The 50567-nt window shown below is 42.8% G+C and overlaps 2 protein-coding genes across 6 annotated transcripts; both read right to left on the reverse strand.

The window, feature by feature from the left end:
* Nucleotides 1-5097: 5097 nt before the first annotated feature.
* LOC135533724 (zinc finger protein ZFP2-like) lies at nt 5098-10636 on the reverse strand. The gene is made up of 4 exons (XM_064960987.1): nt 10046-10636; nt 9579-9676; nt 9271-9448; nt 5098-6229 (listed from the first exon to the last, which is right to left on the reverse strand). Exons 1-4 carry the CDS (start codon nt 10425-10427, stop codon nt 5337-5339), a joined length of 1551 nt encoding a protein of 516 aa, XP_064817059.1. The 5' UTR covers nt 10428-10636; the 3' UTR covers nt 5098-5336.
* A 1421-nt stretch (nt 10637-12057) lies between these two features.
* LOC135533725 (zinc finger protein 436-like) lies at nt 12058-48268 on the reverse strand. 5 transcript variants are annotated; one of them, XM_064960993.1, is made up of 4 exons: nt 47803-48268; nt 47255-47352; nt 46925-47097; nt 12058-13500 (listed from the first exon to the last, which is right to left on the reverse strand). In XM_064960993.1, the coding sequence occupies exons 1-4, from the start codon at nt 48017-48019 to the stop codon at nt 13494-13496; spliced, it is 495 nt and encodes a 164-aa protein (XP_064817065.1). In that variant the 5' UTR covers nt 48020-48268; the 3' UTR covers nt 12058-13493. The 5 variants fall into 5 exon arrangements, with proteins under 5 accessions (XP_064817065.1, XP_064817063.1, XP_064817060.1 ...); XM_064960991.1 differs by lacking the exons at nt 46925-47097; nt 47255-47352; nt 47803-48268 and adding exons at nt 30049-30226; nt 31322-31419; nt 31789-32407 and having other exon boundaries at nt 12110-13500; XM_064960988.1 differs by lacking the exons at nt 12058-13500; nt 46925-47097; nt 47255-47352; nt 47803-48268 and adding exons at nt 21282-22773; nt 30049-30226; nt 31322-31419; nt 31789-32407.
* Between the last annotated feature and the right edge of the window lie 2299 nt (nt 48269-50567).

A 50567-nucleotide genomic window follows, 5' to 3' on the forward strand; every position in this document is an offset into this window, starting at 1 on the left:
TTGTCTTTTTGTGTCAGTAAAAATGTCTAAGTGAAATGGCTGTGGAAACTCCTTTATGCGCAAATATTTATAAAACAACCATCACATCTTAGTTAACTTGGAGTCAGTTGATGATATCTTGTGTGGTTCTCCCACTACGATTCGGGAACCCATGTAGTTTATTAGGCTACAGATGAAATAAGTTATGAACTTCACAGGGTGGTGAAAGTGCATGTGATGAGCTTGATCCTCCATTCCAATACATTTTGAGGGTCTTATTCTGGTGACATGATGACCGATGCTTGGTTGCCATTTGACAAATAAAATAATAATTGCTCTCACCCATGTGTGTATTTTCCCGTGTTGGTTCAGGTGTCCTTTTCGGTTAAAACTCTTTCCAGAACCTCGACTCTTTTCTATTTTTACCAATGACCATACAGTTTTTAAATTCCTCATCAATCCATGGAGCCTTAACAGTTATAACAGTCAGTTTCTTAACAGGTACATGTTTATCATGTTTATCAATAATAAGTCAATGTGATGTGAAATATCAATATACACACTAAGATAAGTAATTTCTCTCTCCTGTGTGGATTCTATAATGACGTTTAAGTGACTGTTATGAGTAATATGTTTTCCCACAGTCTGGGCTTTTGTAAGCATTCTACTCTGTGTGCAGTCTCATGTGTTCTTTCAGGCTTCCTAAATGGGGAAAAGCTTTGCACCCTGGGAGGAGTGGAAAGGCTTCTCCCCTGTGTGTATTCTCTCATGTCGTTTCAGCCCCCTGACCGGTTGAAACACATTCCACACTGGGAGCAGTGGTAAGGCTTCTCCCTGTGTGTATTCTCTCATGTTGTTTCAGAGTCCCGGACCGGTTGAAACATTTTCCACACTGGGAGCAGTGGTAAGGCTTATCCCCTGTGTGTATTCCTTCGTGCAATTTCAGAGTCCCGGACCGGTTGAAACACTTTCCACACTGGGAGCAGTGGTAAGGCTTCTTCCCTGTGTGTATTCTCTCATGAGCTTTCAGGTTTGATTCATCATTAAAACTCTTTCCACACTGGGAGCAGTGGAAAGGTCTCTCCCCTGTGTGTATTCTCTCATGAGCTTTCAGGTGTGCTTTCTGGTTAAAACTCTTTCCACACTGGGAGCAGTGGTAAGGCTTCTCTCCTGTGTGTATTTTCTCATGTTGTTTCAGGTCCCATAACCGGTTACAACCCTTTCTACAGTGGGAGCACTGGTGTCGTCTTGCTGGTTTGGACGTCCCTGGCTCTGGTTCCTCTGAGTCTGGTCTTTCTCCTGCCAAAGACAGTGTTATTTTTAAATAGAGACCCGAATGAAACCACATGATAAAACAACAGTGCTATGAGAGTAAATCCTAATCAGATCTCTCAATAACCTGAGGCCAATTTTAACAATCTTAACGTCTTGGAGGTGTGTCAAATTTATTTGTCACATACACATTGTTAGCAGATGTTAAAGCGAGTGTAGCGAAATGCTTGTGCTTCTAGTTCCGACAATGCAGTAATAACCAACGAGTAATCTAACTAACAATTCCAAAATTACTACCTTATACACACAAGTGTAAAGGGATAAAGAATATGTACTGACATAAAGATATACGAATGAGTGATGGTACAGAGCGGCATAGGCAAGATGCAGTAGATGGTATCGAGTACAGTATATACATATGAGATGAGTATGTAAACAAAGTGGCATAGTTTAAAGTGGCTATATTGTATTACATAAATATGCAGTAGATTTTATAGACTACACTCCCGGGGCGGCAGGGTAGCCTAGTTAGAGCGTTGGACTAGTAACCGGAAGGTTGCGAGTTCAAACCCCCGAGCTGACAAGGTACAAATCTGTCGTTCTGCCCCTGAACAGGCAGTTAACCCACTGTTCCCAGGCCGTCATTGAAAATAAGAATTTGTTCTTAACTGACTTGCCTGGTTAAATAAAGGTAAAAAAAATATATATATTAAAGTGCCGGGAGTTGAGTCAGTGTGTTGGCAGCTGCCACTCAATGTTAGTGGTGGCTGTTTCAAAGTCTGATCGCCTTGAGATAGAAGCTGTTTTTCAGTCCCAGCTTTGATGCACCTGTACTGACCTAGCCTTCTGGATGATAGCGGGGTGAACAGGCAGTGGCTCGGGTGGTTGTTGTCCTTGATGATCTTTATGGCCTTCCTGTGAGATCAGGTGGTGTAGGTGTCCTGGAGGGCAGGTAGTTTGCCCCCGGTGATGCGTTGTGCAGACCTCACTACCCTCTGGAGAGCCTTACGGTTGTGGGCGGAGCAGTTGCCGTACCAGGTGGTGATATAACCCGACAGGATGCTCTCGATTGTGCATCTGTAGAAGTTTGTGAGTGCTTTTAGTGACAATCCAAATTTCTTCAGCCTCCTGAGGTTGAATAGGCGCTGCGGCGCCTTCTTCACGATGCTGTCTGTGTGGGGGGACCAATTCAGTTTGTCTGTGATGTGTACGCCGAGGAACTTAAAACTAAAACAAAACCCAGACACGGAAACAAACACCCACAAACGCACAGTGAAACCCAGGCTACCTAAGTCTGATTCTCAATCAGAGACAACTAATGACACCTGCCTCTGATTGAGGACCATACCGAAGGAAATAAAGGAAATAAAGGTCAGAACGTGACATTCTTGAAGAAAACCTCCCAATTTAATCCATTTTAGAATATTCCAGTAAATTCAGGAAGTAAAGTGAAAACTCCAATTCTCTTCTATGGTTTTCAATGAGGAAAATGTGGAATTTGGTTTACTTTCTGAATTGACTGGAAATTAAATGGATTTGACTCCAACCCTGGTTTTACTACAAATCTGTCAACGTCATCATTTAGTCAATCGATGTTATAATGCATAAAGCTCACAGATGTGCTTGTTCTCATTCAGAGTAAATTATTCTAATTGAATAAAACAGAATTAAACAAATCAAATGTATTGTGCATCTGAATAACATCAACAACCTGGTTGATTCTCTGGTTGATTCTCTGCCCAACAACACTGACTGTGAATCAACCTGGTTGATTCTCCGGTTGATTCTCTGCTCAACAACACTGACTGTGAGTCCATCTGGTTGATTCTCTGGTTGATTCTCTGCTCAACAACACTGATAGCGTCAAACTTTGCTGTGTGTCCAGGCTGTCACTTCTGTCATCAGCTACTAACACCAGTGCTGCACCTTTGTCCTTGAGAGACTGGATGATGGCTTCCTGCTCCCTCTTCCATAGTGGGAACACTGATGGCTCAACATGGGCTTCCTGGTTATGAAAGAAAGTGTGGTGGTCAATGGTAGCCACTCCCATTGTTTGAAGCAGTTGTAGTCTTTGTTGGCATGCATCCAGACCCCAGAGTCCAAGTCAAACCAAGATTCTTTATTTCTGAGCTCAGAGAGAATAACAGAGTTACACAGTGCAGTGTAGACAGTCTGAATTCCTGAAGCATTGAGTGATGAGCACATATCTTTATAGTTTCCTGTTCCTGGGTGGGACTTTATTCATACAAGGACACAGGTGTAAATTGGTCTGCAACACAGAATGATACTCCCAAGAACAGGAGCTTATAATAGGACAGTTTCACAAGGTTAGTCACATACTCAGTTATGTGGACAAACAAACAATTAACATTTTCCATTACAGAGTCTGAACATTTTAATTTCATTAAATCATCAGTGGGCCAACAATGCAAATGTCAACAATGGAACAAATGCATCACATCCAAATATCACTTGATTATCTGTAGTGCTGGAGGAATGACACATTCAGATAAACACAGAGTGAGAGTTTAAAAAAAGGACCATTTAAACACATGGAATCTGATCTATCTAGTGTGGGAAGGGTCTGTGGACACTTAAGGGACAGTTATGTTGAGTGTGTTTCATTTGGTGACCTCAGAGAGGACAGGAAACACAGTCTCAATGTGTACATTTCTTAATTATGGGGTTTGCATCCAATTATAAAATGAATGAGTAAAGATGCAGCTAAGAAATGATGTAATGTGATGTTAAACCTTTAATGTGAGAGAATTGTATTCCTTTAAAAGTGTAACTAAGTCATTGGTCCGTCCCCGAGGGCACAGACATGATCTGGCGAGGGCACAGACATGATCTGGCGTCATGGAACCGCCTATCCTATTGTTTCCAATAAAAGCCCCTCCTAAAAAAATCCTCTCCAGACTGAGCGTTCACAGCGTGAGCTGTGATTGCGAATAGTTTAGACAACGTCTGGTGAATAGTTTTGAATACCAACGCATACATCGGTGTAAGCTGAATACTTATTTTCCACAATAATTTTCTAAATAAAATTCCATTCTAAAAGAAAGAAAATCCTAGACTGAGCGCTGTGAAATAGTGATTGACTGGAAATTTTTCCTACAAATGTGTTTTTCTTTTTTTTCTTCATTTTGTCTGTCATAGTTGAAGTGTACCGATGATGAAAATTACAGGCCTCTCTCATCTTTTTAAGTGGGAGAACTTGCACAATTGGTGGCTGACAAAATACTTTTTTGCCCCAATGTATGTACATTTCCGACTTCAACTGTACCTATCAACTGTGTGGAATGAACCCTTTTGTCTTCCCCGCTTCTTTCTCAGTCCACACCCACTTCCCTTTGTCCACCAAGCCGTCATATCGGCTTCGCCCAGTAGGGAATCTTCCCTATCCTTCGTTAGTAACCAGTATCTACTGTTTGTTTCTCAGTCCACACCCACTTCCCTTTGTCCACCAAGCCCATATCGGTAGCCCAGTAGGATCTTCCCTATCTTCGTTAGTAACCAGTATCTACTGTTTGTTTGGTCAGTATCTACTGTTTGTTCTGTGATTATTTAGTTAGTAAATAAATGATTAAGCCAATTGGTGTATGGATGATTTATTTAAAAAAAAAAGTCTGGGTTCGTGCAGATAACCAACAATTTACAACGTTTGGAATGAGACTGATGTGAGGTAAAGAATAATTCATTAATATAAAACTAATTGAAAAGGTAATAAAATATCAGAAGAGTTACATTCGGAAAAGTATAACTTTGTAATCTGAACTCTTTCCGTGGTGCCCCGACTTCCTAGTTAATTAAATGTACATGATTAGTTTAATCACGTAATAATAATTACAGAGAATTGACTTAATAAAATAAGTCTTCACTTTTAATGATGGCAAAGACACGACAATATTCAATTCATATTTTCTAATAAAAACACACAAATATATTTTTGAGTATACTTTGTACCATTCAATTTCATGTGGTATAAACAAGTAAACACATTCTCAGTCAACAATATAAGACAATTGGGAGCACTGTGTATGTTCTCTGATGAATTTTAAGTCAATGTGATGTGAAATATACATTTACACACAAGGAGAAGTCATTATTCTCTCCTGTGTGGATACGCACATGTTTTTTACGCTACCTATGAGTAAAATGCCTTCTCCCCAGTCTGAACATTTGTCAGGCTTCTCCCCCGTGTGCGGTCTCATGTCTTCTTTCAGGTGTCCTAATTGGGTAAAAACGCATTGCACGCTGGGATCAGTGGTAAGATTTCTCCCTGTGTGAATTCGCTCATGCTCTTTCAGGCTTCCTGATCGGCTAAAACTCTTTCCACACTGGGCGCAACGGAAAGGCTTCTCCCCTGTGTGTATTCGCAAATGATCTTTGAGGGTGTCTAACCGCTTAAAACTCTTTCCACACTGGGAGCAATGGTGAGGCTTCGCTCCTGTGTGTATTCTCTCATGTCTTTTCATGTTAACTAAATGGTTAAAACTCTTTCCACAATTGGAACAGTAGTAAGGCTTCTCCCCTGTGTGAATTCGCTCATGAGCTTCCAGCTTAACTAACGCCGTAAAACTCTTTCCACACTGGGAGCAGTGGTATGGCTTCTCCCCTGTGTGTATCCTCCCATGTCTTTTCATGTTTCCTAACTGGTTAAAACTATTTCCACACTGGCCGCAAGTGTATGGCTTCTCTCCTGAGTGTATTCGCTCATGAGCTTTCAGGCTTCCTAACAGGCTAAAACTCTTTCCACACTGGCCGCAATGGTATGGCTTCTCTCCCGTGTGTATTCGCTCATGAGCTTTAAGGCTTCCTAACCGGCTAAAACTATTTCCACACTGGGTGCAATGGTACGGCTTCTCTCCTGTGTGCGTCCTCTCAGGTCTTTTCAGGCTTCCTAACTTGATCTGGGAGCAGAGGTGTCGTCTTGATGTTGTGGAGGTCTTTGGTTCCTCCAAGTTTGGTTTTCCTCCTGCCAAAGACAGTGTTTATATAAAAAGAGACCAGAATGAAACCTCCACTCTCCAATTTTGTGTAAATTTGTTTACATTGCTTTGCCAAGATAATCCATCCACGTGACAGGTGTACCATATCAAGAAGCTGATTAAACAGCATTACACAGGTGTACCTTGTGCTGGGCACAATAAAAAGTCACTCTAAAATGTACAGTTGTCACACAACACAATGCCACAGATGTCTCAAGTTTTGAGGGAGTGTGCAAATGGATTGGGGACTGCAGGAATATCCACTGGAGCTGCTACCAGAGAATTGACTTTTGCATTATCTACCATCAGCCGCTTCCAATGTCTTTTTAGAGAATTTGGAAGTCCGTCCAACAGGCCTCACAACCGCAGATCAAGGACCTCCACATCGTCTGAGATCAGCCACCCGGACATCTGATGAAACTGAGTATTTATCCTTGAGGACTATTTAACAAAGCCCTTTTTGTGGGGAAAACTAATTCTGATTCGATGGGCCTGGCTCCCAAGTGGGTGGGCTTACGCCCCAACAGACCCACCAATGGCTGCGCCCCTGCCCAGTCATGTGAAGTCCATAGATTAGGGCCTAATAAATGTATTTACGTTGACTACTTTCCTAATTTGAACTGTAAATCATTGAAATTGTTGTTTTCATATCTGTTCAGTATATACATACAGTTAGGAGAACAAGTATTTGATACACTGCCGATTTTGCAGGTTTTCCTACTTACAAAGCACGTAGAGGTCTGTCATTTTTTTATCATAGGTACACTTCAACTGTGAGAGACGAAATCTAAAACTAAAATCCAGAAAATCACATTGTATGATTTTTAAGAAATTAATTTGCATTTTATTGCATGACATAAGTATTTGATCACCTACCAACCAGTAACAATTCCGGCTCTCACAGACTTGTTAGTTTTTCTTTAAGAATCCCTCCTGTTCTCCACTCATTACCTGTATTAACTGCACCTGTTTGAACTCGTTACCTGTATAAAAGACACCTGTCCACACACTCAATCAAACAGTCTCCAACCTCTCCACAAATGCCAAGACCAGGGAGGGTGTAAGGACATCATGGATAAAATTGTAGACCTGCACAAGGCTGGGATGGGCTACAGGACAATAGGCAAGCAGCTTGGTGAGAAGGCAACAACTGTTGGCGCAATTATTAGAAAATGGAAGAAGTTCAAGATGACGGTCAATCCCCCTCGGTCTGGGGCTCCATGAAGGATCTCACCTTGTGGGGAATCAATGATTACATTTACATTTAAGTCATTTGATCATGATTTGATCATGAGGAAGGTGAGGGATCATCGCAGAAATACACGACAGGACCTGGTCAATGACCTGAAGAGAGCTTGGACCACAGTCTCAAAAAGAACCATTAGTAACACACTATGCCGTCATGGATTAAAATCCTGCAGCGCACGCAAGGTACTCCCTGCTCAAGCCAGCGCATGTCCAGGCCCGCCTGAAGTTTGCCAATGACCATCTGGATGATCCAGAGGAGGAATGGGAGAAGGTCATGTGGTATGATGAGACTAAAATAGAGCTTTTTGGTCTAAACTCCACTCGCCGTGTTTGGAGGAAGAAGGATGAGTACAACCCCAAGAACACCATCCCAACCGTGAAGCATGGAGGTGGAAACATCATTCTTTGGGGATGCTTTTCTGCAAAGGGGACAGGACGACTGCACCGTATTGAGGGGAGGATGGATGGGGCCATGTATCGCAAGATCTTGGCCAACAACCTCCTTCCCTTAGTAAGAGTATTGAAGATGGGTCGTGGCTGGGTCGTCCAGCATGACAACGACCTGAAACACACAGCCAGGGCAACTAAGGAGTGGCTCCGTAAGAAGCAACTCAAGGTCCTGGAGTGGCCTAGCCAGTCTCCAGACCTGAACCCAATAGAAAATCGTTGGAGCGAGCTGAAAGTCCGTATTGCCCAGCGACAACCCCGAAACCTGAAGGATCTGGAGAAGGTCTGTATGGAGGAGTGGGCCAAAATCCCTGCTGCAGTGTGTGCAAACCTGGTCAAGAACTACAGGAAACATATGATCTCTGTAATTGCAAACAAAGGTTTCTGTACCAAATATTAAGTTCTGCTTTTCTGATGTATCAAATACTTATGTCATGCAATAAAATGCAAATTAATTACTTAAAAATCATACAATGTGATTTTCTGGATTTTTGTTTTAGATTCCGTCTCTCACAGTTGAAGTATACCTATGATAAAAATTACAGACCTCTACATGCTTAATTTGTGTTTTTCCTTCTTTGTGCGTTTGAGCCAATCAGATGCGTTGTGACAAGTTAAAGTTGAAAGTTTCTTTAAGTACAGTCGCAAAAAAACATCAAAAGCTACGATGAAACTGGCTCTCATGAGGACCTCCACAGGAAAGGAAGACATTCAGAAATTGCAGCCCAAATAAATGATTTACAGAGTTCAATTAAGAGACACATCTCAACATCAACTGTTAAGAGGAGACTGTGTGAATCAAGAAACATGAGCAATGGACCGGTGGAAATCTGTCCTTTGGTCTGATGAGTCCAAATTTGAGATTTCCGGTTCCAAACGACATGTCTGTGAGACGCAGAGAAGGTGAACGGATGATCTCCACATCTGTGTTTCCCACCGTGAAGCATTGATGAGCATTCATGAGTGATGGTGCTTTGCTGGTGACACTGTTTGTGATTTATTTAGAATTCAAGTTACACTTAACCAGCATCGCAACCACAGCAATCTGCAGCGATACACCATCCCATCTGATTTGCGCTTAGTGGGACTATCATTTGTTTTTCAACAGGACAATGACCCAACCACAACCAGGCTGTGTAAGTGCTATTTGGACTTCACAATCACCCGACCTCAACCCAAATTGAGATGAAGTGAGATGGTTTGGGATAAGCTGGTTGAGATAATATCAAGAGTGTGGAAAGTTGTATCTGTATTAGTCGGGGACAGCCCTATTGGGAACAGATACCAATGGGCAGATCTATTTTATTTGTTCAAACTAAACTACAGCACTTACTTTGATGTGTCAAATCTGATCCTTTCTTCTCTTCTCCTCCTCTCAAAGTTCCACTGAGCCCCATTGTTTTCCTGCAGTCCACCAGCAGCACAGACAACCTCTTCATACCCAGCAGTAAGGTGCTACCGGGAGAGGCACGATACAGGGACTCCGGGAGGGAGGAAGGGCTAGTGTTGTCCTGGTAACCATAAAGAGGGGACACAGACATATATCATTATGGATGCTGATGTCACTGTTGTCATAAAGTGCCTTACAGAAACCCAGACCCAGATAGAGCAAGCTGTATGCTAGACCAGAGCAAGCTGTACCATCTTGTGTTCTGATCTGGAGAGACTCTTCTCTGTCTCGTCAGCATCAGGATGTTGTTGAGGCTCCCCAGAGGATCCACGATAGTCATGTCTCTCTCCTGTTTGAACGAGAACATCAAACAGATGGTGAACTTATTACCATCATCAATTATTACTATCTATGACAGTCATAGGGTCTTATAAGTGGCATTAATATCTCTAAATTAATTGGGTGCCTTTTGTGTCCCTTTGATATTTTAAGCATAAATTATGCTCCATTATTACATTTTAAAAGCCTGTTATATATAATTAAATCTCATTTAAAAGTCCCAAAAATATATGTAGCAATGGCAGATTGACCCTTGAACAATTTATATAGTACTGAACATCACATTGAAGTGAAGAACTTAAGTAGAATGCCCCTTAAAAACCACACATTAGTTCAACAACTGCATAGTTTGTGCCCCTGTTTTTAAGACAATACTCACTGGTGTTAATCTGATATTCTGTCTCCTCCTCTTTCACTCCCAAAACCTCTTCCTCCTTCACCTTTACTGAGATAGAACCTGTTAGAGAGGAAGAGGATGCTTTCTCTTCTTTCCCTATAACAGCCTCTTCTTCCTCCTCTTCCATTCTGAAAGGTTCTTTCTCTACTTTCACTGTAATATCCTCCTCCTCTTCGTCTTTCACGACAATGTTCAGCGCCAGAGCATCTTTCTCTCCTTCCACTGTAATATCCTCCTCTTCGTCTTTCACGACAATGTTCAGCGCCAGAGCTTCTTTCTCCGGACAGCAGACATCCTCTTCTTCAGCATGGTATGAGTAGTTTAATGAGCTCATGGTCAGGGATGTTAGCTCGCTAGTTAGCATTAGCGAATAGCCTAGTGCTAGGCTCAGAATCAATCTTTACCAAATTTGCAACTTGAACAAGCAAATGAGGTTCAAGCTAACGTCAACTGAAATGTGTTTTATACACTGCGATTAGCTAATGCACATTTACATGGCCTAAAACGTCAATATTTCAGTTTTATGTTGTCTTGCAAGCTATCGAGGTGGTTGAAAGAGTTGGCGCTTTGTTGTTCCTGAAGAAGCGTCCGTCCAGTCCATTATACGTCACGGAAGGAGCATCACCTGAAGACGCTCATCGCCAGCTGCTGACTGGAGTGGGTAACGCAGTTTGGAAACAATAGTTACTACACTTTTGTATTGGAAAGAACGTCATAATTATTGAACAATAAACTGATACATTTTCTCTTACGTCTTACAACTAATACTTTCCTGTACACAGACGTAGAAGTGTAATATGAATATGTAGATGATGAATAGGAAGTGTGTTTATACACATTTACTCTGTTAATTTTTTATCTAGATGTGACCATACTATTCCCTTAAAGCTACAGGTGTAGACATTACCATGAAATTCTTACTGACAAGCCCTTAACCAACAATGTAGTTAAGAAAATATATATACAGGAGGCTATATACAGGAGGTACCAGTACAGAGTCAATGTGGAGGCTATATACAGGGGGTACCAGTACAGAGTCAATGTCATGAGTGAACAGGGAGTACAGGAGGGGGCTGAGCATGCACCCCTGATGGGCCCCCTGTGATGAGGATCAGCGTGGCAGATGTGTTGTTACTTACTCCTACCACCTGTCAGGAAGTCCAGGATCCAGTTACCAGGTTCCTAAGCTTAGAGATGAGCTTTGAGGGCACTATGGTGTTGAAAGCAGAGCTGTAGTCAATGAATAGCATTCTCACTTTTTTTTTTTTTTTTTTTTTATCTAGGCAAGTCAGTTAAAGAACAAATTCTTATTCACAATGACAGCCTATGAAAGTGGGTTAACTTGTCACGAGTCCCGCTGAAGATGGTGCCTCTTCCTGTTCGGGCGGCGCTCGGCGTCTCCGGCCTACTAGCTGCCATCGATTCCCTTTCCTTTTTGTTTCTGTTAGTTGGGTCTAATTGGTAACACCTGTTTTGAGTTTAGTTTTGTTTGTAGGCTATTTAAGGGCACGAGGCCCGCTGGCTATTGTGTGGGCTTGTTCTCTGTTTTATGGTGTTGGTTTATTTTGTGGTCTCTATTTTTCCAGACAGTTTAGTCCTGTTTGTTTGGACGGGTTGTTTCATGCGCCCTTGTGTTTTGCATGTCCGTTTTCGCTGTCTGTGGAATAAAGATCCACGTTCGGAACTAACCTGCTCTCTGCGCTTGACTCCTCCACCCACCGTTCCTAGAAGCCGTAACATAAGTGCCATGTTCACGGCTAGAAAGACAGATTTTTACCTTGTTACCTCAGAGATTCGATCTTGCACCTTTACGGTTACTGTCACAATTTTCTAACCACCTGCCGCCTCTACAGTCATGGACAAAAGTTTTGAGAATGACACAAATATTAATTTCCACAAAGTTTGCTGCTTCAGTGTCTTTAGATATTTTTGTCAGATGTTACTATGGAATAGTGAAATATAATTACAAGCATTTCATAAGTGTCAAAGGCTTTTATTGACAATTACATGAAGTTGATGCAAAGAGTCAATATTTGCAGTGTTGACCCTTCTTTTTCAAGACCTCTGCAATCCACCCTGGCATGCTGTCAATTAACTTCTGGGCCACATCCTGACTGATGGCACCCCATTCTTGCATAATCAATGCTTGGACTTTGTCAGAATTTGTGGGTTTTTGTTTGTCCACCTTCTTCTTGAGGATTGAACACCAATGCTCAATGGGATTAAGGTCTGGGGAGTTTCCTGACCCAAAATATCGATGTTTTGTTCACCGAGCCACTTAGATATCACTTTTGCCTTATGGCAAGGTGCTCCATCGTGCTGGAAAAGCCATTGTTCGTCACCAAACTGTTCCTGGATAGTTGGGAGAAGTTGCTCTCGGAGGATGTGTTGGTACCATTCTTTATTCATGGCTGTGTTCTGAGGAAAAATTGTGAGTGAGCCCACTCCCTTGGCTGAGAAGCAGCCCCACACTTGAATGGTGTCAGTGTCATGCTTAGGTGTAATAGGTGGCAGGGAAGTCAGGCGCAGGAGATTCAAAAGGAGTCTTTTAATAAAGTTCCCCGAGTATGCTCCATAACACTAAATGTACAAACAAACAAACAAACATGGGTACGAGGACCCGACGCGCACCTATACAACAAACACACTACACTGACAATAAAACAATCTCTGACAAAGACATGAGGGGAAACAGAGGGTTAAATACACAACAGGTAATGAATGGGATAGAAAACAGGTGTGTGGGAAGACAAGACAAAACCAATGAAAAATGAAAAAAGGATCAATGATGGCTAGAATCAAATCAAATCAAATCAAATGTATTTATATAGCCCTTCGTACATCAGCTGATATCTCAAAGTGCTGTACAGAAACCCAGCCTAAAACCCCAAACAGCAAGCAATGCAGGTGTAGATGCACGGTGGCTAGGAAAAACTCCCTAGAAAGGCCAAAACCTAGGAAGAAACCTAGAGAGGAACCAGGCTATGTGGGGTGGCCAGTCCTCTTCTGGCTGTGCCGGGTAGAGATTATAACAGAACATGGCCAAGATGTTCAAATGTTCATAAATGACCAGCATGGTCAAATAATAATAAGGTAGAACAGTTGAAACTGGAGCAGCAGCACGGCCAGGTGGACTGGGGACAGCAAGGAGTCATCATGTCAGGTAGTCCTGGGGCATGGTCCTAGGGCTCAGGTCCTCCGAGAGAGAGAAAGAAAGAGAATTAGAGAGAGCATATGTGGGGTGGCCAGTCCTCTTCCGGCTGGAGATTATAACAGAACATGGCCAAGATGTTCAAATGTTCATAAATGACCAGCATGGTCGAATAATAATAAGGTAGAACAGTTGAAACGGGAGCAGCAGCACGGCCAGGTGGACTGGGGACAGCAAGGAGTCATCATGTCAGGTAGTCCTGGGGCATGGTCCTAGGGCTCAGGTCCTCCGAGAGAGAGAAGGAGAGAATTAGAGAACGCACACTTAGATTCACACAGGACACCGAATTGGACAGGAGAAGTACTCCAGATATAACAAACTGACCCCAGCCCCCCGACACATAAACTACTACAGCATAAATACTGGAGGCTGAGACAGGAGGGGTCAGGAGACACTGTGGCCCCACCCGAGGACACCCCCGGACAGGGCCAAACAGGAAGGATATAACCCCACCCACTTTGCCAAAGCACAGCCCCCACACCACTAGAGGGATATCTTCAACCACCAACTTTACCATCCTGAGACAAAGCTGAGTATAGCCCGCAAAGATCTCCGCCATGGCACAACCCAAGGGGGTGGTGCCAACCCAGACAGGATGACCACATCAGTGAATCAACCCACTCAGGTGACGCACCCCCTCCAGGGACGGCATGAGAGAGCCCCAGTAAGCCAGTGACTCAGCCCCTGTAATAGGGTTAGAGGCAGAGAATCCCAGTGGAAAGAGGGGAACCGGTCAGGCAGAGACAGCAAGGGTGGTTCGTTGCTCCAGAGCCTTTCCGTTCACCTTCCCACTCCTGGGCCAGACTACACTCAATCATATGACCCACTGAAGAGATGAGTCTTCAGTAAAGACTTAAAGGTTGAGACCGAGTTTGCGTCTCTGACATGGGTAGGCAGAACGTTCCATAAAAATGGAGCTCTATAGGAGAAAGCCCTGCCTCCAGCTGTTTGCTTAGAAATTCTAGGGACAATTAGGAGGCCTGCGTCTTGTGACCGTAGCGTACGTGTAGGTATGTACGGCAGGACCAAATCAGAGAGATAGGTAGGAGCAAGCCCATGTAATGCTTTGTAGGTTAGCAGTAAAACCTTGAAATCAGCCCTTGCTTTGACAGGAAGCCAGTGTAGGGAGGATAGCACTGGAGTAATATGATCAAATTTTTTGGTTCTAGTCAGGATTCTAGCAGCCGTATTTAGCACTAACTGAAGTTTATTTAGTGCTTTATCCGGGTAGCCGGAAAGTAGAGCATTGCAGTAGTCTAACCTAGAAGACCGGTGACGTCGAACGCTGAGCACCGCCCGAACAAGGAGAGGTAACGACTTCGGCAGAAGTCGTGACAGTCAGGATGCTTTACTGTTGGCATGACACAAGGTTGATGGTCGCACTCACCTTGTCTTCTCCGGACAAGCTTTTTTCAGGATGCCCCAAACATTCGGAAATGGGATTCATGAGAGAAGATGACTTTACCCCAGTCCTTAGTAGTCCAATCCCTGTACCTTTTGCAAAATATCAGTCTGTCCCTGATATTGTCCTGGAGAGAAGTGGCTTCTTTGCTGCCCTTCTTGACAACAGGCCATCCTCCAAAAGTCTTCGCCTCACTGTGCGTGCAGATGCACTCACACCTGCCAGCTGCCCTCACACCTGCCTGCTGCCATTCCTGAGCAAGCTCTGTACTGATGGTGCCCCGATCCCGCAGCTGAATCAACTTTAGGAGCCGGTCCTGGAGCTTGCTGGACTTTCTTGGGTGCCCTGCAGCCTTCTTCACAACAATTGAACCGCTCTCCTTGAAGTTCTTGATGATCCGATAAATGGTTGATTTAGGTGCAATCTTACTGGCAGCAATATCCTTGCTTGCAAAGCAATGATGACGGCACGTGTTTCCTTGCAGGTAACCATCGTTGACAGAGGAAGAACAATGATTCCAAGCACCACCCTCCTTTTGAAGCTTCCAGTCTGTTATTCTGGAAGAATTTGTTCTTAACTAGTTAAATAAAGGTAAAAAATTAAATAAAAAATAAAAAATTCGAACTCAATCAACATGACAGAGTGATCTCCAGCTTTGTCCTCGTCAACACTCACACCTGTGTTAACGAGAGAATCACTGACATGATGTCAGCTGGTCCGTTTGTGGCAGGGCTGAAATGCAGTGGAAAGGTTTTTGGGGGATTCAGTTCATTTGAATGGCAAAGAGGGACTTTGCAATTAATTGCAATTCATCTGATCACTCTTCATAAGATTCTGGAGTATCTTCAAATTGCCGTCATACAAACGGAGGCAGCAGACTTTGTGAAAATAAAATTAATATTTGAATCATTCTCAAAAAGTTTGGCCACGACTGTACATAGGTATTCCTTTTGTCCAGATGTGAAAGGGCAGTGTTGAGTGCAATAGAGATTGCATCATTTGTGGATCTGTTGGGGTGGTATGCAAATTAGAGTGGGTCCAGGGTTTCTTGGATAACGGTGTGGAGTGAGCCATGACCAGCTTTTCAAAGCAATTGATGGCTAAAGACGTGAGTCTCTGATCTGATGAAACCAAGATTAAACTCTTTGGCCTGAATGCCAAGTGTCAAGTCTGGAGGAAACCTGGCACCATCCCTACGGTGAAGAGTGGTGGTGGCAGCATCATGGTGTGGGGATTTTTTCAGCGGCAGGGACTGGGAGACTAGTCAGGATCGAGGGAAAGATGAACGGAGCAAAGTACAGAGAGATAATTGATGAAAACCTGCTCAAGAGCACTCAGGACCTCAAACTGGGGCAAAGGTTCACCTTCCAACAGGACAACGACCCTAAGCTCACAGCGAAGACAACATAGAAGTGGCTTTGGGACAAGTCACTGAATGTCCTTGAGTGGCCCAGCCAGAGCCCGGATTTGAACCCGATCGAACAACTCTGAAGAAATCCTGAAAATAGCTGCACAGCGACGCTCTCTATCCAACCTGACAGATCTTGAGAGGATCTGCAGAGAAGAATGGGAGAAACTCCACAAATACAGGGGTGCCAAGATTGTAGTGTCATACCCAAGGCGGCTTGAGGCTATAATCACTGCCAAAAGTGCTTCAACAAAGTACTGAGTAAAGGTTCTGAATACTTATTTAAATGTGATATTTCAGTTTTAATTTTAAAATGCATTTGCATAAATTTCTAAAATCCTGTTTTTGCTTCGTCATTATAGGGTGTTGTTGTGCAGATTCATGAGGAAAACCTCCCAATTGAATCAATTTTAGAATATTCCAGTAAATTCAGGAAGTAAACTGAAAATTCCAATTCTCTTCTGTGATTTTCAATGAGGAAAATGTGGAATTTGGTTTACTTTCTGAATTGACTGGAAATTAAATGGATGTGACTCCAACACTGGTTTTACTACAAATCTGTCAACGTCATTATTAAGTCAATCGATGTTATAATGCATAAAGCTCACAGATGTGCTTGTTCTCATTCAGAGTAAATTATTCTCATTGAATAAAACAGAATTAAACAAATCAAATGTATTATGCACCTGAATAACTTCAACAACCTGGTTGATTCTCTGGTTGATTCTCTGGTTGATTCTCTGCTCAACAACACTGACTGTGAATCAATCTGGTTGATTCTCTGGTTGATTCTCTGCCCAACAACACTGACTGTGAATCAACCTGGTTGATTCTCTGGTTGATTTTCTGCTCAACAACACTGACTGTGAATCAATCTGGTTGATTATCTGCTCAACAACACTGACTGTGAATCAATCTGGTTGATTCTCTGCTCAACAACACTGACTGTGAATCAATCTGGTTGATACTCTGGTTGATTCTCTGGTTGATTCTCTGCTCAACAACACTAATAGTGTCAAACTTTGTTTTGTGTCCAGGCTGTCACTTCTGTCATCAGCTGCTAACACCAGTTTTGCACCTTTGTCCTTGAGAGACTGGATGACGTCTTCCTGCTCCCTCTTCCAGAGTGAGAACACTGATGGCTCAACATGGTTTTCTGAGAGACTGGATGAAGGCATCCTGCTCCCTCTTCCATAGTGGGAACACTGATGGCTCAACATGGGCTTCCTGGTTATGAAAGAAAGTGTGGTGGTCAATGGTAGCCACTCCCATTGTTTGAAGCAGTTGTAGTCTTTGTTGGCATGTATCCAGACCCCAGAATGGTAGTAGAAAGGAGCCTGTTCCCCGCATGCTTCCTCATAATCATTGTCTGGATCGACCCCTCCCCCACCTGACCACAGGACCAGTATTGCTGTCTGATCTTCATTCCTACAGTCTTCATCACCGCCCCTGGAGTCTCTTCACTGTCTGATCTTCATTCCTCCAGCCTTCATCACCGCCCCTGGAGTCTCTTCACTGTCTGATCTTCATTCCTACAGTCTTCATCACCGCCCCTGGAGTCTCTTCACTGTCTGATCTTCATTCCTACAGTCTTCATCACCATCCCTGGAGTCTCTTCACTGTCTGATCTTCATTCCTACAGCCTTCATCACCGCCCCTGGAGTCTCTTCACTGTCTGATCATTCTGTCTTCATCTTCATTCCTGTCTGATCTTCATTCCTACAGCCTTCATCACCACCCCTGGAGTCTCTTCACTGTCTGATCTTCATTCCTACAGCCTTCATCACCACCCCTGGAGTCTCTTCACTGAGTAAGTATAGATAGTGTAAGACACCTCTCCCATTCTACTTGTCTATTATCTTTGTTTAGATATAGTCATTTGTGTGACCTACTGATTTTCCCTACAATTCATTTTAAGGATTTAGAAATATAGAAATGGTAGAACGAGGAATGTCAGAGTCTGGAATAAAAATATATACAGTTGGTTTACAATGTATATGTTGGTGTGTCTAGACATTATGGACAGTATATGAATATAAAAGGTGTGTACAGTAGTAGTTATATAGGATGAGCCTTGACTAGAATACAGGGTGGAGTACTGGGTGGTTGACAGCTAGTAACTCTGACTAAAGTTTAGGGCAGGGTACTGGGCGGAGGCCGGCTAGAGGTGACTATTTAACAGTCTGATGACCTGGAGATAGACCACACATTAACCACACAATAAGTATTGTGGTGTCAGCATCATGTTATGGGTATGCTTGTCACCGGCAGGGACTGGGGAGTTTGTCAGGATCAAAAGAAATATGAGGAGCAAAGTGTAGACTTTGTATAAGCACTGTTCAGCCTTAACTGTGGAGTGACCCCAGGAAATAGGATATCAGCCAACTCAGTGACAACCACAGAACACAACTATGTATAGTTTACACAAATATTAGTCTCTTAGCTCTTATTGCAGGACTTTGACTGTGGTACATCACCTCCCCAGTCAACCTATTGTGTGGATTGAACATTCATATTGAACAGCCTTACCTATAGAGTAGCACCACCACCCATCAGACCGTTCTCATCTTGATGTCAAAGCTGCAGTGTATTGTTGCTATAGGAGTTTATGATTAATAATCCTATTTACTTCAAGACACACTAAGATGTCACCATACTATTCATTTAAAGCCCCTCTGTCAGATATAAATCATCAGAGTGGGAAACCAACTGACATGGAAACAATGGAGCAAATGTATCACTATCAGAGGGGTGTATTATGACATCATATAGAACAACTCAGACATTCCAAATCAGGCTTCATCCATATCATGAAGGTGGATATTGATCCAACCATTTCTAAAGTAATGACCGGGCTGACGGAAACAGGATATGCCTGAACAATTTTATAAAAGCCGACAAACTATATGTTAGTTTGTTTGACATGGTGGGGACTTTTTGTGTCAGTAAAAATGTATAAGTGAGAAATGGAGGTGGAAACTCCTTTATGAGCAAATATTTATATAATAACCATCACATCTTAGTTAACTTGGAGTCACGTGATGATATGTTGTGTGGTCCTCCCACTACGACTTGGGAACCCATGCAGTTTATTAGGCTACAGATGAAATAAGTTATGAACTTCACAGGGTGGTGAAAGTGCACATGATGAGCTTGAAGCTCCTTTCCAATACATTTTGAGGTTCTTATTCTGGTGACAGGTGACATGATGATCGATGCTTGGCTGCCATTGACAAATAAAATAATATCGCTCTCATCCATAACAATCTCATCATGTAGGTAGCCTACCAACACTGTATCTATGAGCTGCTGGCTACAGTGCACGGGACAAGATAATTTTTGCTATATAATGCAACAGTTTTGTAAACCATCAGTAGAGTTGAAAATGCGATGGAAACCATTGGGAATTTAACAGCAAAAGTTATTTATTTGTCACGCAAAGCCTTTAATCTGCATTAAGTCAGTTTGATAGAAACATTTCTGGTGGGAAAATGTATATATTGTTTTATGCAGATTTTTGAATATTCACATGAATATCTGTCTCAAATTACATGGAGATTTAGCTACTAAGGTGGATATCGATCCAACACCTGCTGCTTATTCAAACCAGCCCACTGGGCACAGACATCAGTTCAACATGTAGTTTCTATTTACATTTCTATGAGTGGTCAACTAAAGTGAATTCAACATGAAATCAACACAAAATGTCACCTATATACAGGGGGTACTAGTACAGAGTCAATGTGGAGGCTATATACAGGGGTACCAGTACAGAGTCAATGTGGAGGCTATATACAGGAGGTACCAGCCCAGAGTCAATGTGGAGGCTGTATACAGGAGGTACCAGTACAGAGTCAGTGTGGAGGCTATATACAGGAGGTACCGGCAGAGAGTCAATGTGGAGGCTATATACAGGGGGTACCGGCAGAGAGTCATAGTGGAGGCGATATACAAGGGTTACCAGTACATAGTCAATGTTGAGGCTATATACAGGAGGTACCAGTACAGAGTCAATGTGGAGGCTATATACAGGAGGTACCAGCCCAGAGTCAATGTGGAGGCTATGTACAGGGGGTACCAGTACAGAGTCAATGTGGAGCATATATACAGGGGGGTTCCGATACAGAGTCAATGTGGAGGCTATATACAGGGGGTACCAGTACAGTCAATGTGGAGGCTATATACTGGGGGTACCAGTACAGAGTCAACGTGGAGGCTATATAGAGTGGTACCAGTACAGAGTCAATGTGGAGGCTATATACAGGAGGTACCAGTACAGAGTCAATGTGGAGGCTATATTTACATTTACATTTAAGTCTATAAACAGGAGGTACCAGTACAGAGTCAATGTGGAGGCTATAAACAGGAGGTACCAGTACAGTGTCAATGTGGAGGCTATAAACGGGGTACCAGTACAGAGTCAATGTGGAGGCTATATAGAGTGGTACCAGTACAGAGTCAATGTGGAGGCTATAAACAGGGGGTACCAGTACAGAGTCAATGTGGAGGCTATATACAAGGGGTACCAGTACAGAGTTAATATGGAGGCTTTATACAGGGGGTACCAGTACAGAGTCAATGTGGAGGCTATATACAGGAGGTACCAGTACAGAGTCAATGTGGAGGCTATATACAGGGGGTACCAGTACAGAGTCAATGTGGAGGCTATATACAAGGGGTACCAGTACAGAGTTAGTATGGAGGCTTTATACAGGGGGTACCAGTACAGAGTCAATGTGGAGGCTATATACAGGGGGTACCAGTACAGAGTTAATATGGAGGCTTTATACAGGGGGTACCAGTACAGAGTCAATGTGGAGGCTGTATACAGGAGGTACCAGTAGAGAGTCAATGTGGAGGCTATATACAGGGGGTACCAGTACAGAGTTAATATGGAGGCTTTATACAGGGGGTACCAGTACAGAGTCAATGTGGAGGCTATATACTGGGGGTACCAGTACAGTGTCAATGTGGAGGCTATATAGAGTCGTTCCAGTACAGAGTCAACGTGGAGGCTATATACAGGAGGTACCAGTACAGAGTCAATGTGGAGGCTGTATACAGGGTTACCAGTACAGAGTCAATGTGGAGGCTATATACAGGGGGTACCAGTACAGAGTCAATGTGGAGGCTATATACAGGGGGTACCAGTACAGAGTCAATGTGGAGGCTATTATAAAATAAGGATCTGCTGGAGTCCAAGTCAAACCAAGATTCTTTATTTCTGAGCTCAGAGAGAATAACAGAGTTACACAGCGCAGTGTAGACAGTCTGAATTCCTGAAGCATTGAGTGATGAGCACATATCTTTATAGTTTCCTGTTCCTGGGTGGGACTTTATTCATACAAGGATGCAGGTGCAGCTGGTTTGCAACACAGGATGATCCTCCCAAGAACAGGAGCTTATAATAGGACAGTTTCACAAGGTTAGTCACATACTCAGTTATGTGGACACACAAACAATTAACATTTTCCATTACAGAGTCTGAACATTTTCATTGAATTAAATCATCAGTGGGCCAACAATGCAAATGTCAACAATGGAACTAATGCATCACATCCAAATATCACTTGATTATCTGTAGTGCTGGAGGAATGACACACCCAGATAAACACACACAAAGAGTTTTAAAAAAGGACAGTTTAAAAGAAGAAACCTGATCTTCTTTATATTCAAACTGACAGAGTTCATACTCACTTCATGTTTTCTAATACAAACAAACAAATATATGTTTGAGTATACCCTGTACCATTTAATTTAATCTGGTAAAGACAGGTAAACACATTGTCAGTCAACAATATAAGACAACGGGAGCACTGTGTATGTTCTCTGATGAATTTTAAGTCAATGAGATGTGAAATATTAATATACAAGTAATTATTCTCTCCTGTGTGGATTCTCTCATGACATTTAAGTGACTGTGATGAGTAATATGTTTTCCCACAGTCTGGGCTTTTGTAAGCATTCTCCGCCCTGTGTGCAGTCTCATCTGTTCCTTCAGGCTTCCGAAATGGGCAAACGCTTTGCACCCTGGGAGCAGTGATAAGGCTTCTCCCCTGTGTGTATTCTCTCATGTTGTTTCAGATGACAAGGCCGTTTGAAACTCTTTCCACACTTGGAGCAGTGGTACGGCTTCTCTCCTGTGTGTATTCTCTCATGTCGCTTCAAATGCCCTGACTGGTTGAAACACTTTCCACACTGGGAGCAGTGGTATGGTTTCTCCCCTGTGTGTATTATCTCATGTCGTTTCAGGTTCCTTAAAACGTTAAAACTATTTCCACATTGGGAGCAGTGGTAAGGCTTCTCCCCTGTGTGTATTATCTCATGTCGTTTCAGGGTCATTAAAACGTTAAAATTCTTTCCACATTGGGAGCAGTGGTAAGGCTTCTCCCCTGTGTGTATTCTCTCATGTCGCTTCAGCTGCCCTGACTGGTTGAAACACTTTCCACACCTGGAGCAGTGGTATGGTTTCTCCTCTGTGTGTATTCTCTCATGTTGTTTCAGGTTCCCTAATTTGTTAAAATTCTTTCCACATTGGGAGCAGTGGTAAGGCTTCTCCCCTGTGTGTATTTTCTCGTGTCGTTTCAGGGCCCATAACCTGTTCCAACCCTTTCTACAGTGGGAGCACTGTTGTCGTCTTGCTGGTTTGGACGTCCCTGGCTCTGGATCCTCTGTGTCTGGTCTTTCTCCTGCCAAATACACTGTGTTATTTTTAAATAGAGACCCGAATGAAAACTCCACATGATCAAACAACCTTGCTACGAGGGTAAATCCTAAATCAGATCTCTCAACCTGAGGCCGGTTTTAACAATCTTAGTGTGATTTTAAAACCAATGTAGAGCTTCCTAGTAATTATTGCTATGTTTACATTACTTAACAGCAATCCTTGGGAGAGTTGTGGTGGATATTATAAAATAATGATCTGCTGGAGTCCAAGTCAAACCAAGATTCTTTATTTCTGAGCTCAGAGAGAATAACAGAGTTACACAGTGCAGTGTAGACAGTCTGAATTCCTGAAGCATTGAGTGATTAGCACATATCTTTATAGTTTCCTGTTCCTGGGAGGGACTTTATTCATGGAATGACACACCCAGATAAACACAAACATAGAGTTTAAAAAAGGACCATTTAGACAAGGAACCTGATCTACTTTATATTAAAACTGACAGCCTCCATATTCAATTCATGTCTTCTAATGAGTATACTTTGTACCATTCAATTTGATATGGTATAAACAAGTAAACACATTCTCATTCAACAATATAAGACATTGATAGAACTGGGCATGTTCTCTGATGAATTGTAAGTTAATGTTATGTGAAATATAAATGAACACACTAGGATAAGTAATTACATGCCTTTTAAGTGACTGGGATGAGTAATATGTCTTCCCACAGTCTGAGCATGTTGTAAGGCTTCTCCCCTGTGTGTATTCGCTCATGAGCTTTCAGGCTTCCTAAGTGGCTATATCCATTTCCACACTGGATGCAGTGGTAAGGCTTCTCTCCTGTGTGCAGTCTCATGTGTTCATTCAGGTTTCCTAAGTGGCTAAATCTCTTTACACACTGGGAGCATTTGTAAGGCTTCTCACCTGTGTGGATTCGCTCATGCACTTTCAGGTGTCCTAATTCGCAACAACTATTTCCACACTGGGCGCAATGGTATGGCTTCTCCCCGGTGTGTATTCGCTCATGAGATTGCTGGTTCCCTAACAAGATAAAATGCTTTCCACACTGGGCGCAATGGAAAGGCTTCTCCCCTGTATGCATTCTCTCGTTTCTTTTCAGATTTCCTAAAAGGTTAAAACTCGTTCCACACAGGGTGCAATGGAAAGGCTTCGCTTCGGTGTGTATCCTCTCATGTCTTTTCAGGCTTCCTAACTTGGTAAACCTAGTTCCACAATGGTAGCAGTGGTAAGGCTTCTCCCCTGAGTGTATTCTCTCATGAGCTTTCAGGCTTCCTAACTTGGTAAAACTCTTTCCAATCTGGGAGCAGAGGTGTTGACTTGGTGGTTTCTCTTATTCCCCCGAGTTTGGTTTTTCTCCTGCCAAAGGCAGTGTTTATTTAAAGAGAGCCCTGAATGAAACCACATGATAAAACCACCTTGCAATGAGGTTTAATCCAAATCAGATCCCTCAATAACCGGAAGCCATTTTTCAAACATTTCATAATTTAAAACAATCTTGGTGTGATTTTAAAGCAGATTATTATGTTGTAGAGCTTCCTAGTAATTTGTTTAGTTTACATTACTTACTCATTCTGTTTTAGAAGTCAGAAAACAAAAAACTAGACAGTTCTAGGACACTGAAGACACAGAAGTCGCTGGATTCCTATTGAGCAGGTGGATCTTAATATATAACCCTCATAGCTGTATGATACAGAATTTGACCTACACACTTCCTTAAACCTAAAATAAGTAGAGAAGTAATTTGGTGTGGAAGTCCAAAATATGTTTTACATTGGAGACAGACACAAAGCACATCAGTAACATCTCCCTGTTGTCTCAAGGGTTCGACACATTGCTGTTCACAAATCTTTAACATTTTGACTAATCACTAATGTCATGATATTTCGGGTAAAGTAAAAAGAATGAAATATTTGGGGCAGATTAAAATATATATTATTATAAACAACTTTTTGTTGGCAGGTAAGATAGGAGAGGTTAGTTAAGTAGTGGTTAGGCAGGTAAGATAGGAGAGGTTAGGTAAGTAGTGGTTAGGCAGGTAAGATAGGAGAGGTTAGTTAAGTAGTGGTTAGGCAGGTAAGATAGGAGAGGTTAGGTAAGTAGTGGTTAGGCAGGTAAGATAGGAGAGGTTAGGTAAGTAGTGGTTAGGCAGGTAAGATAGGAGAGGTTAGTTAAGTAGTGGTTAGGCAGGTAAGATAGGAGAGGTTAGTTAAGTAGTGGTTAGGCAGGTAAGATAGGAGAGGTTAGGTAAGTAGTGGTTAGGCAGGTAAGATAGGAGAGGTTAGGTAAGTAGTGGTTAGGCAGGTAAGATAGGAGATAGGTAAGAGGTTAGGTAAGGTGGTTAGGCAGGTAAGATAGGAGAGGTTAGGTAAGTAGTGGTTAGGCAGGTAAGATAGGAGAGGTTAGGTAAGTAGTGGTTAGGCAGGTAAGATAGGAGAGGTTAGGTAAGTAGTGGTTAGGCAGGTAAGATAGGAGAGGTTAGGTAAGTAGTGGTTAGGCAGGTAAGATAGGAGAGGTTAGTTAAGTAGTGGTTAGGCAGGTAAGATAGGAGAGGTTAGTAGGTTAGGCAGGTAAGATAGGAGAGGTTAGGTAAGTAGTGGTTAGGCAGGTAAGATAGGAGAGGTTAGGTAAGTAGTGGTTAGGCAGGTAAGATAGGAGAGGTTAGGTAAGTAGTGGTTAGGCAGGTAAGATAGGAGAGGTTAGGTAAGTAGTGGTTAGGCAGGTAAGATAGGAGAGGTTAGGTAAGTAGTGGTTAGGCAGGTAAGATAGGAGAGGTTAGGTAAGTAGTGGTTAGGCAGGTAAGATAGGAGAGGTTAGGTAAGTAGTGGTTAGGCAGGTAAGATAGGAGAGGTTAGGTAAGTAGTGGTTAGGCAGGTAAGATAGGAGAGGTTAGGTAAGTAGTGGTTAGGCAGGTAAGATAGGAGAGGTTAGTTAAGTAGTGGTTAGGCAGGTAAGATAGGTTAGTGGTTAGGCAGGTAAGATAGGAGAGGTTAGTGGTGTTAGTAGGCAGGTAAGATAGGAGAGGTTAGGTAAGTAGTGGTTAGGCAGGTAAGATAGGAGAGGTTAGGTAAGTAGTGGTTAGGCAGGTAAGATAGGAGAGGTTAGGTAAGTAGTGGTTAGGCAGGTAAGATAGGAGAGGTTAGGTAAGTAGTGGTTAGGCAGGTAAGATAGGAGAGGTTAGGTAAGTAGTGGTTAGGCAGGTAAGATAGGAGAGGTTAGGTAAGTAGTGGTTAGGCAGGTAAGATAGGAGAGGTTAGGTAAGTAGTGGTTAGGCAGGTAAGATAGGAGAGGTTAGTTAAGTAGTGGTTAGGCAGGTAAGATAGGAGAGGTTAGGTAAGTAGTGGTTAGGCAGGTAAGATAGGAGAGGGGGCATTGATACTTAATTTCTTTGCTTTGGTTCCATCCAGCCCCCTTTCCCCCATATTATGTGTGAAGGAATAAATTCCTAGTAAATGGTCAATTCTCTGCCTTTTGTCATCCTTACTCACAGCTACAGTCCCAGACCTCTTTCGCTTCACGTTGCGTTGTAGCAGGGTGTTGCGTTTCCTCCTCATAGAGGCGTAACAGTGATGTTAACGGACCTAAACCAGGGAATTTTTACTAAGATTAAATGTCAGGAATAAGATTAAATGTCAGGAATTGTGAAAAACTGAGTTTAAATGTATTTGGCTAAGTTGTATGTAAACTTCTGACCTCCACTGTATATAGTACCAGTCAAAAGTTGGACATACCTCCTCATTCAAGGGTTTTTCTTTTTGCTATTTCCCACATTGTAGAATAATGGTGAAGACATCAAAACTATGAAGTAACACATACAGAATCATGTAGAAACCAAAAAAGTGTTAAGCAAATCAAAGTATATTTTATATTTGAGATTATTCAAAGTAGCCACCCTTTGCCTTGAGCTTTGCATGCTCTTGGCATTCTCTCAACCAGCTTCACCTGAAATGCTTTTTCTAACAGTCTTGAAGGAGTTCCTACATATGTTAAGCACTGGTTGCTTTCCTTCACTCTGCGGTCCAACTCATCCCAAACCATCTCAAATGGGTTAAGGTTGGGTGATTGTGGAGGCCAAGACATCTGATGCAGCATTCGATCACTCTCGTTGGTCAAATTGCCCTTACACAGCCTGGAGGTGTGTTTTGGGTCATTGTCCCATTGAAAAACAAATGATAGTCCCACTAAGCCAAAACCAGACAGGGTGGTGTATCGCTGTAGTAGCCAACCTGGTTAAGTGTACAATGAATTCTAAAAATCATTGACAGTGTCACCAGCAAAGCACCCCCACACCTCCTCCTCCATGCTTCACGGTGGGAACCACGCATGCAGAGATCATTCTACTCTGCGTCTCACAAAGACATGGCGGTTGGAACCCAAAAATCGCAAATTTGGACTCATCAGACCCAAGGACAGATATCCACCGGTCTAATGTCCATTGCTCGAGTTTCTTGGCCCAAGCAAGTCTTCTTATTATTGGTGTCCTTTAGTAGTGGTTTCTTTGCAGCAATTTGACCATGAAGGCCTGATTCATGCAGTCTCCTCTGAACAGAATTGTTGTTGAGAAAGTGTCTGTTCCTTGAACTCTATGAAGCATTTATTTGGGCTGCAATTTCTGAGGCTGGTAACTCTGGTAACAAAATGATCCTTCGCAGCAGAGGTAACTCTGGGTCTTCCTTTCCTGTGGAGGTCCTCATGAGAGCCAGTTTCATCATAGCGCCTGATTGTTTTTGCGACTGTACTTGAAGAAACTTTCGAAGTCACTAATTTTCCTGATTGACCTTCATGTCTTAAAAGTAATGATGGACTGTCGTTTCTCTTTGCTTATTTGAGCTGTTCTTGCCATAATATGGACTTGGTCTTCTATACACCACCCTACCTTGTCACAACACAACTGATTGGCTCAAACGCATTAAGAAGGAAAGAAATTCCACAAATTACCAAGGCACATCTGTTAATTGAAATGCATTCCAGGTGACTTCCTCATGAAGCTCGTTGAGAGAAGGCCAAGAGTGTGCAAGGCAAAGGGTGGCTACTTTGAATAATTTGTTTAACACTTTTGGTTACTGTATGATTCATAAGTGTTATTTCATAGTTTTGGATGTCTTCACTACTATTCTACAATTTATAAAATAGTAAAAACGAAGAAAAACCCTTGAATGAGTAGTTGTGTCCTAACTTTTGACTGGTACTGTATATGGACGATTCCATGGGAAAGTCAACCTGAACATGTGTAACGGAGGTGAGAACGTGCCGTAAACTCACTCCACAGGTTGAAACGTGACAGATGGAGCTGTCCAACTGGTACCTTTTCTATAGCTCCATCGGTTCATTGTCAAGGAGAGAGGTCACATGTGTTGAGAAGCAGAGGATCACTAGTTTGAGTCCAGTATGGGGACAGAGGAGGAAGCTAAACTGTAAGCAGCACACTGATGTCAGAAAAATTAGTAATTTCCAAATGAAGCCATGTTCTTTAAGGTCTATATAGTATATATATTAAACCATGTTCTTTAAGGTCTATATAGTATATATATTAAACCATGTTCTTTAAGGTCTATATAGTATATATATTAAACCATGTTCTTTAAGGTCTATATAGTATATATATTAAACCATGTTCTTTAAGGTCTATATAGTATATATATTAAACCATGTTCTTTAAGGTCTATATAGTATATATATTAAACCATGTTCTTTAAGGTCTATATAGTATATATATTAAACCATGTTCTTTAAGGTCTATATAGTATATATAAACCATTAAACTGTTCTTTATATATAGTATATATATTAAACCATGTTCTTTAAGGTCTATATAGTATATATATTAAACCATGTTCTTTAAGGTCTATATAGTATATATATTAAACCATGTTCTTTAAGGTCTATATGTTGGATATTAAACCATGTTCAGGCTTCATTATCACCATGTTAAAATATGTTGGAGTTCAGGCTTCATTTCACCTGTTAAAATAGGAAATTGAATACATTTGATCCATTACAGAGACGAAGAACAAGTCTCACAAAAATTGCTTTTCATTTAATCATATTTCATAGCTTTTAGAAAAGAGCTTGTTTTACGGCGCTTGTTTTATTGCAATTTTTTAACAAGTCCTGTAGATCAGATGTTAATGAAGCAATACAGACCACATTGAAGTGTCTGGAGTTTAGTTTGCCTGTTCTACAGTCTGGTAAAGATACGGGGGTTGACTGGATTTTAAGGAAATGGGACAGGCAATGTAACATCCATCATGATAACATCATCATCATGATTTTAAGGAAATGGGACAGGCAATGTAACATCCATCATGATTTTAAGGAAATGGGACAGGCAATGTAACATCCATCATGATTTTAAGGAAATGGGACAGGCAATGTAACATCCATCATGATTTTAAGGAAATGGGACAGGCAATGTAACATCCATCATGATTTTAAGGAAATGGGACAGGCAATGTAACATCCATCATGATTTTAAGGAAATGGGACAGGCAATGTAACATCCATCATGATTTTAAGGAAATGGGACAGGCAATGTAACATCCATCATGATTTTAAGGAAATGGGACAGGCAATGGATTTTAAGGAAATGGGACAAATGTAACATCCATCATGATTTTAAGGAAATGTAACATCCATCATTATTTTAAGGAAATATTTTTGCAGTCTATCTTCATGTCAACTGATGGGTTTTGACCTATAAACTTCAAACATCCTTAATGATGTCACGGCGGGAGAGAGAGAGAGAGAGAAGGTGCCGGACGTATAAATACTGTCAGAACATGTTATTGACATCAGGGATCATATGGAAAGGAGGGGTGGGGTCACAGACCGGTACAAGTCAACAGGACAGCTCTGAGTTAGGGAGGATTAAGGAATTCGAGGATGAGGTCAGATGAAGTGAGAAAGAACAGTCATCACTACAGTTCTGCCGAGCAACAGAGAGGTATTGGTCTGACCATATGTGAGGAGGAGACTCAGCCTTGGAAGTGTTAAATGCCAGCGCTGGTGTGAATAGGTTGCTTGTCTCATGCAGCTGTAAGACCCAATGGGTGATTTAAACTTGGTTTAAGCTTTACTAACCGTCCCTGAGTTTATTTACTCTGTTTGTTTATTTAGAACCTAACACAACTAACAGAACTCTGTCTACTGTGGTGGAAATATACCTGGTAACAGATACCAGTCCATCTTCCTGTCAACTAACAGACCTCTGCTGGTTGTCCTGGTAACATACTAGATGGCAGATCTATTTAATTTGTTCAAACTAAACTACAGCACTTACTTTGGTGTGTCAAATCTGATCCTTTCTTCTCTTCTCCTCCTCTCACAGTTCCACTCAGCCCCGTTGTTTTCCTGTAGTCCACCAGCAGCACAGACAACCTCTTCATACCCAGCAGTAACGTGCTACCGGGAGAGGCACGACACGGGGACTCCGGGAGGGAGGAAGGGCTAGCGTTGTCCTGGTAACCATAAAGAGGGGACACAGACACATATCATTATGGATGCTGATGTCACTGTTGTCATGAAGTGCTTTACAGAAACCCATCCCAGACCCAGAGAGAGCAAGTTCTGCTAGACCAGACCAAGCTGTATGCTAGACCAGACCAAGCTGTATGCTAGACCAGACCAAGCTGTATGCTAGACCAGACCAAGCTGTTAAATGCTAGACCAGACCAAGCTGTATGCTAGACCAGACCAAGCTGTATGCTAGTTTAGACCAAGCTGCATGCTTACTCTGTTTGTTTAGACCAGAAAGCTGTATGCTAGACCAGACAAGCTGTATGCTAGACCAGACCAAGCTGTATGCTAGACCAGACCAAGCTGTATGCTAGACCAGACCAAGCTGTATGCTAGACCAGACCAAGCTGTATGCTAGACCAGACCAAGCTGTATGCTAGGTAGACCAAGCTGTATGCTAGACCAGACCAAGCTGTATGCTAGTTCAGACCAAGCTGTATGCTAGACCAGACCAAGCTGTATGCTAGACCAGACCAAGCTGTATGCTAGACCAGACCAAGCTGTATGCTAGACCAGACCAAGCTGTATGCTAGACCAGACCAAGCTGTATGCTAGACCAGACCAAGCTGTATGCTACCAGACCAAGCTGTATGCTAGACCAGACCAAGCTGTATGCTAGACCAGACCAAGCTGTATGCTAGACCAGACCAAGCTGTATGCTAGACCAGACCAAGCTGTATGCTAGACCAGACCAAGCTGTATGCTAGACCAGACCAAGCTGTATGCTAGACCAGACCAAGCTGTATGCTAGACCAGACCAAGCTGTATGACCAGCTGTATGCTACCAGACCAAGCTGTATGCTAGACCAAGCTGTATGCTAGACCAGACCAAGCTGTATGCTAGACCAGACCAAGCTGTATGCTAGACCAGACCAAGCTGTATGCTAGACCAGACCAAGCTGTATGCTAGACCAGACCAAGCTGTATGCTAGACCAGACCAAGCTGTATGCTAGACCAGACCAAGCTGTATGCTAGACCAGACCAAGCTGTATGCTAGACCAGACCAAGCTGTATGCTAGACCAGACCAAGCTGTACCATCTGGTGTTCTGATCTGGAGAGACTCTTCTCTGTCTCGTCAGCATCAGGATGTTGTTGAGGCTCCCCAGAGGATCCACAATAGTCATGTCTCTCTCCTGTTTGAACGAGAACATCAAACAGATGGTGAACTTATTACCATCATCAATTATTACTGTCTATTACAGTCATAGGGTCTTATCAGAGGCATTAATATCTCTAAATTAATTGGATGCCTTTTGTGTCCCTTTGATATTTTAAGTATAAATTATGCTCCATTATTACATTTTGAAAGCCTGTTATATATAATTAAATCTCATTTAACAGTCCCAAAAATATATGTAGCAATGGCAGATTGACCCTTTAACAATTTATATAGTACTGAACATCGCATTGAAGTGAAGAACTTAAGTAGAATGCCCCTTAAAAACCACACATTAGTTCAACAACTGCATAGTTTGTGCCCCTGTTTTTAAGACAGTACTCACTGGTGTTAATCTGATGTTCTGTCTCCTCCTCTTTCACTCCCAAAACCTCTTCCTCCTTCACCTTTACTGAGATAGAACCTTTTAGAGAGGAAGAGGATGCTTTCTCTTCTTTCCCTATAACAGCCTCTTCTTCCTCCTCTTCCATTCTGAAAGGTTCTTTCTCTCCTTTCACTGTAATATCCTCCTCCTCTTCGTCTTTCACGACAATGTAAAGCGCCAGAGCATCTTTCTCTCCTTCCACTGTAATATCCTCCTCTTCGTCTTTCACGACAATGTTCAGCGCCAGAGCTTCTTTCTCCGTACAGCAGACATCATCTTCTTCAGCAGGGGATGAGTAGTTTAATGAGCTCATGGTCAGGGATGTTAGCTAGCTAGTTAGCAAGCTAGTTAGCATTAGCCTAGTGCTAGGCTCAGAATCAATCTTTAACACATTTGCAACTTGAACAAGCAAATTAGGTTAAAGTTAACGTCAACTGAAATGTGTTTTATACACTGCGATTAGCTAATGTACATTAACATGTCCTAAAACGTCAATGTTTCAGTTTTACCTTGTCCAGCAAGCTATCGAGGTGGTTGAAATAGTATCCGTGTTGTTGTTCCCGAAGAAGCGTCCCGTCCAGTCCATTATACGTCACACAAGAAGCATCACCTGAAAGACGCCCATCGCCATCTGCTGACTGGAGTGGGTAACGCAGTTTGGAAACAATAGTCACGACACGTTGTATTGGAAAGAACGTCATAATTATTTAACAATGAGCTGAAATATTTTCTCTTACGTCTTACAACTAATACATTCCTGTACACAGACGTAGAAGCGTAATATGAATATGTAGATCATACTATTCCCTTAAAGCTACGCTACAAAGCCACAACAGGTGTAGACATTACCGTGAAATTCTTACTGACAAGCCCTTAACCAACAATGTAGTTAAGAAAAATAAGAGGTAAGAAAAAACGTTACACAATAAAAAAACTATACCATGGCAACAGAGTCAATGTGGAGGTTATATACAGGAGGTACCAGTTTTATTTACTTATTTTTTATTTCACCTTTATTTAAGTTCTCATTTACAACTGCGACCTGGCCAAGATAAAGCATAGCAGTGTGAACAGACAACACAGAGTTACACATGGAGTAAACAATTAACAAGTCAATAACACAGTAGAAAAAAATGGGAGTCTATATACAATGTGTGCAAAAGGCATGAGGAGGTAGGCAAATAATTACAATATTGCAGATTAACACTGGAATGAAAAATGATCATGTACATGTAGAGATATTGGTGTGCAAAAGAGCAGAAAAGTAAATAAATAAAAACTGTGGGGATGAGGTAGGTGAAAATGGATGGGCTATTTACCAATAGATTCTGTACAGCTGCAGCGATCGGTTAGCTGCTCAGATAGCTGATGTTCGAAGTTGGTGAGGGAGATAAAGGTCTCCAACTTCAGCGATTTTTGCAATTCGTTCCAGTCACAGGCAGCAGAGTACTGGAACGAAAGGCGGCCGAATGAGGTGTTGGCTTTAGGGATGATCAGTGAGATACACCTGCTGGAGCGCGTGCTACAGATGGGTGTTGCCATCGTGACCAGTGAACTGAGATAAGGCGGAGCTTTACCTAGCATGGCCTTGTAGACGACCTGGAGCCAGTGGGTCTTGCGACGAATATGTAGCGAGGGCCAGCCGACTAGAGCATACAAGTCGCAGTGGTGGGTAGTATAAGGTGCTTTAGTGACAAAACGGATGGCACTGTGATAAACTGCATCCAGTTTGCTGAGAAGAGTGTTGGAAGCAATTTTGTAGATGACATCGCCGAAGTCGAGGATCGGTAGGATACTCAGTTTTACTAGGGTAAGCTTGGCAGCGTGAGTGAAGGAGGCTTTGTTACGGAATAGAAAGCCGACTCTTGATTTGATTTTTGATTGGAGATGTTTGATATGGGTCTGGAAGGAGAGTTTGCAGTCCAGCCAGACACCCAGGTACTTATAGGTGTCCACATATTCAAGGTCGGAACCATCCAGTGTGGTGATGCTAGTCGGGCATGCGGGTGCAGGCAGCAATCGGTTGAAAAGCATGCACTTGGTTTTACTAGCGTTTAAGAGCAGTTGGAGGCCACGGAAGGAGCGTTGTATGGCATCGAAGCTTGTTTGGAGGTTAGATAGCACAGTGTCCAATGACGGGCCGAAAGTATATAGAATGTACAGTACAGAGTCTATGTGGAGGCTGTATACAGTGGTGTCCCCCAGGGCTCTGTTCTAGGCCCTCTCCTATTCTCGCTATACACCAAGTCACTTGGCTCTGTCATAACCTCACATGGTCTCTCCTATCATTGCTATGCAGACAACACACAATTAATCTTCTCCTTTCCCCCTTCTGATGACCAGGTGGCGAATCGCATCTCTGCATGTCTGGCAGACATATCAGTGTGGATGACGGATCACCACCTCAAGCTGAACCTCGGCAAGACGGAGCTGCTCTTCCTCCCGGGGAAGGACTGCCCGTTCCATGATCTCGCCATCACGGTTGACAACTCCATTGTGTCCTCCTCCCAGAGCGCTAAGAACCTTGGCGTGATCCTGGACAACACCCTGTCGTTCTCAACTAACATCAAGGCGGTGGCCCGTTCCTGTAGGTTCATGCTCTACAACATCCGCAGAGTACGACCCTGCCTCACACAGGAAGCGGCGCAGGTCCTAATCCAGGCACTTGTCATCTCCCGTCTGGATTACTGCAACTCGCTGTTGGCTGGGCTCCCTGCCTGTGCCATTAAACCCCTACAACTCATCCAGAACGCCGCAGCCCGTCTGGTGTTCAACCTTCCCAAGTTCTCTCACGTCACCCCGCTCCTCCGCTCTCTCCACTGGCTTCCAGTTGAAGCTCGCATCCGCTACAAGACCATGGTGCTTGCCTACGGAGCTGTGAGGGGAACGGCACCGCAGTACCTCCAGGCTCTGATCAGGCCCTACACCCAAACAAGGGCACTGCGTTCATCCACCTCTGGCCTGCTCGCCTCCCTACCACTGAGGAAGTACAGTTCCCGCTCAGCCCAGTCAAAACTGTTCGCTGCTCTGGCCCCCCAATGGTGGAACAAACTCCCTCACGACGCCAGGACAGCGGAGTCAATCACCACCTTCCGGAGACACCTGAAACCCCACCTCTTCAAGGAACTGATGTCAGAAGGTGAATTCACCAATTTGTAAGTCGCTCTGGATAAGAGCGTCTGCTAAATGACTTAAATGTAATGTGGAGGCTATATACAGGAGGTACCAGTACAGAGTCAATGTGGAGGCTATATACAGGGTTACCAGTACAGAGTCAATGTGGAGGCTGTATACAGGGGGTACCAGTACAGAGTCAATGTGGAGGCTATATAGAGTGGTACCAGTACAGAGTTAATGTGGAGGCTATATACAGGAGGTACCAGTACAGAGTCAATGTGGAGGCTATATACAGGGTTACCAGTACAGAGTCAATGTGGAGGCTATATACAGGGGTACCAGTACAGAGTCAATGTGGAGGCTATATAGAGTGGTACCAGTACAGAGTCAATGTGGAGGCTATATACAGGAGGTACCAGTACAGAGTCAATGTGGAGGCTATATACAGGGGGTACCAGTACAGAGTCAATGTGGAGGCTATATACAGGGGGTACCAGTACAGAGTCAATGTGGAGGCTATATAGAGTGGTACCAGTACAGAGTCAATGTGGAGGCTTTATACAGGGGTACCAGTACAGAGTCAATGTGGAGGCTATATACAGGGGGTACCAGTACAGAGTCAATGTGGAGGCTATATAGAGTGGTACCAGTACAGAGTCAATGTGGAGGCTTTATACAGGGGGTACCAGTACAGAGTCAATGTGGAGGCTGTATACAGGAGGTACCAGTACAGAGTCAATGTGGAGGCTGTATACAGGGGGTACCAGTACAAAGTCAATGTGGAGGCTATATACAGGAGGTACCAGTACAGTGTCAATGTGGAGGCTATATACAGGAGATACCAGTACAGTGTCAATGTGGAGGCTATATACAGGGGGACCAGTACAGATTCAATGTGGAGGCTATATACAGGGGGTACCAGTACAGAGTCAATGTGGAGGCTGTATACAGGAGGTACCAGTACAGATTCAATGTGGAGGCTATATACAGGGTTACCAGTACAGAGTCAATGTGGAGGCTATATTCTGGAGGTATAAGTACAGAGTCAATGTGGAGGTTATATACAGGGGGTACCAGTACAGAGTCAATGTGGAGGCTATATACAGGAGGTACCAGTACAGAGTCAATGTGGAGGCTATATACAGGGGGTACCAGTACAGAGTCAATGTGGAGGCTATATACAGGAGGTACCAGTACAGAGTCAATGTGGAGGCTTTATACAGGGGGTACCAGTACAGAGTCAATGTGGAGGCTATATACAGGGGTACCAGTACAGAGTCAATGTGGAGGCTATATACAGGGGGACCAGTACAGAGTCAATGTGGAGGCTGTATACAGGGGGTACCAGTACAGAGTCAATGTGGAGGCTATATACAGGGGGTACCAGTACAGAGTCAATGTGGAGGCTATATACAGGGTTACCAGTACAGAGTCAATGTGGAGGCTATATACAGGAGGTACCAGTACAGAGTCAGTGTGGAGGCTATATACAGGAGGTACCAGTACAGAGTCAATGTGGAGGCTATATACAGGAGGTACCAGTACAGAGTCAATGTGGAGGCTGTATACAGGGTTACCAGTACAGAGTCAATGTGGAGGCTATATACAGGGGGTACCAGTACAGAGTCAATGTGGAGGCTGTATTCTGGAGGTACAAGTACAGAGTCAATGTGGAGGCTATATACAGGAGGTACCAGTACAGAGTCAATGTGGAGGCTATATACAGGTCAATGTGGAGGTACCAGTACAGAGTCAATGTGGAGGCTATATACAGGAGGTACCAGTACAGAGTCAATGTGGAGGCTATATACAGGAGGTACCAGTACAGAGTCAATGTGGAGGCTATATACAGGAGGTACCAGTACAGAGTCAATGTGGAGGCTATATACAGGAGGTACCAGTACAGAGTCAATGTGGAGGCTATATACAGGAGGTACCAGTACAGAGTCAATGTGGAGGCTATATACAGGAGGTACCAGTACAGAGTCAATGTGGAGGCTATATACAGGAGGTACCAGTACAGAGTCAATGTGGAGGCTATATACAGGGGGTACCAGTACAGAGTCAATGTGGAGCATATGTACAGGGGGTACCAGTACAGAGTCAATGTGGAGGCTATATACAGGAGGTACCAGTACAGAGTCAATGTGGAGGCTATATAGAGTGGTACCAGTACAGAGTAAATGTGGAGGCTATATAGAGGGGTACCAGTACAGAGTCAATGTGGAGGCTATATACAGGGGTACCAGTACAGAGTCAATGTGGAGGCTATATACAGGAGGTACCAGTACAGAGTCAATGTGGAGGCTATATACAGGAGGTACCAGTACAGAGTCAATGTGGAGGCTATATACAGGGGGTACCAGTACAGAGTCAATGTGGAGGCTATATACAGGGGGTACCAGTACAGAGTCAATGTGGAGGCTATATACAGGAGGTACCAGTACAGTCAATGTGGAGGCTATATACTGGGGGTACCAGTACAGAGTCAATGTGGAGGCTATATACAGGGGTACCAGTACAGAGTCAATGTGGAGGCTGTATACAGGGGGTACCAGTACAGAGTCAATGTGGAGGCTATATACAGGGGGTACCAGTACAGAGTCAATGTGGAGGCTATATACAGGGGTACCAGTAAGAGTCAATGTGGAGGCTGTATACAGGGGGTACCAGTACAGAGTCAATGTGGAGGCTATATACAGGAGGTACCAGTACAGAGTCAATGTGGAGGCTGTATACAGGGGGTACCAGTACAGAGTCAATGTGGAGGCTGTATACAGGAGGTACCAGTACAGAGTCAATGTGGAGGCTATATACAGGAGTACCAGTACAGAGTCAATGTGGAGGCTATATACAGGGGGTACCAGTACAGAGTCAATGTGGAGGCTATATACAGGGGGTACCAGTACAGAGTCAATGTGGAGGCTGTATACAGGGGTACCAGTACAGAGTCAATGTGGAGGCTATATACAGGGGGTACCAGTACAGAGTCAATGTGGAGGCTATATACAGGGGGTACCAGTACAGAGTCAATGTGGAGGCTATATACAGGATGTACAGAGTCAGTGGAGGCTATATACAGGAGGTACCAGTACAGAGTCAATGTGGAGGCTATATACAGGGGTACCAGTACAGAGTCAATGTGGAGGCTGTATACAGGGGTACCAGTACAGAGTCAATGTGGAGGCTATATACAGGGGGTACCAGTACAGAGTCAATGTGGAGGCTGTATACAGGGGTACCAGTACAGAGTCAATGTGGAGGCTATATACAGGAGGTACCAGTACAGAGTCAATGTGGAGGCTATATACAGGAGGTACCAGTACAGAGTCAATGTGGAGGCTATATACAGGGGGACCAGTACAGAGTCAATGTGGAGGCTATATACAGGAGGTACCAGTACAGAGTCAATGTGGAGGCTATATACAGGAGGTACCAGCCCAGAGTCAATGTGGAGGCTGTATACAGGAGGTACCAGTACAGAGTCAATGTGGAGGCTATATACAGGAGGTACCAGTACAGAGTCAATGTGGAGGCTGTATACAGGGGTACCAGTACAGAGTCAATGTGGAGGCTATATACAGGGGGTACCAGTACAGAGTCAATGTGGAGGCTGTATACAGGGGGTACCAGTACAGAGTCAATGTGGAGCATATGTACAGGGGGTACCAGTACAGAGTCAATGTGGAGGCTATATACAGGAGGTACCAGTACAGAGTCAATGTGGAGGCTATATAGAGTGGTACCAGTACGGAGTAAATGTGGAGGCTATATAGAGTGGTACCAGTACGGAGTCAATGTGGAGGCTGTATACAGGGGGTACCAATTCAGAGTCAATGTGGAGGTTATATACAGGAGGTACCAGTACAGAGTCAATGTGGAGGCTATATACAGGAGGTACCAGTACAGTGTCAATGTGGAGGCTATATACAGGTGGAGGACCAGTACAGAGTCAATGTGGAGGCTATATACAGGAGGTACCAGTACAGAGTCAGGCTATATACAGGAGGTACCAGTACAGAGTCAATGTGGAGGCTATATACAGGGGGTACCAATGTGGAGGCTATATAGAGTCAATCAATGTGAGGCTATATACAGGGGTACCAGTACAGAGTCAATGTGGAGGCTGTATACAAGGTTACCAGTACAGAGTCAATGTGGAGGCTATATACAGGGGGTACCAGTACAGAGTCAATGTGGAGGCTGTATACAGGGTTACCAGTACAGAGTCAATGTGGAGGCTGTATACAGGGTTACCAGTACAGAGTCAATGTGGGGGCTATATACAGGGGGTACCAGTACAGAGTCAATGTGGAGGCTATATCTAGGGTTACCAGTACAGAGTCAATGTGGAGATTATATACAGGGGGTACCAGTACAGAGTCAATGTGGAGGCTATATACAGGAGGTACCAGTACAGAGTCAATGTGGAGGCTATATACAGGGGGTACCAGTACAGAATCAATGTGGAGGCTTTATACAGGGGGTACCAGTACAGAGTCAATGTGGAGGCTTTATACAGGGGGTACCAGTACAGAGTCAATGTGGAGGCTTTATACAGGGGGTACCAGTACAGAGTCAATGTGGAGGCTATATACAGGGGGTACCAGTACAGAGTCAATGTGGAGGCTATATACAGGGGGTACCAGTACAGAGTCAATGTGGAGGCTATATACAGGAGGTACCAGTACAGAGTCAATGTGGAGGCTACATATATAGGAGGTACCGGCAGAGAGTCATAGTGGAGGCTATATACAAGGGTTACCAGTACATAGTCAATGAGGAGGCTATATACAGGAGGTACCAGTACAGAGTCAATGTGGAGGCTATATACAGGAGGTACCAGTACAGAGTCAATGTGGAGGCTATAAACAGGGGGTACCAGTACAGAGTCAATGTGGAGGCTATATACAGGGGGTACCAGTACAGAGTCAATGTGGAGGTTATATACAGGAGGTACCAGTACAGAGTCAATGTGGAGGCTATATACAGGAGGTACCAGTACAGTGTCAATGTGGACGCTATATACAGAAGGTACCAGTACAGTGTCAATGTGGAGGCTATATACAGGGGGACCAGTACAGAGTCAATGTGGAGGCTATATACAGGAGGTACCAGTACAGAGTCAATGTGGAGGCTATATATATAGGAGGTACCGGCAGAGAGTCATAGTGGAGGCTGTATACAGGGTTACCAGTACAGAGTCAATGTGGAGGCTATATACAGGGTTACCAGTACAGAGTCAATGTGGAGTCTATATACAGGAGGTACCAGTACAGAGTCAATGTGGAGGCTATATACAGGGGGTACCGGTACAGAGTCAATGTGGAGGCTATATACAGGGGGTACCGGTACAGAGTCAATGTGGAGGCTATATACAGGGGGTACCAGTACAGAGTCAATGTGGAGGCTGTATACAAGGTTACCAGTACAGAGTCAATGTGGAGGCTATATACAGGGGGTACCAGTACAGAGTCAATGTGGAGGCTGTATACAGGGGGTACCAGTACAGAGTCAATGTGGAGGCTTTATCCAGGGTTACCAGTACAGAGTCAATGTGGAGGCTATATACAGGAGGTACCAGTACAGAGTCAATGTGGAGGCTATATACAGGGGGTACCAGTACAGAGTCAATGTGGAGGCTTTATACAGGGGGTACCAGTACAGAGTCAATGTGGAGGCTTTATACAGGAGGTACCAGTACAGAGTCAATGTGGAGGCTATATACAGGGTGTACCAGTACATAGTCAATGTGGAGGCTATATACAGGGGGTACCAGTACAGAGTCAATGTGGAGGCTATATACAGCAGGTACCAGTACAGAGTCAATGTGGAGGCTATATATAGGAGGTACCGGCAGAGAGTCATAGTGGAGGCTATATACAAGGGTTACCAGTACATAGTCAATGAGGAGGCTATATACAGGGGGTACCTGTACAGTCATAGGTGGAGGCTATATGCTGGGGGTACCCGTACAGAGTCAATGTGGAGGCTATATACAGGAGGTACCAGTACAGAGTCAATGTGGAGGCTATGTACAGGGGGTACCAGTACAGAGTCAATGTGGAGGCTATGTACAGGGGGTACCAGTACATAGTCAATGTGGAGGCTATTATAAAATAAGGATCTGCTGGAGTCCAAGTCAAACCAAGATTCTTTATTTCTGAGCTCAGAGAGAATAACAGAGTTACACAGTGCAGTGTAGACAGTCTGAATTCCTGAAGCATTGAGTGATTAGCACATATCTTTATAGTTTCGTGTTACTGTGAGGGACTTTATTCATACAAGGACACAGGTGCAAATTGGTTTGCAACACAGGATGATAGTCCCAAGAACAGGAGCTTATAATAGGACAGTTTCACAAGGTTAGTCACATACTCAGTTATGTGGACACACAAACAATTAACATTTTCCATTACAGAGTCTGAACATTTTCATTTCATTAAATCATCAGTGGGCTACAATGCAAATGTCAACAATGGAACAAATGCATCACATCCAAATATCACTTGATTATCTGTAGTGCTGGAGGAATGACACACCCATATAAACACACACAAAGAGTTTAAAAAAGGACCATTTAAACACATGGATTCTGATCTACTCTATATTCAAACTGACAGACTCATATTCAATTCATGTTTTCTAATAAAAACAAACAAATATATGTTTGAGTACACCCTGTACCATTTAAATCCATCTGGTAAAGACAGGTAAACACATTGTCAGTCAACAATATAAGACAACGGGAGCACTGTGTATGTTCTCTGATGAATTTTAAGTCAATGTGATGTATATCAATATACACGCTAAGAGAAGTAATTTCTCTCTCCTGTGTGGATTCTCTAATGACGTTTAAGTGACTGTTATGAGTAATATGTTTTCCCACAGTCTGAGCTTTTCTAAGCCTTCTCCTCTGTGTGCAGTCTAATGTGTTCTTTAAGGCTTCCTAAATGGGCAAAAGCTTTGCACCCTGGGAGGAGTGGTAAGGCTTCGGCCCTGTGTGTATTCTCTCATGTCGTTTCAACGTCCCTGATTGGCCGAAACACTTTCCACACTGGGAGCAGTGGTAAAGCTTCTCCCCGTGTGTGTTCTCTCGTGTTGTTTCAGGTGCCATAACGCACTACAACCCTGTCCACATTGGGAGCAGTAGTAAGGCTTCTCTCCTGTGTGTATTCTCTCATGTCGTTTCAGCGTCCCTGAAAGGCCGAAACACTTTCCACACTGGGAGCAGTGGTAAGGCTTTTCCCCTGTGTGTATTCTCTCATGCTGTTTCAGCTCCCCAAATGGTTGAAGCGCTTTCCACATTGGGAGCAGTGGTAAGGCTTCTCTCCTGTGTGTATTCTCTCGTGGTGTCTCAGGGTCCCTAAACCAGTAAAACTCCTTCCACACTGGGAGCAGTGGTAAGGCTTCTCTCCTGTGTGTACTCTCTCGTGTGTTTCAGCTCCCCACTGTTGAAACGCTTTCCACATTTCAGGCTTCTCTCCTGTGTGTACTGTCGTTTCAACTCCCCTGAAAACACTTTCCACACTGGGAGCAGTGGTAAGGCTTCTCTCCTGTGTGTTCTCTCTCGTGCCGTTTCAGGAGTCCTCTCTTGGTGAAACACTTTCCACACTGGGAGCAGTGGTAAAGCTTCTCCCCTGTGTGTATTATCTCATGTTGTTTCAGGTCCCTTAACCCGTTACAACAATTTCCACATTGGGAGCAGTGGTAAGGCTTCTCTCCTGTGTATATTCTCTCATGCTGTTTCAGATGACAAGGCCGTTTGAAACACTTTTCACACTGTGAGGAGCGGTAACGCTTCTCTCCTGTGTGTATTCTCTCATGCTGTTTCAGATGACAAGGCCGTTTGAAACACTTTCCACACTGGGAGCAGTGGTAAGGCTTCTCCCCTGTGTGTATTATCTCGTGTTGTTTCAGGTGTGCTTTTTGGTTGAAACACTGTCCACACTGGGAGCACTGGTAAGGCTTCTCCCCTGTGTGTATTCTCTCATGAGCTTTCAGGTGTGCTTTCTGGTTAAAACTCTTTCCACAGTGGGAGCACTGATGTCGTCTTGCTGGTTTGGACGTCCCTGGCTCTGGTTCCTCTGGTCTTTCTCCTGCCAAAGACAGTGTTATTTTTAAATAGAGACCCAGATGAAACCACGTGATAAAACAACCTTGCTACAACGGTAAATCCTAAATCAGATCTCTCAATAACCCGAGGCCAGTTTTAACAATCTTAGTGTGATTTTAAAACAAATGTAGAGCTTCCTGGTAATTACTGCTATGTTTATATTACTTATTTTATTCATCCTGTTTTACAAGTCAGAACACAAAAACCTAGACAGTTCTAGGACACTGAAGACACAGACGTCGCTGGATTCCAATTGAACAGGTGTTTCTAAATATATAACATTCATAGCTGTATGATACAGAATGTGACCTACACACTTCCTTAAACATAAAATAACTAAAGAAGTAATTTTGTGTGGAAGTCCAAAATATGTTTTACATTGGAGACAGAGACAAAGCACATCAGTAACATCACCCCGTTGTTGAAAGGGTTCGACACATTGCTGTTTAAATGGACCAATTTCTTATTTAGACATTCACAGATTTTCAACATTTTGATTATCGCTGATGTCATATTTTGGGTAAATGTTTCTAAAACTGATAGTAACAACAAAAAACAAAAATATAAACGCAACATGTAAAGTGTTGGATGTCTCATGAGCATCACTGTTAGTCAACATTTATTCTTTGCCAAGATAATCCATTCACCTGACAGGTGTGGCATATCAAGAAGCTGATTGAACAGCTTGGTTATTACACAGGTGCACCTTGTGCTGGGGATAATAAAAGGCTACTCGAAAATGTGCAGTTTGTTCACACAACAATGCCACAGGTCTCTGAGGGAGCGGGCAATTGGCATGCTGATTGCAGGAATGTCCACTGGAGCTGTTAGGAAATTTAATGTACAGTACCAGTCAAAAGGTTGGACTCACCTACTCATTCAAGGGTTTTTCTTTATGGATTCATGGAATCATGTAGTAACCACAAGTGTTAAATCAAAATATATATTTTATTCTTCAAAAGTTGCCACCCTTGCTTTCTCTCAAACAGCTTCACCTGGAATTCTTTTCCAACAGTCTTGTAGGAGTTCCCACATATGCTGAGAACTTGTAGGCTGCTTTCCCTTCACCTCTGCGATCCAACTCATCCCAAACCATCTTGATACAATACATTAGATTCAAAGGTACCAAAAAGTACAGTAAAAATTACTTCCATCTCTGGAGATGTGGACCAAAAAAAAAAAAGATAAAATAAAATAAAAAACGGTGGGGGATTGTGTCGGGGGATTGTGTAGGTCAGGTCATCTGACGCAGCACTCCATCACTCTCCTACTTGATCAAATAGCTCTTACACAGCCTGGAGGTGTGTTGGGTCATTGTCCTGTTGAAAAACAAATGACAGTGGGACTAAGCCCAAACCAGATGGGATGGCATATAGCTGTAGAATGCTGTGGAAGTCATGCTGGTTAAGTGTGACTTTGATTTATTTATTCATGACATTGTCAACAGGAAAACACCCGCACACCATCACATCTCCTCCTCCATGCTTCACGGTGGGAACCACACATGCGGAGATAATCTGTTCATCTACTCCGCGTCTCACAAAGACATGACGCTCGGATCCAAAAATCTCAAATTTGGACTCATCAGACCCAAGGACAGATATCCACCGGTCTAATGTCCATTGCTCGTGTTTCTTGGCCCAAGCAAGTCTCTTCTTATTATTGGTGTCCTTCAGTAGTGGTTTCCTTGAAGCAATTCAACCATGAAGGCCTGATTCACGCAGTCTCCTCTGAACCGATGATGTTGAGATGTGTCTGTTACTTGAACTTTGTGAAGCATTTATTTGGGCTGCAATTTCTAAGGCTGGTAACTCTAATGAACTTATGCATCAGAAGTAACTCTGGATCTTCCATTCTTGTGGTGGTCCTTAAAGTAATGATGGACTGTTGTTTCTCTTCGCTTATTTGAGCTGTTCTTGACATAATATGGACTTCGTCTATTACCCAATAGGGCTATCTTCTGTATACCACCCCTACCTTGTCACAACACAACTGATTGGTTCAAACACATTAAAACCTGTTATGGCTAGGGATTCCGCTAGCGGAACATTTCGACAACATCACTTTCATGCATTCACAAGTGCAATACCACAAATTAAAGCTTAAGACTCCATAATGTTTCATCATTAGATGCTACAGTCCTCCTTTAAGACTCCATAATGTTTCAAAATTAGATGCTACAGTCCTCCTTTAAGACTCCATAATGTTTCATCATTAGATGCTACAGTCCTCCTTTAAGACTCCATAATGTTTCATCATTAGATGCTACAGTCCTCCTTTAAGACTCCATAATGTATCATCATTAGATGCTACAGTCCTCCTTTAAGACTCCATAATGTTTCATCATTAGATGCTCCAGTCCTCCTTTTAGACTCCATAATGTTTCATCATTAGATGCTCCAGTCCTCCTTTAAGACTCCTTCATCATTAGATGCTACAGTTCATCATTTAGATGCTACAGTCCTCCTTTAAGACTCCATAATGTTTCATCATTAGATGCTACAGTCCTCCTTTTAGACTCCATAATGTTTCATCATTAGATGCTACAGTCCTCCTTTAAGACTCCATAATGTTTCATCATCAGATGCTACAGTCCTCCTTTAAGACTCCATAATGTTTCATCATTAGATGCTACAGTCCTCCTTTAAGACTCCATAATGTTTCATCATTAGATGCTACAGTCCTCCTTTAAGACTCCATAATGTTTCATCATTAGGTGCTACAGTCCTCCTTTAAGTCTCCATCATGTTTAGAATGTGTCTGGAAGCGCTACTCTATTCAACTCTCATCCTTTCGGTTTTAATAGTATTTAAAAATAATAATGTTATAATAGGTAATAACTAACTTTAATAACTAGGGTTAATACCTGTCTGGTGCACCAACAAAATATTTATTTAGCCCCCTCTAACAATACCGCTACAGAATTAGCATAGTAGGCCATGTAACTTAAGCTGGAGTGACACCCAGCCCGTGAACGGGACCGTTATCATCATCTGACACTAATTAGCGTAACGCAACGGAAATAAATCTTCCTATTCATGAAAATCACAAGTGAAATATTTTGGAACACAGCTTAGCCTTTTGTTAATCACCCTGTCATCTCAGATTTTCAAAATATGCTTTACAGCCAACGCTAGACAAGCATCTGTGTAAGTTTATCATAGCCTAGCATAGCATTATGCCTTGCTAGCAGCAGGCAAACTTGTCACGGAAATCAGAAAAGCAATCAAATTAAATCGTTTACCTTTGATGAACTTCAAATGTTTTCACTCACGAGACTCCCAGGTAGACGGCCAAAGTTCATTTTTTCCCAAAAGATTATTTTTGTAGGCGAAATAGCTCTGTTTGTTCTTCACGTTTGGCTGAGAAATCGCCGGGAAATTGCGGTCACAAGTCCGAAAAATATTCCAAATTAGCTCCATAATATCAACAAAAACATGGCAAATGTTGTTTAGAATCAATCCTCAAGGTGTTTTTCTAATATCTATTTGATAATATATCCGTCGGGACAATTCCTTTTTCTCTAGGACCGATTGGAGTAATGGCTACCTCTGCACTTTATGCGAGAATCTCTCTCGGAGCCACCATGTGACCACTTACGCAATGTGCCACCATACGGCTATTCGTCAACAGAAATGCGTAAAACTACGTCACAACGCTGTAGACACCTTGGGGAATACGTAGAAAGCGTAAGCGTAAGCGTAAGCTCGTTGATGGTTATTCAAAGCCATATAGAGAAACCAATAGACCATATATACACCAGTCTATCTTCCTGTCAACGAACAGAACTCTGCTGGTTGTCCTGGTAACAGATACCAGTGGGCAGATCTATTGTATTTGTTCAAACTAAACTACAGCACTTACTTACTTTGATCTGATCCTTTCTTCTCTTCTCCTCCTCCCACAGTTCCACTCAGCCCCATTGTTTTCCTGCAGTCCACCAGCAGCACAGACAACCTCTTCATACCCAGCAGTAAGGTGCTAACAGGAGAGGCACGACACGTGGACTCCAGGAGGGAGGAAGGGCTAGTGTTGTCCTGGTAACCATAAAGAGGGGACACAGACGCACATCATTATGGATGCTGATGTCGCTGTTGTCATGAAGTGATTTACAGAAACCCAGCCCAGACCCAGAGAGACTAAGCTGTATGCTAGACCAGACCAAGCTGTATGCTAGACCAGACCAAGCTGTACCATCTGGTGTTCTGATCTGGAGAGACTCTTCTCTGTCTCGTCAGCATCAGGATGTTGTTGAGGCTCCCCAGAGGATCCACAATAGTCATGTCTCTCTCCTGTGTGAATGAGAACATCAAACAGATGGTAAACTTATGACCATCTATTGCAATCATAGAGTCTTACAAGAGGCATGAATATGTCTAAAATGGCCACTTTCATCATGATTTCCTAAAATAGTGTTTGTGATGCAAATGTAAAAGGGTTGTTCCACAAAATGGGTCGCTTTACGTCCCTTTGTTATTTAAGTAGAAAATATGCACCAATGCAGAATTTTAAAAGCCTGTTATATTAGATGAGGGGAACTTCAATATAGACCACATGGAAAATTCAATACATCTAATTGAAAAGTCCCTAAAATATATGAACAATGGCAGATCGAACCTTTAACAATTTATACAGTACTGAACAACATATTCAAGTGTACAACTTCAGTAGAATGCCACTTTAAAACCACACATTAGTTCAACAACGGCATAGTTTGTGTCCCTGTTGAAGACAGTACTCACTGGTGTTAATCTGATATTCTGTCTCTTCCTCTTTCACTCCCAAAACGTCTTCCTCCTTCACCTTTATTGAGATAGCATCATCTTCCTCTCTAAACGGTTCTTTCTCTTCTTTCACTATAACAGCCTCCTCTTCCTCCTTTTTCATTCTGAAAGATTCTTTCTCCAAACAGCAGACCCCCTCTTCATTAGCAAGGGAGGAGTAGTTTAGTGAGCTCATGGTCAGGGATGTTATCTAGCTAGCTAGCATTAGCGTCTCGCCTAGTGCTAGGCTCAGTATCAATCTTTAACACGTTTGCAAATTGAACCAGTTGATACGTCAACCGAAACTTGTTTAAAACACTGAGATTAGCTAATGTACATTAACATGGTCTAAAACGTCAATCTTTCAGTTTTATGTTGACTAACAAGCTACCGACGTGGTTGAAAGAGTTGGCGCCTTGTTGTTCCTGAAGAAGCGTCCCGTCCAGTTAATTATACGTCACGCAAGAAGAGTCAACTGAAAGACGCTCGTCGCCATCTGCTGACTGGAGTGGGTAACGCAGTTTGGAAACAATAGTTACTACACTTTTTGTATTGGAAAGAACGTCATAATTGTTTAACAATAAGCTGATACATTTTCTCTTCCAAATAATACGTTCCTGTACACAGACGTAGAAGCTCAATATGAATATGTAGATGATTAATAAATACTTCTATGAATAGGTAGTGTGTTGAAATACATTTTCTCTGTTAATTTTTCACATTCTTTTTTATCTACATGTGACCATACTATTCCCTTAAAGCCACACTCTATAAGATACAAATCATCCTGTAAACAACAGAACAAATGCATCACATGCAAATAGCACTTGAATATCTGTAGTGCTATACACTGGGTAGACAAAACATTAAGAACAGCTGCTCCTTCCATGACATAGACTGACAAGGTGAATCCAGGCCAAAGCTGTGATCCCTTACTGATGTCACTAGTTAAATCCACTTCAATCCGTGTAGATGAAGGGGGGAGACAGGTTAACAGACAGTGACACATTCAATACTGCCTTGCACACTCTCACCTGCATCTAGCTGAAATAGAGATATCACTGGACAAATTCAGGTATGTTTATCCCCGTTTTGGTCCATTTAAACATTTGTCAAAAGAATCGGCGGAATGAATACACCCCTGATCATGCATAAACACAGTTCACTTTCATTACAGACACGTTGTATTCCTTCTTGCATCTATGTGCTCTCCTCTTATCACCTTCTCCCTTTGTTTCTGTACTTCAATGCACAACACAACAGCTGTATGTGACCAGGAGAAAAAACCTTTCCAAGCCAAACCATTTCATAACTGCTACACACAGCTTACATTGTTGTCACCATATTAGCTAAAATAACATCATAGTCAACAGAGCTAATAGAACTAACTCGTTAGTAAACCTGCTACAATCATGCAGTAACGTTACAGTGTACAGTCAGTAAGCAGTTTAGCACTTACCTTGGCGGGTCCCAGTGGCAATAAATTAGTAAAACCCAAAGCTTGCCTTGACTTGGAAGAGTTCCAGTGTTGTGTTGGATAGTTATAGCCAGCTAGCTAACATAGCATCGCTCTGTTTGAGCCAAGTGTTTGAGTAGACTAAACTAGATAGCTGCATTTGCTAGCTAAGTAAGTGAAACTGAAAGTGGAAAATAAATGACGAAATATCTCTCTCTAGCTTCTACTTCATTTTGGAATAAAATAATTTGTTCAAAACTGTTCAACTATCGTATTTTTCTCTCTTTTAGTCAACTACTCACCACATGTTATGCACTGCAGTGGTAGCTAGCTGTAGCTTATGCTTTCAGTACTAGATACATTATCTGATGCTTTCATTGGTTGGACATCATGTCAGTTCATGCTGCAAGAGCTCTGATGGGTTGGAGGATGTCCTCCCCCTGTCATAATAACAGTGTAAGTCTATGGAAGCCTTGAGAACCATAATCCTCCAAGGTTTTGTATTGAAGTCAATGTACCTAGAGGAGGATGCAAAATAGTATGTTTTAATAAATTATTTGGTGATGTGATTATATTTAGTTTAGTTTTATCTAAAAAGGACCACTTTTAAATATTTTACCATTTAAACTTTTCTGAAAATAACTGAGGACGATGGTTCTCCCCTTCCTCCTCTGAGGAGACCCCACTGCACCCAAAGGACACCCAGCCAACTTGACACAATTTTGGGAAGCATTGGAGTCAACATGGGCCAGCATCCCTGTGGAACGCTTTCGACACCTTGTAGAGTCCATGCCCCGACGAATTGAGGCTATTCTGAGGGGAAAAGGGGAGGGTCCAACTCCATATTAGGAAGGTGTTCGAAATGTTTGGTATAATCAGTGGATACATCTGCAATTTAGCAGACACTTTTATCCAAAGGGATTTGCAGTCATGTGTGCAAACACTTTACATATGGGTGGTCCCAAGAATCAAACCCACTACCCTGGTTTAACAAGCACTATACTCCACCAACTGAGCAACAGGACCACAAGGAATGATCAAGGAATGACGCAGATAAACACACACAGCCTGAGTTTCAAAAATATAATTGAATCAAAGACCTTAACATTGAAACTGCATATTTAGTTACAATCAAATATTATTTGTCACATGCGCTGAATACAACAGGTGTAGATCTTAACGTGAAATGCTTACTGACAAGCCCTTAACCAACAACGTAGATAAGAAAAATAAGGGTTAAGAAAATATTCCCAAAATAAAAAGTTCAAAAAAGTAACACAATAAAAAA

Source organism: Oncorhynchus masou, unplaced genomic scaffold, assembly GCF_036934945.1.
Source record: "Oncorhynchus masou masou isolate Uvic2021 unplaced genomic scaffold, UVic_Omas_1.1 unplaced_scaffold_2624, whole genome shotgun sequence".
In the NCBI taxonomy this organism is placed as follows: Eukaryota; Metazoa; Chordata; class Actinopteri; order Salmoniformes; family Salmonidae; genus Oncorhynchus; species Oncorhynchus masou.

Excerpts from the sequence above, each read along its gene's own strand:
- LOC135533724 (XM_064960987.1), bottom strand. The coding sequence starts at position 10,427 with ATGCTAACTAGCGAGCTAACATCCCTGACCATGAGCTCATTAAACTAC. Across the intron at positions 9,677-10,045 it reads AGAATATCAGATTAACACCA|GAGAGAGACATGACTATCGT; the intron begins GTGAGTATTGTC and ends TCGTTCAAACAG. Across the intron at positions 6,230-9,270 it reads ATCAGATTTGACACATCAAA|GAGGAAAACCAAACTTGGAG; the intron begins GTAAGTGCTGTA and ends TGTCTTTGGCAG.
- LOC135533725 (XM_064960988.1), bottom strand. The coding sequence starts at position 32,140 with ATGAGCTCATTAAACTACTCATCCCCTGCTGAAGAAGATGATGTCTGC. Across the intron at positions 31,420-31,788 it reads AGAACATCAGATTAACACCA|GAGAGAGACATGACTATTGT; the intron begins GTGAGTACTGTC and ends TCGTTCAAACAG. Across the intron at positions 22,774-30,048 it reads ATCAGATTTGACACACCAAA|GAGAAAGACCAGACACAGAG; the intron begins GTAAGTGCTGTA and ends TGTATTTGGCAG.